General features: G+C 50.5%; 2 protein-coding genes and 1 long non-coding RNA gene across 4 annotated transcripts; all 3 read right to left on the bottom strand.

Moving 5' to 3' along the window:
- Positions 1–21,177: 21,177 nt before the first annotated feature.
- Positions 21,178–25,561, bottom strand: LOC119109590 (methyltransferase-like protein 24). Its single transcript, XM_037233282.1, has 2 exons — positions 25,326–25,561; positions 21,178–22,341 (listed from the first exon to the last, which is right to left on the bottom strand). The coding sequence occupies exons 1-2, from the start codon at positions 25,409–25,411 to the stop codon at positions 21,561–21,563; spliced, it is 867 nt and encodes a 288-aa protein (XP_037089177.1). The 5' UTR covers positions 25,412–25,561; the 3' UTR covers positions 21,178–21,560.
- A 27,729-nt stretch (positions 25,562–53,290) lies between these two features.
- On the bottom strand, positions 53,291–61,460 carry LOC119110060 (uncharacterized). 2 transcript variants are annotated; one of them, XR_005095453.1, is made up of 10 exons: positions 61,210–61,460; positions 60,583–60,646; positions 58,774–58,877; positions 57,806–58,385; positions 56,852–57,051; positions 56,463–56,541; positions 55,847–55,943; positions 55,232–55,459; positions 54,683–54,844; positions 53,291–54,132 (listed from the first exon to the last, which is right to left on the bottom strand). It is a non-coding gene; the product is annotated as an uncharacterized LOC119110060 (long non-coding RNA). The 2 variants fall into 2 exon arrangements; XR_005095454.1 differs by having other exon boundaries at positions 56,852–57,032.
- A 486-nt stretch (positions 61,461–61,946) lies between these two features.
- Positions 61,947–62,975, bottom strand: LOC119100156 (START domain-containing protein 10). Its single transcript, XM_037223269.1, has one exon. The coding sequence runs from the start codon at positions 62,751–62,753 to the stop codon at positions 61,947–61,949; it is 807 nt and encodes a 268-aa protein (XP_037079164.1). The 5' UTR covers positions 62,754–62,975.
- Between the last annotated feature and the right edge of the window lie 8,896 nt (positions 62,976–71,871).

The raw sequence follows: 71,871 nt of genomic DNA, 5'->3' as shown, positions 1-71,871 counted from the left end.
CCCGCCCGCCTCAGTCCCAGTCTATACAGTCTCATCTATATATCGCCGTGGTCACAGCTCTATCCACCTCTTATGCCAGGCGTCAAATTCTGATGACTTTTCTGTCTGGGGTTATTTTGGATGCTAGTATTCATACGCATCTGAATTGACATTTATCCTTGTCGATGTTCTGTCTTTCGACCTATTATGTTTCTACTTCTCTCCCTAACAACTTTTCGTCTTGACATTTTTTCTTTTCAACTTTCATCCCTGTCGACTTTTATCTGTTCGGTCTTTTACGATTCGACTCTTATCCCTATCGACTTTTAGCCTCTTCAAACTTCTGTCATTTGAATGTTCTCTATTTTACTTTTTGTCTGGGAACCGAAGAACTGACGGACGTGTCGCGGTCCTAGCAAATTGACCTTCTACAACCCACCAGGTCAAACATCATTTAATAGCTGATAGAGGATGGAAGATACGACGCCGCAGTGATATGGGTTATGTCGAAAAGCCCAGAAGTTTCGAACTCTAAAAGGCTGTGAAGCCTCAGCCAATAGAGGACAAAGGACAGAGAATAGTGTTTTCACCAAAAGTAATGTGCAATCGTTATGCAAAACGTGGCGAGCTATGCATCATTAAAATAGCTAAAGTTACGCAACAGCCAGGTGTTTTTCGGGCTGTTATGACATAATTTGTTGTCCATTGATAGCCCTGCACAGCTTTATATGATGCGACTTTACTTTTCTGACTTTCAGGCTGACATGAAGCAGCTACTGAGTGGGAAAGTAGACTTCGCCGTTCAGGTTCCGTCGAGTGTGGGTCTGGTCTTCCATGACATCCTCGGAACTTTTGAGTCTAATGAACTCATCCAGCTTCTGTTGGTGGTCTTCCGAAAAGACAAGATCCTTGTCTCCAAGGTCACTGCCAAGTATAGGCATTTTTTTAACTACGTGACAATACCAATGCCTGAAGAATACCTTTCCGTCGACTCTTACCACGGCTTTCGCATCATCACGGAGCTCACCGGGGACCACTCCACGACTGTCCGCCTGATAGACCTGCACAACGTCCGACCCGACTCGCAGAGCAGCGACCTGTGGTCGCACTCGTACGAGCACCGCCTGGTGCTCTCTCGCGTCTACTTCGATGCACACACGACGGACGACAAGAAGTTCGAGCGGAACTCGGACGTACTGCTGGACTGCGTGCCCAGCTTCGACAAGTGTGCGGGGGAGAACCCCTGCTACAATGGCGGGACATGCCAGCGCAACGTCTGCAAGTGCAAGCCAGCCTACAGCGGAGAGTTCTGCAAGAAAACCAGGTGTAAAGAGAACATCTGTCAGCACGGTAAGACAGCCCGAGTCGATTGCTGCACAGCGCTTCTATCTTCTCGTGTGGATGTAATGTCGCAGTCGGATTGTTCTCACTTTCGAGGTGCCTCAGTTTCAAGTTCATGTTTCGTGTTGAGCGCGGCCCTCTGAAACAAAACGTAACAAGATGCATATCGTTGAAAACGGCTCTGCTATTTGCTTTTAAAAACTCTTGTCATGAAGCCACGCTCCCGCCTACTGTTTGGCCTATCGTTCCAGTTCATTCCAGCCTATCGCGTTGACCAACCGCGATAGGAAGTGAAGCGGAGGCAAACCAGGCATGTGCTGCTATGCAAGGAACAGACTATGCATGTGCCATTGCGATAAAATGTGACATACATGGCTTTGCCTGCTTAAAACAACACTTGCGGCACCCTTCGCTCCCAATCGACGTTCTTGCCTCCCAAACGCTTTCAGTTCGGTCAGGTGTCAACTATCAACTTGATACAAGTGGTGTAAGGTGAACACAGGCGTTTTTCAGACGGTCATGGAGTGTTCGGTTACATTGGAGTGAGATTAAGTGCGGCATAATGACCCGCCCATCTGGGTAATAGTGCCAAAACACACAATTGTGATACTACCGCGGCGCGTTTACTTCTGATGTCAGTTGCAAGCCGTAGTCACAACTGAAGCCGCGCGCTAAGCGTGTCTTGCCCGAGGAGTGAAAACAAAATGTGAGTGGCCCGGCGGTCACCCTCTTCAATGGTCAACATCTTGGCGTCTTTTAATTGTAGCTTTTAGAAGATTCTAGCAGCAAGTAGTGCTGCTTTCACATGCAATTGGGTGGAGGGCTCCCAAATTTTATTTTTCAGAGTAGAACAGAAGTCAAAATGATTTCGTATTACGGCTAACGATTTTGACCTTGGATCAAGTAAGAAGGTGAGAGCAAGGTAAACAACAACCCGTTTTACTGCTAGGAATACTTGTCGCATGAGTTATTTTTTGACCTACAGTTCTAATTCCTGGATAGCAACGACGCATTTTTTTAACACTTCGTTAATATCAGGGTAGATCACTAACCTAAATGACCCGGGTGAGCCTTTCACTTTGAAAAGCATCTCGTCTAGGGAAGTATTTGGCGCCTACTGAAAATTAAAATAGCATTTCTACCTTTTAAAGGCGAAATAAGATCACTTACCTCATACGCACATCAGTGACATTAGTGACAGTTAGTGACATTTTGCTTACAAGAGGTTAAAACTGGTGACGTGAGGAAGTTGGCGCTGAAGCTGGTGGCGTGAGGAGGTCTGAAGGCACTTGAGCAGCGATCTGGAGTTTGACATTATTTGAGATTTTTAACTTGGAGGTACGACCCAGGGACATCACCAGTTGACACAAATGAGTCCACATAGGTCTAAACCTACCCTGTGGATTTTTTGCCTCTAGCTCTCGTAGCTTTTTAGATCTCAGGGAAATCAAATGCACCCGCTCCCCCGAACGCGGTGCACTCAACTCACCACCCGGGCTCGTGTTAAGTACTGTGCTGTAAGTTTCTTTGTGCGTTTGCCGACAAGCCATTCCACTGGACATCATTTTCCTGCAACATTTTCATTTGAACAAGGATCCGAGTTGTAGAAATCGCTAGTTATCTAAAAACTGCACAACACTGGTCGAAATTCGAGCAAGATGTCAATAACCTGGCCGTCGCAGCAACACGCCCAGACGGATCGACGGGGGAGAAAAGCGCTAATCAAATATGAAAAGCATGATGCGATGTGTGTAGGCGGCCACGTGCTCGCGAACGTCACACGCGGATCCGCCGGTGTGCAAGCATTCTTAAGGATTGGGGTCAAATCGCGGCAGCCTGCTCAGATGAGGACGCCACATCAACTCTGCGGTATTTGACGCAGCGCGCATGCAAACATATCATCTGAACTGTTCCAGGCGATCTAAAAGCGCCCGATCCTGAGGCGCGCCACAACTAGGACGTGAATCGGTCAGAGTCGCTTGTTTTGAAACGACTCTTAGATACAACGCGCCGCGACCGAGACCGGGAGCGTGTTGGACCATAGAGGCTACACGCGCGTGTAGCCGCCTGCTAAGCGCGTTGGGCAGCCATCTGCAGGCTTTCAAATGCGTTATCCAACCGCATTTGTTAAAGCTCCCAAAGTTATATGGCTCCATTAGCCTGTCTTGCACCTTACAGTGATAACTCTGGTGTTCCTCATACTGATAGCTGCTTGAACTACTGTCGCCTATTTCATCCCACGTTAAATATGATCAACTTTAATCTACAGCCTTGATTATTGTTTTCTAGACGGCAAGCGTCTTCTCGTTTGGGCCAGGACGATGAAGTTGGAGAGGTTCAGTGATCTGAATTGCTTCCTGGAGCGTGGTGGCCATTCAACCTGTCCTATCATGACAGCTCCGGAAGCATATCCGTATTTGCTTTGCGTGTGTGCTGAAGCTTGCTTTTGTAATTCATTGTCTTAACACAGATAACTTGTTTTTCACGCTTGGGGCGTATCGTCCTTCCACATGAGCTGAGAGACTAATTTTTATGGGTCCGGATGGTGTCGTGGATTCAGCCTTGCTCCTCCCACTATTCAACGAACAAATGACGTCGGCAGAATATATCCTTTTCCGGCGAGCGCACCTGGGGCGGGTAACAGATCTACCACGACGATACTAAACAGCCCGGTGATTGAAGCGTTCGTCTCGTACTTTGTCGCGGCAATTTTTTACAAGTATGGCGGCGGATGTTCTCAAGCATGGGAAAATCCCATCATAGGTGACTAATAACCACACTCGACGTCACTTTAGCGGTTGTGGTTTGGCGACGTCACTTTAGCGGCTGTGGTTTCAGGTGGCACCTGCGTTCCAGACGACACCCCTCCCTACTACGCCTGCCACTGCGACGACAAGCTGTGGACGGGCAAGCTGTGCGAGACCATGTTCGACTACTGCTTCTCCAAACCGTGTCAGCACGGCGGCACCTGCAGCCCGCACGCGGGCGGCTTTACGTGCACGTGTCCCAAGGCCTACGGCGGCAAGCTTTGTGATAGGCGGAAGGACGCCTGCTCGGTGCTGAAACCCTGCAAGAATGGCGCCACGTGTACGCCTGAAAACCACGGGGGGAGTCGGCCGTACCACTGCACCTGCTCCGACCGCTTTATAGGGCCGACATGCGCCGTCTCGCGGGCCATGTGGGTCGCGCTGTTCCAGCTGAAGAAGGGCATGGCTCTCGAAGCGTACCCTATGAAGCTGGCGATGCAAACTCGGGGGACGCTGCCGATGAGCTGCTTCATCGACCTGCGCGACACTCACTACGTCGAGGTCTTGTCGGACGACTTGGTCGCGTCGACTATGAATCGCAAACGTTTGTGGCAAAGACAGAAATTCGACGTCTCCTTTTACAAGTATCGCAGCGGCTTCTACTTCCGCGAGTTCTCGCACATCTACGTGCGGCCTGGCACGTACAACATCAGCATCAAGTGCACAAATCAGGGCTTCGACACACCCGTAAAGGTGCGGCCAGCCATCATCGAGCGCAACAAGAACCCGAACATGTGCGTACCGTCGGTGGTCATCCGGAACTCGGGCCTCACGCGAGAAACGGCCCCCACCTACTACCTACGCGACACACAGCGCATGTACGCCATCACCAAGTCCGACTGCCCGAACGTAAACATCGACCAGGTACTCTGGTCGGTGCACCGCATCACCAAAAAGCAGCCGTATCCGACCGACAGCAACCGCTTCAAGCTTCCCGGTGTGGTGTTTGATCGCCACGATCTCCGAGTGCCTTTCTTCTCCCTCAGCTACGGCCTCTGGGTGGTGAAGATGCGTGCCGACGCCTACCTGCCGAGCCTCGGCACGGTCTCGGCTTTCGAGCTCGGCTGGTTTCACATCAAGCCGCACCCGCTGCGCTGCCGCCTGGCGGGGGGCGACGTGCTCTCGATGCCGCAGGACAGCTTCGAGCTGGACGGCTCCGCGTCACGCGACGACGACAATGAAGACGGCCAGCTTCGCGGAGTCACCGTCGAGTGGCGCTGCTGGCTATCGCCATCCCGCCAGGCAGATGCGTTCTGCCGAGGCGCGCAGCGCTCGCTCGACTCGACCTCAATCCGCCTGAGAGTGCCTTCCGGCAAGGTTAGCACGAAACACAGGTATGTGTTCGAGCTGCATCTCAAACACGCCGCCACGGGACGGCGGTGCAGCACACGCCAGACGGTGGACGTGACCCCGGCAGGGAGCAGCCGAGCAGCCATCATCTGCCAGTACAACTGCCTGGACGAGGCCAACTGGCAGGAAAAGATATCATTCCGCGCCGAGTGCCCCAACTGTCGCGGCGCATTCAACGTGCGCTGGCAGATCACAACACTGGGAGGCTCGAAAAACATCGTCAACTGGCGCGAGGACACGTCGTTCGGATCGAACGACCCGCACCTGATCATCAACGGGGGCGCGCTGAACCCGGCAGACGCGTACCAAATCTCCGTGAAGGTGGTGGCGGCTGGCAAGGGCGTGGCGGACGCCGGCGCCGCCCAGGTGACTACGCTGCGGCTAAACCAAGCCCCGATCGGCGGGCACTGTGAGGTGTCGCCGACCGAGGGTGTGTCGGTGAAGACGCCGTTCTCGATGCGCTGCTCCAACTGGACGGACGAACAGCCGCCGCTGCTGTACCAGTTTCGGCAGGTGCAGGTTGGCGGCGGGTTCGTTGTGCTGTACGAGGACATCAACCCAACGGCCGACAACATTACGCTCGCGATCGGCGACCCAGCTAAAGGGTTCGTCAGCGAAATCAGCATGCGCATCTCGGACCAGGCCGGCCTGACCACCACATTCAGTGTCAACGTCACCGTCCAGCCGCCGGTGGCTGTGGAGGACGAGAACGTCATCGATTTCACCAAGGATGTGTTCAAGGTGCTACCGAGCGGCCTGGACAAGATCGCCGAGGAAATCGAACAGGGAGACTTCCCGGCGGCGCTACAGGTGGTGTCGGCGTCCTCCGCGCTACTGAACCAGATCACTGACCCGACCGCCGATGAGATCACCGACACGGACGACAAACGCGACCTGCGTCGCAAGCTGCTCGACGCCATCGACGAGGTGCCGACGTCGACGCTGGGCACGCTGCAGCAGACGGCCGACGCCATCTCCGTCATCGCCGGCGGCCATCGAGACGAGTACTACCCGGCCACGGTGGAGAAGATGATCAACCGGACCGACTACCTGGCCTCCACGCTGCTCAGCGATTACGCCAGTGATCCGTCCGTGCCGCCCACGCTGGTGACGAAGGTGTGCCAGAGCGTGCTGAACGCCGTGTCTAGCACCCTGCAGGTCGCCTCAGAGGACGTGGAGGCGCCCAGCCTCAAGCCGGTCGACCTTTTCTACCCGAACAACCAGCGCGATTACGAGGTGTTCGACGAGAAGCGCATCGCGCACATCGAAGACAAGCGCCATCGCCTGGCGCGCGTGTCGCACAAGTTTGCATCGTCGACCAATAGCGTGTACGAGACGCTCGGCAAGCACATGGAGCCGGGCGAGACGGCCAAGACGCTGAAGTCGGACGAGGTGACCATGTGGGTGCAGCACTTCGATAACCGCACGGCCACCAACTTCTCCGTGGTCGGCCTGCCACCCAACAAGAATCCCATAGAGACGGACAGCAACTATGCTGTGCTGCCGAACGTGGCCGACATCATTCAGAGCGACCCTGATCTTCAGGACGTGGAGGTGACGGTAACCGCAATGAAGAAAAATCCGTTCTGGTGGGACGAGGAGTCTTCGAAGAACGTCACCACGGACGTTGTGAATATCAACATCCGCGCTGTGCCCGGCTACACGGACGTGAAGGTTGGCGGCATGCGCAAAAAGATGGATATCTTCCTGCGCCGCAGCTCGACAGATGTGGAGCACGTGCAAGGGAATGCGATCCTCCTCGACTGGTACCACACGCTGAACGGCCGACGTAACTTTCCGAAGGACACAGACGTGGCGAACCACAAGATCATTGTGCCCCCCGGCGGCTTCTCGCAGGTGATTCAGCTGATTCCGATCCCTCAGATCGCGCTTGTCACCGATCGCAAGAATCCCAACATCACTTACCAGGTTCCTGTCAAGCTGTTCATCAACTACCTGAAGTCGGAGAAGGCGAGCATCCACCACATGACGCACAGCTTCGACCGCCGCTCGCGCCGGCGCGACTGGACGCTGCCGAAGGACCGAGGTCAGCTGAACGGCCGCGAGGTGGACGTCTTCACCATCATCAACCGGCCCGACGCCATGAGTGGCACCATCGAGGAGTGGTACCTGGGCGTCATGCTACACCCGGAAACAGGCAAGCGGCTGCTGAACAGCACTGTCCTGGTGCCCATCAGCGGGCACGCTCACCGGGCGGAGGCAGAGCCCACCGGCGCGGTGCCGGTCGAGGACGACCCGGAGGCACTGCTCGCCCTGCGGTGAGTCCGCGGCGATCCTCGCTCCTGACCGCCGTGATGTGGCAGTATAGGTCTCACGGTGAGAAACCTGTGCGCAGACGGCTGATGACATGCGAACGCCGGTCTTGGAGCAGTGGAAGTCGCCTGGTGAAAATCGGTTGAACCTTGCCCCCAGGCACAAATTCGCAACAATCAGCATGATTGGTTTTGAATTAAAATCGAACTTTAAGCACCTACTGCTGCTTGCGTACTGAAACGGCGTTGAGATAGTGTGTTGGGAATATGAGGGTTATCTGCCATTTCTGGTTCATCTTTTCATGTCATGTACGGGAGCCAGTTTATATGTCGATGCATTAATTAGGGGATCATATGTAATCAAAGCCGTGAAAACGGTGTCAAAACCAGGCATACTAATCGAAGTGATCTCTCCTCAGGTATTCCATGGGAAGATCTGTGATGCGAGCTCGCAAGATCCACAGCCGTTTTGTGGAGGATCCACAAGACTTATTTGAAGGTAGATCAGGTCAGTTTCCTGCAATCTCTGTCTACATCATAGGATGAAATGGGGGTAAAGCGCAAATTATGCCAACATTTAATGGTTAATTTCAATATCACGATTGGTTGGCGCCACACAGCGGCGACACCAGCCCCCTGAGTCAGCTTGGGCACTGAAACTGGGCCTTGCCACCCGGGCCGGTGAGTGTCTATGCATACTTTTGTTGCCACGTGCTCCTAAACTAGTTGGACTCTCAATTGACGTTAAGCACTATTAATTACGTACCCTGCTCACTGGTATCGACGCCACAAACATTGGAATGCGTCTTTTTGACGTGCAGATGGTGATGCCAAATGACTAGGCTTTGCGTGGTCTATCTCTAGGCGAGATGTTGGCGCAACCTTGACCCTAGTCAAGACTTTTAGCTAAAAACCTTGGCTTAGGCTGCGTGAGGCATGCCTTGACTTTCAGTTTTTTGGTGCGTAGCTAGGTTTCTTAAGGTGAAAATCGAAGTAAAACGCTACAAAAATAGTGTTACCAGACATGTATGTTATCATACCAAAGTTTAGAGCAAATTTAAAAAGTTGTATTTAGTGTTTGTGACCTAGGTAAGTTGAAGCTATGAAATGCGTTGAAATGGTTGCAACAGCTTAAGTTTTATGACGAGCACTGAGATGGCTCTTAAATTTAGTTAGTCAGTGCCCCCAGTAATTCGACATGCGCCCCGGGGCCAATCTGACTCCCCAAAGGTTTTTTTTCCAGAATAACTTCCAAACGGTAGAGCGAAGCCACGTCGATCCTTGACTACCTGTCAGTAACCAAATAGCCGCCATTTTAGTATAAACAAACTAGATGAATCGCATGATGTCGCTGACCCGTGGAAAGCTAAGGTCAGGTAAGGGTGTCATTGAAAGCGATGGCGAGTCTTAGAGAATCTTTCAGTCTGATGCAACGACTGAGTGGGGGACGAATGCATCCATCACTGAGGAAGTTTTTTAAACAATAAGACAATTAAATTTAGGATAACAACTGATTTCATAGACCTGCAGTCGGGCATAAACGTCAGACTGAGATCAAAACCAAACGCTTTTTTGTAAGAGAACTTGCTTTAGGGAGTAGTCTTTCACGTAAACGTCGAAGCTATTAACTACAGGGACATCAACAAGCATCCTATTTGGACTTGAAGGTCAGAGCGGGTCACTAAAATACATCATCCAGATAAACCTCATGTTTGCGGGAACATGTCGTGTGTCGTAATCATTGACGCTGATCTAAATGATAAAAAACAATCTCAATGGCTTTTTGTCATCGTGACCTTCTGAAGATCAATAAGAGCAATGACCTACAATGAGCACCAGCGACCTTCTGCTTAGTAAAGGTATCTGGAAAAAATGGTTGGATGAGGAGATCTGGGGCACTTTGGACAGCAATCTGAAGACGTACCTTATCTGACCTTATTTGTCCCGATGGTCATGAACTCGCGACTTCAACATTAAAAAGGACTAAGTTTACATACAATTCTACCCACCCTGAGAGTTAAGTGTCCCAAACTCTCTTGGTTTTTGTGATCTCAGAAGGGACAAATGTCTTTGCCCATTCGAGCGCGTCGTATTTAGCTGGCTACCCGAGCGCTTATCCATGTAAACGCCGTCACTGTCACAACAGTTGCACCGAAGAAACCACAAAAACTGTCGTGCAGTGTGTACTTAAGTGCGTTAACACCTTTGCAGTGGAGGGTATCACCGTGACTAGGGGCTGGCTGCAGTCTCGCTCCGCCGTGGATGGCATCAAGGCGGCCAACACCCCTTCCAGCATTTCCTCCATCTACCGCGAAGACCTCCTGAATACCCTGGACCGCGCCGTTATCTGCAAGAACACCATGACCTTCCATAGCTGCGAGCGCAAAAAGAGCGTAAGGTCAGTGCTAGAAATCCGTCCTATTATTTCATGTGGCGATTTGGAGCTAGAAAGCGTTCCAGTCTGAGCATCCCGAGCTGATATTGCACATCTTACCGTGATACCAATTTTTCATGGATAGGTCCGCGAATGCATGACTTAGCGAGGTCAGCCTTAACATGTTGCATTGAAGAGATCTGCTGATTTGACGCTGCACTATCAGCGCAGCACCGACTGCACTGAAAACAGGAAGAGGCCCGGAAAGCACGCTCCGTATTGGTCATGAGTCGTGGATCTTGTTCTGAGTGTCCTACGCGGCATTTTGCAGTCACCGTGTCCATGTGTTATCAGCCACTCCCTCTGGCCTCCAGATACAACCTGACCATGTTTGCCGGCCGCTGCATGTACTGGAGTGACGAGCTGGCCACCTTCACTGACGAGGGCTGCGAGGTCGGCCCACTGAGCACGGTCGACGTCCTGCACTGCCAGTGCGACCACCTGACCTCGTTCGCCGGCTCGTTCCTGGTGCTGCCCAACAAGGTCGATGTCACGATGGTGATCAACCTGAACCTGATGCTGGCGCAGAACCCGACGGCGCTGTACCTAATGGTCGCCCTGCTAGCTATTTACGGCCTGCTGGTGGCATACGCCAGGAAGCAGGACCTGCGCGACATCAAGCGACGCCACATCATCTACGTGGAGGATAACGACCCGCGACTCCGCTACGCCTACCTCGTCACGCTGTACACGGGCGTGCAGTACAAGTCGGGCACGACGGCGCACGTGGCCATGGTGCTGAAGGGCGACCTGGCCTCCTCGGAAACCCACCTGCTGACGGGCGAGAAGAAGCGGAAGCGCACGCTGGAGCGCGGCTCCGACTCGTGGTTCCTGGTGACCACAGCCGGCTCGCTGGGCGACCTCAAAGAGCTGCGCATCTGGCACGACAACAGCGGCAAGAACCCCGAGTGGCTCCTGGACCGCGTAATGGTGCGCGACTGCCAGACGGACCACGTGTGGGTGTTCCTGGTCGGCCGGTGGGTACATCCGGTCACGGGGCTGCTGGTGACGGTGCCGCCGGCCGCGCTGCACGAGATCACCGCCTGGAACACGTCGGTGGAACGCCGTGCAACGGAGAGTCTGCGCGACGGCCATCTCTGGTTCAGCGTGTTCTCGCGGCCACTGAACAGCCCGTTCACGCGCTGCCAGCGACTCGCCTGCGCCATGACGCTCTTGCTGGCAAACATGTTGGCCAGCCTCATGTTTTACGGCGTGCCGACCGGCAGCCCGTCCGACCAAATCTCGCGGAGCCAGAACTTCGGGCTCGATTGGCAGGACGTGGTGATTAGTGCTGAGAGTGCAGTTATCGTCGGCCTACTCGTGACCCCCGTCATCGTTCTCTTCCGTAGATCTCGCCCACTGGAAGACGTCCACAAGCGCACGGTTGTCATGGAGACTGAGAACACTGATGACTCGCCAACCGATGAGAACAAGAATGCGGAGAGGGTGGCGACTGAGCTGGTGGCAGGCGATCTGGACGACAAAACCAAAACAGAAAATGGTGAAACGGTGGTCTTAAACTCTGAAGGAGCAGAGGCTGTCGATAACCCCGATGACAAAACGGCAGCAGTGACGCCATCTAACACACCTGCTCAAAACTTATCGGGCGCATTGCCCGGTGATCAAATACCTGCAGCTCCTGGACCAGAGGAGCTGGTGCCGACAAAATCAGTAGGGGCTGACGACGCAGTCAAAAAACCCAGCTTGGAAGAAATGCAGGCGAGAGTGGACGGTGACGAGCCGCACCTGCGGGACCAGAAGCAGGGCTGCATGCTCCCTTGGTGGTTTATCTACATCGCCTGGGGTATCTCGATGCTCACCATGCTCTTTTGCTCGGTCCTGTGCCTGGCCTACAGTGCCCAGTTCGGCGAGATGAAGTGCTACATCTGGTTGGCGTCGTCTGGTGTCTCACTGCTGCAAAGCATTGTGGTGATCCAACCGCTGGTGATCGTGTGCGTCTCCTGGCTACTGGCTCGGTGCTGCTGTACCACACCCGATGTTGAGAACAGGACCAGCGAGCGTCCGCAACAGCTGGCTGTCGATGACAAAATTGCTGAGGCCTACGCACAGACCATCAGCGCCAAGCGAACCCTCCCCATGTACCGACAGGTGCCCAAGAAGAAGCTACGCAAGCTGCGTGCGAAGAAAATGAAGGATCTGCTCACACACGAGGCCATTAAGGACATTGCTACCTTTTTGGTGTACATCGCCTGCCTGCTGCTCATTATCCACGGCAACAAGGATCCGAGGGCGTACTACTCGACGCAGACGGCTCGCAACATGTTCGTGGAGGGCCATCTCGTCGCTGGAGACGAAGACGCTGTGATGCTGGCGGACGTTACGGACCTGGGCGGGATCATCACCTACCTCAACACCACCTTTATCAGGACGCTGCACAAGCAGGAGGAGTACAACGGCGTGGAGGCGGAGCTGGATGGGATGACGCGCCAGGACAGCTTGTTCGTCATCGGCGTGGTGCGACTGCGTCAAGTGCGCATCGTCAAGGACGCCTGCCGTCTGCCTGATAAGCTTTTCTGGATGAACTTCACCGCGTGCAAGAGAGCTTTCACCTGGGACTACGAGGACACGGTCGACTACGGCCAGAACTGGTCGCCGGATCCGACCTTCCACACCGATCCGTGGACCAACGAAGCCACCGAGGCCTGGCTGTTTAAGGACGCGCGCTACTTGCGGACGCTGCCGTACCCTGGCGAGCACGCCACGTACCCCGGCTCTGGCTACACTCTGCATCTGGGCCGGCGAACCAAGGCGTCGCAGGTCGTGCTCAACTACCTTAGTGAAACTAGCTGGCTGGACGTGTACACGAGAGCGCTCTTCGTCGAGTTTACGCTTTACAATGCGGACAGCAATCTCTTCAACTTGGTCGTCCTGCTCTTCGAACAAACCAGAATCGGCTCTGTAACACCGTCATGGTCGATCAAGACCAGCCAGCTGTACGTCAACACTGATGTGAACCGGCTGACCGTGTTCATGACGGCCTTTTATGTCTTCTTCATCATCTTCAACACGGTGGTGGAATTCAGAAAAATTTACAGATGTGGACTAAGAGATTACTTTTCACAACTATGGAATGTGCTAGATCTACTTCTGGTTTTGATGGGTTATGTTTGCGTCTCCTTGTACATCAACAGGTATGTTGTTGTAAAGAAGGCTTTTGAAAACCTCAGAGGCACAGATGAAAACAAGTTTGCCAACTTCTACATCCCGGTATTTTGGGACTTCATCCTGACGTATGCACAGGCGTTTGCACTAATCCTAACAATGGCAAAGTTTTGGAAAATTCTGACGTTCAACAAAAGGATGGTAGCATTCAGTCTAACACTTCAGTACTCGCGCCGAGATTTACGCGCATTCTTCCTGATTTTCACCATAGCGGTCATTGGTTACGCCTTTTGGACAAACGTCATGTTCGGTTCACATTTGGAGGATTTTAGAAACATGTGGCCTGCTTTGATGTCCCTGATTCTTTTCGCCATTGGCACATTTGACTTTGAAAGCTATGTCTCCGTCGATCGCACCTTTGGTGTGCTGTTCTTTGCCTCCTACGTGTTCTTCGTCATGATCTACCTCATCAACGTCATGTTGTCCATCATCATGGCTGGTTACGAGATGGCCATGGACGACATGGAACATTTAGTTACCAAGTACGACGTAGTGGACGTGTTCATCTGGGAGGTGCGCAACTTCTTCGAGGACTCGAGCAGCAGCAGCGACGAAGAGAGCGCGGCGGCGGCGGCCCGCACGCGGCGGCGGCGACGCACGCGCCGCCTGCTGCGCACGCTCTTCCCCTGCTGCGTGGTGGACGTGCGCGAGCGCGACCTGCGTCGCGAGGTGGACCAGGAGCCGCTGCGCCAGCTGCAACGCTTCATGTCGCGTACGGCGGCGGGAGGCGCGCCGCGTGCCGGCCCGCAGGAGGAGGGCAGCATCGGCAGCGAGGAAGATGCCGTGAACATCGAGGCTGACGGCCGCCGCCGCCGGCCGGCCATGATGGAACGAGAGGAGGACGACGAGTATGGCGACCCGCCGGTCGTGAGCGGCGCGCCCGGCCAGCGCTTCCTGCTGGACGAGGCCGACGTGACCACCGGCGGCCCGCAGCCGGGCCCGCGCGGCGTCGCCGGCAGGGGGCGCCGTCGCCGTCGCCATCGCAGTCACCGCCACAACGCGCCGCACGAGCGGAAGCGGCACATGCCACCCGTACCCCAGCGGCTGTCCGTGCAGCACGACAGCCGGTTCCTGGAGTCGCTGACGAGCAAGCCGGAGGCGCGGCGGCCCAGCCAGCAGCGCCGCCGGTCGTCGCAGCGCCGCCGGTCGTCGCAGCGCCGTCGCTCGTCGCAGCGGCGGCGGAGCTCCCGGCTGGCGTCCGGCCGCAGCGGGCAGTACCGGCTGGGCTCAGCGACAGGGGGCGGCAGCAGCGGCGCCCAGCGCAGCTCGCCCGGCCCGGCCCAGAACGAGGCATGGCAGCCGTCCACTAGCGGTCTGACACGGGCTGACCTGGCGCGACTGCAAGGCCCGTCAGGAACCGGCCAGTCAAACGGTGACGTCACGACCCGAGCGGAAGTTTATCCTCAGAGATGATGTCTGTTTTCGCCCATCAACTACGCCCGTTATGCGCTTGCATTGTGGTGTGTTTACGTGTTGATGTGTTTGCATGTTTCTGCGTAACAAGTGTTGATTTGTAGTGAATTATCTGTCTCAGTTAGACGTTTTGTTGCTTTCATTTATCGCGTCGCTGGCCAAACAGCGGACCATTGGACGTAATACATAATGCAGTCAAGAGATGCATACGTGGTCACGTGCATCTGGTGTGAAAGCAATACACACATAGGTGTCACTTCATGTACTTTCAAGGAGCTTAAACCCCCTATCCAGTGCCGACTTGAACCCCTCCAATGTGCCTCTGAGCCCCCCAAAACATATGCAAAAGAAAATACTGGGCCCAAGAAATGTAGAAAATTTATCTGAACTATTGGTACACGAGGTGCCTAACACCCCACTGTTCACAATTAAGATCATCTTAGTTTTGCTCAAAGTGGTACCTTGTAGGTAGCGAATATTTTTTGTTCATCCAACTTCTTTATATGTTAGGCCGGTCTGCAGCCGTGGCAGGACACTGTGTAACACAGGTGGACCGGGAGAGAAAAATACTGCAACATACGCCAGCTTTTAAAGCACTGGTTGTCCTAGGCAACAGCTAACCAACATTTCCCTCATCCAACAGGGGCCAACGTGTTTCTCGCACAATCGTGACTACGGTGGCATTCGACTGCCAATTCAATGGTAAAATGCGCATAGCGACAGTGGTAGTCATGAGACGTGGCTACAAAAGCTAGCCCAGATTGTCTGGTGGGCAGGATACCCAACTGCTTAACCTGTTGCAGGTGGTCGATATTCTAGTCGATCGTGTCGACGGAGAAGAGTCCCACCTCAAATCTAAAGTCGACGTCGAGCTCTTGAAGGCTGGCTGGCTTGTCCACGCGGAAGTGGTTCTTGAGCTTAACCCACAGCGTGAAGTTGGGGGTGACAGGTCGGGAGGGTGAAGAGTCACAGCACGACAGTACCAAGCTGATGTGTATTCCAAGGGGATGCTCCTCCAACTAATCCAGAAGCACGATCGGGCGACACACGTGCCCCGTTCGGTGTCGACAGTCCTGCTGGAGCCACTCCTCGTCCCGACCGATCCCGCGACGTCGCCCAGGGCCGAGCAGAGCGGTAGTGATACAGCGTTCTGAGTGGTGTTGACAAGATACCCTTTCTTGCCCTCAAGGAAGCACCCTCTACAGTCGCGATTGACGCATGTGAGATCACGGATGACGGCCACTGTTTTTGTTGTCCTTTGTCATTCAATGGCCATTTCAATGTCTTTACAGTCTTGCTTGTACGAGAAATACACTTGTCACCGTTGAGCAAAACTTGGGGTAACTTTGTCTGGCGGGTTCAAAATACATACCGCATGGGCGGCAGTTTTACACAAGCTCCGTTCAAGCGGGCATGATTGTACAGTGACATTATTTGGTGCCAAGTCTGAAATGTATTAAAATGAGATCTTGAAGCGAAACCGATAGCTTGCCGCCAGGGCTATCAAAATTGATGTAATTTTTTCACTGAATTAAGCGTTGAATTAAAGGTTATATATAAATTTATGTTACACTCATATGTATATATATATATATATATATATATATATACATATATACATATATATATATATATATATATATATATATATATATATATATACATATATGCATGTACATTTATACATTGAATTGCTACCCTTTCTGTTTAATCATCATGTACATACTCGTCACTTCACTTGTCTTTTTATTATTTGTCATTGCCATTTCATTCGTCATTTTCCTTTACCGTGCTTTATTATCTCGTTCCATGGAAACCAAATACGCAAACATAAAAGCGACCAATTGCTACATGATTACAGAACAAATTCTTACAGGGTAAATTTGACTGACTATTTTCATGAGCCTGGCAACGAACGATGGGCTTTTTCCCCGGTTGATTCTATTTGGCGTGCATTTCAAATTTGGGTGCCTGTGGAATGCTGCGTGACCAAATAAGGTACCATTCCAATACACGCCAGCATGGAAAGAGCCACAGACACAGTCTGCGCTTAGGACCCTCTTCACCCCTCTAGGACTTTATTTTTAATCTCTCTAAGATTTCTCTGCGAATCTGATATTGTTGTATTGTGAAACCGAAAAGTCACGGGTAGGGTCTAAAAAACCGGCAAATGAAGCAGACGTTATCCGAAACGGCTTATTCGATCGCCTTGAAACCTTTACGTATCGATTCTGTGCGATGAGGTGATTCATGGATAAACCATATGAAAACCCGGCCTGAAGTCAAACACCTCGAAAACGCGGATGATAATTTATCATGCAAATGTAGACAACTCAGAGATCAGAGCCTACTGCACTGATCACTGCGAAATCTTCCTCATTGGAAGCGCCATACCTGGGCACACCTGATTACCGCTTGCAGTTGAAGATTTGGTTACTTTGGCTCAGTTCAAAAGTCGTCAGACTTCACAAAGTCCAAAATTCTGGCTAGATAACCCATAGCTCAGAATCTGCCACGTTAATAGCTGTGAAACCTTTATACTGCGCATCCAGTAAGCCTGTATTCTAATTCTCCGTTGAAGCTGCAAGTATGGTGCCAATTACAATTGTCTTTTCCTTTTATGTCTAATCCCAAGAAGACGTGTGGCCTGGTTAGGCTGGCCTTGAGATGAAATTTCTCCTTAGCGGAGGTGTTGTACTGAAAATCACGCGCTCAGTTGTGTTGACGTGAATCACGGCAATGGCGTCACCGCGATTAACAGAACCGTGGACGTGGGGCACGTGGTGGTGCATGGCTGATCAGTGTGTGTGTTTGGCGTGCGAATGCTGTTTTGTCATGATTGTTTACATGCCTTCTCAACAGTCTTTTGTTGCTTGCTGGCCTTAAGCGTTCAGAAGTCCGCCGAACCGAAGTGAGCGTAAGCCGGAACAGACCGGTTCGTCCAGTCACCTGCTGTGACAGATCAGTGACCTCAGAATGCTTCTTGGGGACATAGTCTCTGCATTCTGCGTAGAGCTTGTCACGGAGGGACAAGTCGCAGAAGCAAACAGGGGCAAGACTGACGAGAAAGATGTTGCTTTGGTCAATGGGAACCTTGAGCTTCATAGTGCGCGTCGTGCACCGTCGCGTCCGCGCTTAATTGGACGATTACGGCCGTTTCAAATGTGCCCAATTAAATATCTCTTGTACAGTGTACTTTGTGTGCTTTGTATGCTATCTCACCAAAAAAGAAGACAACGCCTTTGCATTTGCGCACAAGACATGTGGAGATGTTATTGCTGTCGTGTGCACGACTGCAACAAATAAGTGCCCGGGCGCTTTAGTAATAAAAAAAAAAAAAAACGTTAGGCTCAATGGCACATTGTAGCTGCTAGGTATGTCCCATCGAGTGGTGAGGGTTTGGAGATTATCGAAGTAATAGGCTCTGAAAGGGTTGTCTGCAGGTAATGATTTGGGATCCAGTGAACTTTCACAACTTTTGACCTGACCTAGGGTCACCGAATTTTCAGCTGCAGGCGAGAATTAGATATGGCGCATCAAATGGTGAAGGCTCAAGCGATTGGTGGAGTAGGTTCTACGCTCTGAGTTGCGTGCATTTCCATGATGATTTTTCCTTTCGCGTTTTCGAGGTGTTTGACCTCAGGCCAGGTCTCGATATGCTTCCCTGTGATTCACCTAAGTGCAGGGAATCGATTGGTAAAGGGTTAAAGGCGATCGCACGAGCCGTTTCGGAGAACGTGCGTGTCCGCTTCATACGCCGCTTTTTTACCCTGCTGAACTGACGGCATAATCCTCTAGGGGTCAGAAAATACACACACCGCCCTCAATGTTTGGGACAGAAAAACTGTTTCCGTCGTTGTAATGGTGTGTGTCACATTGAAATGCGCTATTGTGGGGCGGCCATGTGTGGTTTTTTTCTTTCTTGGTACGAGCCTTTTGACTGGATGCATTTCTAGGTTAAGCGCCAACGCTAAGCAGTGCTTGCTGCGTGAGCTTTGATCCCACCATCCAATTGTAAATTCTGGGTGAACGACACAATTTTGCGGCGTAAGTTTAACGCGCCGCGATGCTCAACACGGTCTACCCAGCTCTCTGACGCCACTTGACCGCTAGCGCAACCATTACTGCCGGCTGCAGGCTATCTCAGTCGGGGGCAGATAGCGAACGTCCAAAGCGGCTCGGACCGACTCCGCCACTGATAACTGACGTGTATTTAGGCGATAACGAATCGGCTCCGACATGTTGCGACTCACCGTCAGCAGATAACTCGAGGGCTCATCGGTCATGACGGCAAAGATAGCCACCAAAAGACAAAAAAAACAACAACAAAAAACACGCAACTGCGGGTGTGGGTGAATGGTTGGTATATTGGAGGGCAGGCGCCCTTACCCTACTGAGATATTGGGACGAGCTATAGAAGCTTTCGGGACAGGACGGTTGACCCACTGGCCGGCGGTACCCCTGGATGATTCCACTAAAAGTTTGTCGAGGAGCGGAATCAACACGTTTTGTGCGACGTGCTCCGTAGTGAAAAAATATTGGAGTAGCGTTTATCGATTTCATTTGGCGTAAAAATCTGACCACGACTGCAGCTTCCAAACGCTCGGTTTTCTGAATCTAGCCAATGCTTTATTGCTAATGTCGTTAAATTACTTCCTCATCGTAAACTGAATATCGGTTACTTTCGAAATCAGAGGTCGAGGCTTTTCTCGCTTATTTTAACCTGTTAACGTGCATTAAACTGTCGGACGCCCTCCTTTCTAACACAGCCACTCTGGTGACCCGTCGCGATGACAGTCATTACCTCTCTATCCTTCCAGTCATCAAAGTGTCTGTTGAGAGGGACGTGCAAGTACACTTTTACTTTTAATTACGTGTATCCTAACATTGTCCATGAACAAATGTTCCACAGCCTTTTGACTGCATGTGTCAGACTTAGCCATTCTGCACAATGCCCTCCTTCTCACGCCCGCAGGTCCCCTCTGATGAACGAAAAACGCCACCTTTTTCGTTGATGACAACCGATCGGATTGTTCCGCTGTGTTTTGCTGTGAATTACACCCCACTCTATGCCCACTAAAAATACAGCTCCACCTTGGCTTAGAATAAAAAGTCATTCTCAGCATGAAAACAGTTTTTGCATTAACCTATTTTTTGACATCGGAGACGCAATAAGTGGCCGAAATCCCGGGGGGGGGGGAATCAGGTTTTTTGAGCTAGTTAGGCTTGCTTTACCTAATCAGCCTCCTCTCCCCTCTAATCGATTTCATGAAGTGACGCACTGGAATGGACGCAAACATTATTCTCGGTTTTAGCTTTTTTTCTCTCACGCGGAAAAAACTGGCATAAATCGTAGCGTGAATGCACCACAGAACAGTTAAGCGTTAAAGCCGTGCATCTAGTAATTATGTGGATGCTTGCTGATCCACAAACTATGCAGGATGCATGCACTTACCAAGCAGCAATTATCGTTGATTTAATGATCACCTTTGAAACTGATCTTAAAGAGGTGTAAATAATTTTGAATTATGTTAAGTATACGCTAACGATTTGGGTTGCAACGGTTTCCTATGTGAGATAAACGTCAGGATCGTTGAGTTGTTGACATTTTCCATACAGTCCTCAGCCGAAGCCATGGGCATCGGTTTGAACGCACACATCCGTCAGTGACAATCTATGATATAATACACACACCTTGGGACAGTTCCTTCTGTTTATTTTGATACCAACCAGCCAGCGGTGGGTTCTCCGAACCTCACAGTTGCGACACATGGTACATTCGGCCAAACCTCATAGTTACGTCACGTGGTACATTCCGCCGAACTTCACAGCTGCCACACGTGGTACATTCTGCCGAACCTCACAGCTACAAGACGTCATACATTCCGCGAACCTCATAGTTACGACACTTGTCGCAGCTAGGCTGCCAAATAATCTCTATCTTTACATCCTACAATCCCCCACTAAGGCAGGCCTCGCATCACATGCAGGTAACACCGAACTATCAGCTGCCGATCTGTGGCAGTCCGATTCGCGGCCACAGTGTGGGCAGCTCATTCAGATTGCGTTCACCTGGCACTCACGGCTGCTGCGACCTGCGACACGACACTGGTGCGTCTGACGCCTCGCTTTACCACGCTCTACAGGTCACACGCGCGCTGTCGAGACGCTGGTTTCGTCGCATCAGTCAGGATGTCTCGGCGCGCCGGACGTCACACCGACCGAACGGCTTCCTCAAGTGGCCCGGCCTCCGCCGCGCCCCCGCGTGCGGACCGCCTGAGCGGAGAGCCCCTGAGAGCCTCGCGGGTGACACGCTGCCACTGCGTCCAGGAGACCCCGGTGCAGGGGAGGGCGTGGGGTGGGGGGGGGGGGGGGGGGGTGCGGCGCGGGCCGGGTGCGAGCTAAGCTCTGCGTGGGCCGCGTGGTCGGCCCTCCATTGTTCCGCGTGGTGGGAGCGCGTCAGCCCGTGGCTGCCGGCGGCAGCAGCACGGGCCCGCCTCCAGGCCAGGTCAGTGGGTCTCGCCTGCGGCGCTCTTCGGAGGGACGGAACGGGGACGACGGGCGCCGGCCCAGCTGATGTCAGGTGATAACGAGACGCTGACGCAGCATACCAGCGTGAGGGGTCACTTCTCCAGGGAAACGCTGAAAAAAATGTCATACCAGCAGTACTTCTGACCAGTGCTGTGCACGCTGAGAGGAAGCTGCATGCTGTGCGCAACTTCGGTCAGGGCTTATGTACCATACGCAACGGCTTTTCATCGAAATGACGAGAGGCTTTGATTATAATTTGTGCCGATTAAGCCACACAAGCTCGTACAGCAGGGCCACCTTTCTCCTCACGCCCTGGACGGTTTCAGTTCTGCCATATACACGGTTGGGACTGGAATGAGCAAGCCGGAATCCCAGCGCGTGAATCTGCCGAAACGCGTTGTGGTACCTCGCTAGGCTTGCCTCGTTCATGTGTATCTCCATACCCAACTGCCGCACGCTTTTCAAGGAGTTAACGTCGTCATCAAGCCAGTCCCACTCGCTGCCCTCGATATCCACCTTCAGATAGTCTATCACCCTTTGCGTATGGCTTAAGTTGGCTCTTATCTGTGTCAGTGACATCATTCGCCACTTTATCGGGGTGTTTTTCGTCTTCGTTCCGAGGCCAGTCCTGTAGAAGTGGACGCCGAACGCCGTTTTACCCTCAGGGTAGGTCTCCATGGACGGGTCAAACGCGTGCACCTGACAGCCGTAGCCAGTCACGTCCTTGTCGAAGCTCCACTCGTGCGCGATGCCGAACGAGTAGACGAGGCACGCCCCCGCCGTCGGCGCATACTCAGCATCCAGGCAGACGAACTTGTCGCCATCGACTTTGCCGCTTCCTGTGCAGACGCCTCCGAACATGCTCAGTCTCCGGCACCAGACGGTGGGCGTTTCGATGTAGTTAAACAGCTGCAGCGAGAGGGGCATGCCATCCTGGGCGTCGAACGGAAGGTGGTCGGGGTGCTGGGTGGAGGGTGCTTCCACCTGCTTTTGACTGACCGGTCCCACCATGTTGACGCTGGTCCACCACCTGCGGACCACAGAACCGACCGAGTGGTATACGGATCTAGAGGCGTGGCTTCCGACATACGCGAGCTGGTTACGCTACACAGTAGAAGAACTGTAGAAGCTGGCCTGAGCTCTTCAGTGGATGCGGACAAGTGACAACTCAAAGTTGAAGGGAACAGGTCTGTAAAATGAATATATGATACGTGTCTAGAAGTGCAGAATTATGGGGACAAATGCACAGGCTCCATGCACTCTTCCAGGCAAGTGGCAAAAACGATATCTGCAGAGACCTTCCTACAGGTGAGAGAGACTAAGCCAGTGAGATCTTGAGATAATTGACATAATTGGTGTGCGACCCGCTGTGATAGGCTTACTATTCGGAGCTTAATGTGACCCAAGAACGCACAGCCGTCACCCATACAGTTTAAGCCGCGGTTGACAAGCTGCGCTCCATTCACACTGCGGTTGTGCTGGTACAAGGCGAAGCCCAAAAAGACAGCAGATTGAATTTCGAGTACTTCAGATGGACCTCATATTGCTTGCGTCATAAACATTTTCACACAAGCGAACCAGCACGCTTGCTAGCCTTTTTATATCACTAGGTGAGTGTTAACACGCGCTCGGATGTTGTCAAATTGACCGCCTAAAGGTTTTTCAGAATGGTGTCCGAATGGCGCGGTAAGGCGTGTCAAATTTTGCATATCTGCAGGCAATTGAATAGCCGATCGTTTGGCTTCAAAAGTTTACATTGATGTACCTTGTAAGGTCGCTGACCTACGGCAGGTCAAAGTCAGGCCTTGGATTCAGCGAAGCTAATTTCTAAAGAATCGTTCAACCCGATGCAACAACGGAGTGTTAACAAGCTCCCGGGTGACTGGCTAGATACCCTTCGCTCAGGTGGGGGGTCAATTTGACCCCCCCCCCCTGAGATCTCGGGAACTAAGAGAGCTAAAGACACCAAATTCACAGGGTGTGTTGACCTCTACGTGGTCTTACTTGGGTAAAGTTTGAGGTTCCTAGTTCGTGATCTTCGGGCCAAATAAGGTCAAGCAATGGCAAGTTCCAGGTTGGTCTCCAACAGGCTCCCACAACCTAGATAATTGTCTCCAAGCAAAAAGTCGCATGCTCATTTAAGGTCAGTGACCTTGTTTGACCTTTTTAAGGTCATGGTGACCAAAATCATACAATGACTGCTCTGAGTTTTGCATTTGAATAAGCAGCAAAAATTATGCTAGGCAGTATGCTCCTAAAAACAAAATGTTGACCTGCGTCATTTTAGGTCAATGACCTATTTTAACCTCTAAGAAATCCATGGAAGATGTAGAATGTGGTTCCTGCTATTAATAAACTTGAAATGGACACCAAAAACTATCCCATACAGCAAGCCCTAGAGTAATAAGACATGATGGTTTTGACCTTGGTCTGACCTCCATACGTGACGTTAAGTCAATGTAATTTGTTCATTCCATTGCTGTATTGCCTAAGAGAGTATCTCAGAGATGTACGGCTTTGTCTAATACTTCGTTCCTGCATCAGATTGAACGATTCCCTAGAAATTGTCTTCGCTGAAACCATGAATTGACTTAAACCCCCCATAGATCAGAGAACTTACAGCGTACATCTAAATTTTTGGCACCAAACGATCCGCTAGTCAATTGTCTACAGCTCTGCAAAATTTGGCGCGGCTACGCCACGCCGTTCGAAAACCATTTTGGAAAAAACCTTCCTGGGTGCGGGATCAATTGCCCCCCCCCCCCCTCACCCGAGCGCGTGTTAAATGAGTCCATACAGCTCAACACTTTCTTAGGCAACACGCCAATTGCATGAACAAATTCCATTGATGTAGGTTCAATTATAAAGGTCAGACCACGGTCAAAACCAGTCTGTTTTATTGCTCTAGGGATTGCTTTATGGGATATTTTCTTGTGCTCATTTCAAATTTATTTATAGCAGGAACCGCATTACAAGCATTCCGTGGCCTTCCTAAAGGTCAGAATAGGTCACTGACCTTAAATGTCCCAGGTTAACATTTTTATTTTTAAAAACAGACTGTCTAGCGTATTCTTGTTGCTTATTCAAATAGAAAACTCAAAGCAGTATTGCATGGTTTTGGTCAGCATGATCTTCAAGAGGTCAAAAAAGATCACTGACCTGAAATGAGCACTTGACTTTTTGCTTGGAACAGGTATCTAGGTTCTAGGGCACTTTGGAGACCAGCCTGGAGCTCGACCTTGTTTGAACCTACTTGAACCAAAGGCTATTTGATCATAGGAATCTCAAACGTTGACTTAAGTGAGTACACGCACAGGCCAACACACCCTGTGAATTTGGTGTCTCTAGCTCTTTTAGCTCCTGAGATCCCAGAGGGGTCAAATTGATCCCCATCCGAGCGAAGGATATTCAACCAGCTACACGGGGGCGTGCAAATCAACAGTGCAACTAATGCAGTACTGCCCAACTGTCACTAATCAGATTGATAATGCTGTGTCCAGCATTCGCGGAGCGCAACCACAGCCAGCAGCCAGCACTTTGCCGCCGTCCATGGCACGGAAGGAGAGGTAGGCCGTTTATATAACCCTCTTGCTGAATCGACGCCCAGCGTACTTAGAGACGGGACAGACCGTAGTTTGCTACATTTGGGTACAACATCCCCTAATCGGTCAAGGTTGTCCGCAACTGCTGTCATGGCCATGCATTATTCAGATATCACATTCCTTCTATAACCATGCCGAAACTACCTGCTCCAATTTGCATAGAAAATTGGGTAGATTGGAAGTTTGGTAGGAAAAATACATGCACTCGGAACCCAAAATCATGCGTATACTATGTGTGGGAAAATGGTCCAATGACTGTTGGCCTAGCTTTCCTGTCAACCAGGAATTAGATCTCAAATGTTCAACTGTTTTTTTTCCGAATCCGGTGTCGTTTAGTAATGCAGTGTCGTTATGCACGTGCCGTGCAGGAACAACTACGCAGCGGAACGTCGATACACACCGCTGCACTTACCAGTAGTGTGATCCCAGCGCCACGACGACGACTAGCGCCAGCGCCGCCGCGAACGCGCCGTTTCGCCGATTGGCGCCGGGGAACATCTCGGCGTGATGGTTCAGAACTCGCGGGTGAACAGCCAGCAGTTCCCATACGGATCCGCGCCCCAGACGGACTGCTGGCTGCGCACGAGCGGCCGGTCAGGGCAGTCACCAGTCGCGATCGACGGACAGATCGTCGACGCTGCCTGCCGTCGTCTGGCGATCGGCGCCGACATGTCACACCACACCAAATGAGGCAAACGGAAGAGATGCACATTGGCGGCGATAGGCCTGATACCTTATCGATGACGAGGCACGAAGCGAGACATATGGCTGATGAGGCTGCCCTCGTCCCGACTGCGGTCAGGCATCAGCTCCACGGCATTCTGAAGGGACGAGGCTGCAAAACGGCTAGTGCCAGGCCTGCAGAATCTTAAGAACCTTCAGCCAAAGTCGTATGAAATGCGCAAGGGCTTTTCTAATCCATGTTTTACGTGAAAAACACCGCGGTGGTTGCTCATAACGCTATGCTGGTGGGGGGGTGGGGGGGGGGGGGGGGCGATGCGAACCATCCTCTGTCATTTCAAAGGCAAAAACGCTAGAGCCTTGTAAAAAAGCAACAATGGCTTGACTCCAACGTCTTCTAGCGATTGATAATACATTTCATGTCATTAGGTCAATCATTGACTTCGCTATGCCATGCCACTGGCCATGTTTTAGAAGATTACACTTTTCGGCTTTCTATGCCCATATTTACGAAAGCATACACGGAATCATACAGAACGAAGTGAAACTTACACAGCCGTGCTCCTCGATTAGTTGTGAGCACATTGAATGCATTTTTGTCTGTTTGGAGCAGACTTTTCAACTGTAGGGCTCCGTTAACATGACAGTTTCGCTCCGTCGCGAGCGATCAGCGGACTCGGTTGCCGCCTGCCACTTTTGCCGGTCTGGGATCACCGTGCAGTTGTTGAAAACAACTGCCATTGCACGGGAACCAGAAAAGCTAGAAACGCGTATTTTTTAGTCAAAAGACGCGCAATGGATGGGCTACTGAAAAGTTAAGCGCAAAAATACGGCATGCAAGATATCGTAAAAATACCTCAGGGGTGCCATATTGAGCCCCTCCCTATCAGGGCAGGGGATATCGAGCATAGACCGGACTCCCCAGCGGCACACCGTTAGCCAGGGGAGGTCAGATAACACATTTTCAAAAGATAATGGACAGCGGAAAACCCCACACTGCAGCGTGGGGTCTCAGACCACACAACAAGCTTAAGCGGCTTACGCCAGCCTGTCGCAACACCGCCGCGCAGACCTTTGCCTCGCCGCACCCCAACCGGCCCGACTGTGACCATTCCGCGCCCCGACGCGGATGTGCACCCACCGATAACACGCAACAACGCGCTGCCAAACATTTCAAGCCATAGCTCACTCGTTGGTAGAGGTGAATGGAAACTTGATACAGACATTCTGCATGGTCCTAAATGAGATGTTTTGTTCAGGTTTTCCGCTCGAGCGGGGTGGGTAGGGGAGGGGGAGGGGTCGTGCGGGCGCTTTCGCACCCGGCCACTGGCAGCTCGGCACCGCGTCCGGGCGCAGATCGGTAGACGTAGACGGCAGACGTGCATTCGGACTATTCACAGCACACTCGTAGCTATCCAAGTCCGTTGTCACGGCATTAAAACAGGATGCCAATGATTACCCCGTCCCTCCCCCCCTCGCCCACACACACACTTCTCACGAACGTGCACATGTACGCGGTTGCACATGCGAACATGACGCGAAACGCTCCAGGGTCAGGATGTCCGTGAAGTTAGCGATTTATTCAGCGATTCATTCAGCGACAAGTTCTGATTTCTCTGAAAAATCTCAAGTCCAATTGTCGCATGAAAACACAAAAAATGACCCTTCTTTTGCATTAGCATGTTATTTTTAAGGTCAAAAGCTGGGTCAAAAGACAGGACTTGATATCACCCAAAAAATACCGGCCGATTTTCAGTTTACAAATGTCAGAATATTTGACACAGAAAGAACAGGCATCAGTCGGAAAGTTGTAGCTTCTTAAGGTCACCATTCAGGGGAAAACGCTGGCTCAAAAGAAGGAGAACTTAATATCACCCAAAAATTACATGCCGATTTGAAAACTACAAGCATCAAAGTATTCACCAGCGCAAGACCTAGCGTCCGTCAGAACGTACTGACATTTCAAGGTCACCCTGCAAGGTTAAGCGCGGGTTCAAAGGATGGAGAACTCGATATCATCCAGTACATACCTGTCTATTTACGACTTGCGAATCTCAGAATATTCACCACAGAAAGAACCTAGCGTCTGCCAGAAGCACCTGGCCCTTTAAGGTCATCCTTCAAAATCAAACACGGGCTCAAGGACGGGAACTCGATATCACCAAAAATTACGGGCCGATTTTCACCATACAACTATCAGAATATTCACCGCAGAAAAAAACTAGCGTCCGTCATCAAAATCTCATGACCTTTCAAGGTCATTCTTCAATGTCAAACGTGGACTCAAAGGACGGGAGACTCGATATCACCCAGAAATTACCGGCCGATTTGAAAACTGCAAGCATCAAAATATTTACAAGCGCAAGAGATAGTGCCCGTCAAATATCCTAACATCTCAAGGTCATTCTTCAAGGCCAAACGTGGCCTCGAAAGACGGATAACTCGGTATCGCTAAAAAATTACCGGTTAATTTTAACTTACAAACAGCAGAATTCTCACCACAGAAAAAAGCAATGCGCGCCAAAAAGTCCAGACATCTCAAGGTCATCCTTCAAGGTCAAATGTGGGCTCAAAGGACGGATAATTTGATATCATCCCAAAATTACCGGCCGATTTTGAACTAACAAATGTCAGAATATTTACCACAGAAAGAACGCGTTCGCAAAAAGGCCTGATATATCAAGGTCATCCTTTAAGGTCATACGAGGGCTCAAAGGACGGGGAATTCGATGTCACTCAAAAATTTCCAGCCGATTTTCAACTTACAAACATCAAAGTATTCACCACAGAAAGAACTAGCGGCCGTCAAAAAGTCCTGCCCTCTAAAGGTAACCCTTCAAGGTCAGACAAGATCTCAAAGGACGGAGAACTTGATATCATCCAAAAATTACCGGCTGATTTTCAACTTACAAACATCAGAATATTTACCACAGAAGAAACTAGCGCCCGTCAAAAGGTCCTGACCTCTCAAAGCCATCCCTCAATGTCAAACGCGGACTCAAAGAGCAGGGAACTTCATATCCCGCAAAAAGTACTGGCCGATTTTCAACTTACAAACAACAGAATATTAACCACAGAAAAAAATAGCGTCAGTCAAAAAGTTCTGACCTTTTTTGATCACCCTTCAAAGTCAAACGCGGACTCAAATGACGGGAACTCGACATCACCCAAGAATTACCGTCGATTCGAAAACAATACGAATCACAATATTCACAAGCGCAGGAGGTAGCGTCCGTCAAAAAGCTATGACTTCTCAATGCCAGCCCTCAAGGTCTGACACGGGGTCGAAGGACGAGGAACTCGATATCATTCAGAATTTACCGGTCGATTTTCAGTTTCCAAATGACAGAATGTTCACCACAGAAAGAACTAGCGTCCGTCAGAAAGTCATCACATCTCATGGTCATCCTTCAAGTTCAAATGCTGTGTCAAAGACGGGGAACTCTGCACCACCCAAAACTTACCGGTCGATTTTCAACTTACAAACAACAGAATATTCACCACAGGAAAAACTAGAGTCCGTCAAGAAGTCGCGACCTCTCAAGGCCACATTTCAGAGTCAAACGTGGAGCCAGATGACGGGGAACTCGAGATCACCCGAAATTTACCGGCCGATTTGAGAACTATAAACGTCAAAATATTTACAAGCGCAAGAGCTAGCGTCCGTCAAAAAGTCCTGACGTCTCAACGGCAGCCTTGAAGGCCAAACGCTAACTCAAAGGAGAAGGAATTTCGTATCACTCAGAAATTACCGGACGATTTTCACCTTCCAAATGTCCGAGCATTTACCACAGAAAAAACTAGCGTCGGTCAGAAAGTTTTGATCCCTCATCGTCACCTTTCAAGGTCAAAGTCGGCTCAAAGGACGGGGAACTCGATATCACCGAAAAATTACCAGCTGAATTTTTACTTGCAAACATCAGAACATTTACCACAGAAAGAACCATTGTTCGTCAAAAAGTCCTGACATCTCGAGGTCACCCTCAAGGTCAATATTCTCATATTTCTTCAAGGTCAGTATTTAAGGTGAACATCCTGATATTTGCAAGTTTAAATCGACCGTTAAAAGTTTGGGTGATATGGAGTTCCCCGTCCTTTATGCTCGCGTATGATCTTGAAGAATGACTTTGAGAAAATGACCGTAAGAGGTCAGGGCTTTTCATGAACGCTTTTTCTTTCGGCAGTGAATATTCCGACCGTGCAGGTTTAAAATTGACTGATATGGAGTTCCCCGTCCTTTGCGCCCGCATCTGACCCTGAGGAGTGACCTTGAGAGGTCGGAACCTTTTGACCGACGCTAGTTCTTTCTATGGCAAATATGCTGGCAGTTGCAAGTTAAAAATCGGCTCGTATTTTTGGGTGATGTGAAGTGCCCCGTCCTTTGAGTCCGCGTTTGACCTTGAAGAACGAGCTTGAGAGGTGAGGACGTTTTCACTGACACTAATTCTTCTATTCTGGGATTTGAAAGTTTAAAATCAGTCAGTACTTTTGGGTGATATGTGGTTCCCCATTCGTTGAATCCGGGATTGGTCTTGAAGGATGGCCAAGGATGGTCAAGACTTTCTGACGGACGCTAGCTTTTTTCTGCGGTGAATATTCTGATGTTTGTAAGCTGAAAATCGGGCAGTAGTTTTTGGGTGATGTGAAGTTCCCGTCATTTAAGTCCACGTTTGACCTTGAAGAACGACCCTGAGAGGTCAGCACTTTTTGACGGACGCTGGCTTTTCTGTGGTGGATACTATGATGTTTGTAAGTTGAAAATCGGCCGGTAGTTGTTGTGTTCCTCACCCTTTCAGTCCGCGTTTTACATCGAAGGATGATCTTGAGAAGTCAGGACTTTCTGACGGACGCTAGTTTTTTCTGTGATTAATATCCGGACGGTTGGAAATTGAAAATCGGCCGGTGGTTTTTGGGTGATCTGAAATTCTTCGTCCTTTGTGTCCGCGTTTGGCTTTGAAGGATGACCTTGTGAGGTCAGGAGGTTTTGACGGACGCTGGTTTCTTCCGCGATGAATATTCTGATATTTGTAAGTTGAAAATCGTCCGGTAATTTTTGGGTGATATGGAGTCCCCCGTCCTTTTAGTCGGCCTTTGTCCTTGAAGGATGGCCTTGAGAGGTCAGGACTTTTTGACGGACGCCAGTTCTTTGTGTGGTGAATATTCTGATGTTTGTAAGTTGAAAATCGGCCGGTAGTTTTTGGGAGATATGGAATTCCTCGCCTTTTGAGCCCGTGTTTGACCTTGAAGGGTGACATTGGAAGGTCATGACTTTCTGGCGGACGCCAATTCTTTGTGTGTTGATTATTGTGACATTTGCAAGTTGAAAATCGGCCGGTAATTTTTGGATGATATCGAGTTCCCCGTGCTTTGAACTTGTGTTTGAACTTGAAGGGTGGACTTGAGAGGCCGGGACTTTTTGACGGACGCTACCTCTCTTGCTTGCGGATGTTCCAATGTTTAATGAACATGTTTGTTTTGCCTTTGGATGTCAGAAATGTACCCTTCAGTGCGGCATGTTTTGGTTACGTCATCTTACCTCTGAGTTTTCGGTCGTTGCGCAAAAACGTATACTCGCTCCGATGGACGTTCCCAGTATCACCGCGCTGGAAATCTTAAATTATTCCAGGCTGTTCGGAATCAACAAACGTTTTGTCCACACAGATGCTGGTCCTGTGCTTCTGTTCCTGCTCCCAGGTTAGAACCGCACGCAGAGACGAGACACGTGGAAGCAGTCCAGAGCTCCAGAGTTCTTAACGCATCAAAGCAATGTTCTATGTATCGACTAAGTAATACTTTTAAGTGGGGGAGTGCAATGCGTAATGAGGAGTTAACGCCGTTAATCCTTTGCTATCGGACTAAAGCACAGTGACTGATGCAGATCATTAAGCCTTATGTTAAGTATAGGTCGGCTATGCAGTACACTCTACTCGATTAAAGCCTGCCAGGCTCATTTCTAATCAAATGGTGAGGATTTTAAGAACATTGGATAATTCCTTCAAAGCATGGAACCGTTGACAGGCCTGTAAAAACAACGTTTAGATCATTTGCGACATGTGACCCATGTGAAGGTTGCCAGATCGAAAGCCCAAGTAAATAGACCATGCTAAATGAATGGTGAAGCTCGTGTGCAAATCGGCTTTGTAGTTACAGAGCATGGGACCGTCAACATGCTTCAAAACAACGTTTGAATCATTTGGTGACTCGTAACCTATGTTAAGCCCACCAGATTCATGAAAGGTGTGTGGATCGACTATGTCATTTCCAATGGGAAAGGTTAATTGAAAACTGATCATACAGTTTCGAAGTATGGGACCGTCAGCAGGCCTGAAAACAGTTTGCCATTTCGTGGCCCGTTACCCATGTCAAGGCTAACTGATTAAAGCAACGACTAGATTGAAATAAAAAAAAATACCGGAAATATACAACCTCTCACATTCTTAGACAAGTGATAAATATTTTGTAAAACTCAAATGCCGAAAATTGGAGCTGTGGGAGTGTCGGCAAATCAATATGTCTTCTGCATCGTTTCATTTTAAGACCTGTCCACTCCCCATGGTCGTGCTATGAAAAAGATGAAGCAAATTATGCATGCTAAGTTGAATAGTAAGGTTTTAGTGAATTCTGCTTATGGCTTTTTTGCGTGGGATTACTAGAAAGTTCCATTTTTTTCATCTAGCCACCTAAAATGCTTCATTAGCGAATTCATTGATCTCGAAGTATATTATTGTGATAGAAGATTGAACAAGGAATCATACCTGACAGTTTCTGATTAATTGGTGTATATTCGATGGCAAATAGTTTTGCGGCAGCGAAGCATTGCGCTGCCAGCATTTATGGTCAGCAAAGGAGATTATCCCACCGTTTACAGGCCTTGCCCGCAGCGGTGACATATTTCCCGCGGTTGTGGAATAGGGGAAACTTTAGTCAGTATCGAAAGTTTCCATCTGTTATACAGGGGAGTCGAAAGCGGTGCACCGTTGCGCAAGAAATGCATTATGTAAATGGACCTAGTATGCACGGAACACACTCCTGTGGTTATACGTCAGGGGCGTATGCTCGAAGTGGACACCAGTCACACGTGCCACATAACTTTCAAATGTATTACAGACATTAATGTGTCGTGAATACCCGTTTCCGATAAAGAAAGTGAGGCATGCTAGCAAAAGCAACAAATCAACAACATGATATGTTCTTTTACATTACGCAGGCGTGTTGAGCGCCTGCGGCACACCAACCCGGGATTTCGGTGAAAATTGCTGGGTTTTCCCCGCTCTATTGCCAATGCCTGTGCACGTCCGTATTGCCAGGAATGAAAATTGCCTTTCTCTCACCGACGAAATTTGGAATTAAAATCGTCGTAATGTCACTCATAATACGACAAACCACAAAAAAGACAAATGAAACGAAATTCGACATAACCATCAAGCGTTTTTGTTTTGGGAATTTCATTCGCACCAAATTATTATATGCTGGCCATCAAACACTGGATGATGGGTGAGAATAACCTGATGAATTTATCGGATAAAGGCGTTCTAAACCAACATAACATAACCAGCCCACAGGTATGCAGCTTCCCATTCATTTGAGAGGTTGTACCTCCTAACCAGAAATGCAGCTTTTCATTTCTATTCGTTATATACATTCATAATTTTTCATCTATCGTCATGTTTAGGATCTAACCCCCACAACTGATTTTGAGAAACTACGCCGCTGCTCCCTGCTCTGAAAAGAAAGGGCATCAAATCTGGGGGAAAAGTGTTTTAGATGCATTTTGCAGGCAGGTCCGGCCATTTTTTCTTCCCGCGCTTCCCCTACCTCCCCATAGCCCTACATTTACCGACGATGTAATTCTGCAAGCATCTGAAAACGACATCACTTTTGGTTTTGTGACGTCATCGTACAATCAGCTGAAAGCGTCGGCGATGCTATCTATCGCCTTTACTTTCGTCGCTTAATCATTACCCGTGCAGAACTCGCACTTCCTAACGTGATCCAATCAGTTGGTGAGAAACTCATACAGCACGGGTATCAGCAGATGCAAATGACATTTTTGAACATCTCTAGCACCTTCATTTAGCTCTACATGCAATAAAATGACAATTAAAGGCGTTTTATCTCACGCCTGTCCGCCGGTCAATACCCAAGTCTGTGGTGAGAGGGCAGTGCGAGAGGCCCACACCAGCGATGCTCGGCATATTACCTCAAAACCGCTGCTTTCTTAGTATCAGAAAGCCCCGGATGAATCCTTGACATGCGTTGCTCCAACGTCCTGCGTTTACTTCTGAAGCTGCACTTCGTGTATCCACAAACAACAGACATCTTAGATCGGCAGGATTTTTTAATGCCATTACCAGAGATGCCCTCCGTTGTAGATGCCTCGAAAAGTCGCACAGCGCCTAAAAAAACAACTGACGCTTGCCGACATTCTTCAAGCCAGCCAGCTTTTCATGACACGAACACAACCAATGGCAGCTCACAGCCTCGCACTGAACCGCTTGGCGAGCATTCGAGCCCACCTCAAATCTCAAATGTCGAATCTCAAAGCCCATCTCATCGAGCTCTCTCAAATGAGAGTCTCAAATGGCACGACGCTTCAACACTTGGGATCGTTTTCTGTATCATTCCGTTGTCAGATAAGTCCTCTCCTTAATCATACGCTCTGGGCGGTTCGACACCCGGCCGGTTTTCCGGTTAAAGCGTTGGTGCACGACTGATTATGTATTTGCCTATGAACAAGACTTCCAAAAAAGGAATGGTGGCGTGCTAGCAAGCAAGGGCAATATGTATCACTCACAACGCTCAAGAATAAAACCCAACACCTGAAAAGTGGCACTCACACCGACATCCAGCACTCAAAACAATCACTGGCTCCGCTCAGCAATTCCATTTAATACCAGCTAGTCCGAGATAATGAATAAGTTCTCACGTGTTTAAGGCGGTCGTGTCCTTAGGAGCACGGTTAAGTTCTCGCTAGCCCCGGCGAAAGACGAACTGCCAAAATGTTAAAAACTAAGCTTTCAACCCGCCGAAAAATGGCCGGCAATGGCTGGGTAAGGCCAGCCGGCACGACGCTGATGCCGCACGACGCTAGGCTCCTGTCCTTCCTCCGACACGACGTGATGGCGGGTAATTGTTCTCCAGGCGTGCGTGACGCCGTTGCCACGCCGGACTGCCGGTTCCGCGCCGACTGCCGACTCTTGTGCCTGCGGCCGGGTGGCGCGCGCCTGTCCCGTTCCCACGGACGGGGCGGCGGCCAGCCGCAGACCTTGAGCGTCAGCCCTCGGGGCGGGCCGGCGGCTAGTCGTAGATCTTGAGCGTCAGCCCTCGGGGCGGGCCGGCGGCTAGTCGTAGATCTTGAGCGTCAGCCCTCGGCGCGGGCCGGCGGCTAGTCGCAGATCTTGAGCGTCGGCCCTCGGGACGGGCCGGCGGCTAGTCGTAGATCTTGAGCGTCAGCCCTCGGGGCGGGCCGGCGGCTAGTCGTAGATCTTGAGCGTCAGCCCTCGGGGCGGGCCGGCGGCTAGTCGTAGATCTTGAGCGTCAGCCCTCGGGGCGGGCCGGCGGCTAGTCGTAGATCTTGAGCGTCGGCCGACGTCCGCCGGGTCTGGCGGCTCGGCGAAGGTGTGCTGGTCGCTGAGCCTTGGTACATCGATTGGGCTTCAATCTCTTATGATCCACAAGACGCCGCGTAGCAAACTGATCACGTTTGTCACAAGGTGCTGTGGTGTGGCTAGCCACGATTCTTACGACTGGTAATAAGCCTAGTTAGTTGGTATTTTGTACTGCTTAGGGTGTGAAGAGAATCTTGGCTGATAAAATCTGTGAAAAACACTGATCTGAGAGTCATTGGAAAGGCACTGAGTCACCACCGACATGTAACGTCAGCACAGCTTGTAGCATATTTCTGTCACCTGCAAAAGTATCCTGATTAAAGGTATGTTTGGCAACATCTGGTCGGCCAATTTGCTCATACAGCGAAACGTCAGCATTTTTACATGTACCCTATGCAAGCTCACAATGCAAGCCTTAGCGAGTACAGATCAAAACTAAGCTTTGATTTTCGTCTAACTGGGATGGTCTGGAGTAATATGGTCTGGTTTGTTATGAGTTGTCTCCATTTTCGCAATTTTGTCACCAGTTGGCTCGCAAAAATCTCCATTGTTGTCTCCGTTCGTATTCGCTAAATCAGAACCTTTTCTCGTTCCCGCGTGTCGTATATAATGTCCCGCAGTATGCGCCGTCGAATGGAAAACACAGTAACTCCGAGTGCGGTATGAGCGACCAGGGTCCACTGCGCCCAATGCCCGCTGTGGGACGCTGCCACCGGTTGTTGTCGCGCCGCCGGCCAGTGCTGACCACTGCATGAAATTAATGGGCTTGTACGGGCTTCATTCGTAAAAAGAAGCGTGCCATCTTGTTTCTACCTTTCACTTGTTGTTAGATCAGACATGCCCGGTTTGATCGGTAACACCAGTTTTCTCGAAATCCTGAATAGTTCAAAATTTCGATTTGAAGTAACCACTCCTGCCGGAGAAATCTCACTGGCCTCTCTACTCAACACTATGAGGGTACTACACTTCATTCAACTTGCTTTTTCCAGCAGATGTGTTCCGCAATACTTGCAAACATTAGTCTGTCAACATGCTTGTGTACTAAATGCTACGAAAGCTTGAAACACCCTGTTGAGGAAAAGCTTTCTGCCAACATGAAGCTATTATCTCGCGAATTTAACGAAACGTTATGTCATCGCTTTGATTTCTCCCCTATGGTGATCACCACGGTAGCTCTTTTCGAGATGCACTTTGGCTTTGGGAATGCGAGAATCATGTGATCCATAGCGACGTACTGCGTCGTTCGGTTCGCAAACTTCAACCAATGTGGTCCTCGGTAGCTGACCCTTGCCCCGACAGTGTCAATCACAAACGTTCATTTGTACTGACTTCATGCACACCAGTGAAGGTACCATTTTTAAGTCCGAACGCCCGCAATATGTGGATTGAAGCAACTACAAAGTGATACCTCTCTCCCGCAACAGCTGACAATAGTTCACAGCAGATGCTACCGTCGTCATGACGACGGCGGTCGCGACAGCTGCAGCTGTCGAGGAAGAAGTTTAGTGCTGTTGCAAAGCGTCGCCGGTGTACTTTGGACTCCAAAATGAAATACAAATTATATCCTTACCACATATTGACGGTGCTTCAGTGGCGCTGCCCTGTGTTATCATTAGACGTAAATGGTCCTGACTGGAGTTTCTACTAGAGTATGTTTTTGAAACATGCCCCGAAGGAGTGGCACTCCTTTTAGATGGAGTTCGGCAGTATGCATCTATTTGTTATCAAAACGAGTAAAGGAGCAGAATTGGATCTACCCTTCAACTCATGGAGCCCGCCGTTTTGGTAAATGTTGGCATAAAAAGGTAGGCACCAGGCAGTTCTGGAACTCTCTACTCGCGGTGTAATCCTTCACGTCACGAGGGTTTTGCGTGGAGCTCTTCGGAGCTCTTGGAGCTCCGAGCTCTTTGGAGCTCTTCTGCTCTTCAATTCCCCAGACAAGACGGAACCAGTCTACACCGAGTTATCAAAGTATTACCCCGAAAAGCCGCTTTAACCGAATGTCCCTGTCATGGACCGATTAATGCAGCGCGTCTCAGGTTTTCCAGGACGTTATGGAAAGTCACGTTTTGGAAAGGGTCCACAAAATCTTTCGGGGTGCATACCGCAATTTCAGTCAATGTCGTGCAGTGATGTCCACTGCGCTGACTGTATTTCTACAGTGCTGCACTGCCGTCCAGTGATTATTATAGACTGATCACCGACGGTATGTGTGTGTGTGTGTGTGTGTGTGTGTGTGTGTGTGTGTGTGTGTGTGTGTGTGTGTGTGTGTGTGTGTGTGTGTGTGTGTGTGTGCGTGTGTGTGTGTGTGTGTGCGTGCGTGCGTGCGTGTGTGTGTGTGTGTGTGCGTGCGTGTGCGTGCGTTGTGTGTGTGTGTGTGTGTGTGTGGTGTGTGTGTGTGTGTGTGTGTGTGTGTGTGTGTGTGTGTGTGTGTGTGTGTGTGTGTGTGTGTGTGTGTGTGTGTGTGTGTGTGTGTGTGTGTGTGTGTGTGTGTGTGTGTGTGTGTGGTGTGTGTGTGTGTGTGTGTGTGTGTGTGTGTGTGTGTGTGTGTGTGTGTGTGTGTGTGTGTGTGTGTGTGTGTGTGTGTGTGTGTGTGTGTGTGTGTGTGTGTGTGTGTGTGTGTGTGTGTGTGTGTGTGTGTGTGTGTGTGTGTGTGTGCAGTACAGTCTCGCCTGCACATTGAGCTCATCGCTCACTGCAACGATGCAGTTGAGACCGCTGAGTTTATTAACATATTCCGGAGCTGGCCGGCTGTAAACTTCCAACACTTCGTTCATAACGTTGCTTTGATAAGATGTTACTGATCTCTAAGGTAAATGCCCCCAAATGAATTGGCGCGCACCAATGCTATCCAGGAGTGTCAAGTCAAAAACTTATGATGCCCATGCATGCCTCATTTTGAATTTTGGCTAAGTACAACCACAATACGCATACTTGGTGTGAAAAATCAGGGAAAACGCTGCGCCCTCTGCATTTAAATCGGGTGGGAATCGAAGCGGTGGTGTGTGGTCGGATTTGATTGAAAAGACGTAAGATTAGCTCGGACCCGATTCTGTTCATTAAATACGTGCAAACCTTCCTATAAGCCGGCTGTTGGAGGTGATGTCTGACGGCACATACAAGTATTTCACTTTTCGAAGCACGTATTACACCATTAATCATATCGAGGTGCTTCTTCCTCGTGCCCTTGCCCTGATCTGACCATGGCACATAACACTTAACAGGATCGTGGTGTAGTGCTGGAACGTGATGACGCGCCATTTCATTCGGGGCCCGTTACAAAGTTATTTCATTTGCATTATGGCGTTCAGACGATGTTGAACTCTCGAAAGCATCTCGGGGATTTTTGACGCGACCTGTGACGTGTGATCTGTGACGACCTGTGACGACCTGTGAAGACCTGTGACGACCATTCTGTGACGAATGTTAGCTGAACTGCTGCCTGCTGAGATCGATCACAGCTGCCGATCGTCCATGAATTTCCAGGGAGGGAGCACTCGAGAGCTCCAGACAGTCGGCACTAAAGCATTGCCCCAGGTGGTGCTGCGTCAAGGATGTTCTGCGTCGTACGTTCAGGTTCGGATTCAGGCAAGCAGTCGCGTTCGGCGTTTCGGAAAGTTGCCAAGACGACATGGGTTCGGGAGCTCCAAATGACGTTCATTTCCGTTGACGGGGTATCGAACCTGGCGACTTGGCTCCAGCCGTCCTCGGTGTATCACACGATACATAAGAAAGCCAGTCAATCGAGTACTGCGCTCGACAACACATGACCATTCGCACAGGGGAACACGTTTGTATGACAGTGTCATTGATTTAACGCTCTCGTCACAGCCAAAGTATTTTGTTCTGCGGCTACGTGTCACTGCTGCCGGATGTCCAGTCCGCACTGGAATATTTGCCGAGCGAGGCGAACATTCAAGCGCGGAAGAAATCGCCATCTTACAGCTGCTGCTGACATCAGCATCGATACAATATGCGAAGTTGCGGCGGGTCATCTTTTAGACCATTTTGACCAACGGACTGCAAAACAGTAAATATGTCGCGCGGCTGTGGGTCACTGTAACTTCATGACTGCACTATTTCAATGTCTTCGCCACGATTGGTTTAGACACCAGGGTGTTACATTCAAGACCGGTTAACATGTACCCGGTCGGGGGTCTGAGACAACCGTGTTCTGCCGGGGGAAGTTGACTTCCCCCGGGATTCAGCTTTAACACGCGCACGGGTGGCCAGTTGAATGCCTTTCGCTTGGGTGAGCGTCACTTTGACACCTCTGAAATATCAAAAACTAAGATGGCTTGAAGCACCATATTCGCAGAGAAAATTTATCTGTACGTGAACTTACTTGCGTCAAAATGTCAGGTTCCTCTGTCATGACCTTGGGCTCGAATAAGGTCAAATAAGGTCAAACTCCAGATTGGGGTCTGGAATGCCCCCAGACCTCCTCACGCTGCCGCCGTGAAGGTATATTACCTGTCAGTAGCAAATAAGGTAAGTGGTCTTTTTCGACCTTTATAAGATCAAGACAACCAAATACCTACGAGGCTGCTCCTATCTTGCCTTCCTAATAAGCGCCAGGGATTACGCTAGGTGGTATGTTCTTAGAAACAAAATGTTGTCTTGGGTTATTTTAGGTCAGTGACCTCCTCGTACCTTGGATAAGTTCATAGAACATGTCTGCTGCGCTCACTACCATTAGTAAATTCGAAACGAGCACCAGAACCTACCCCTTAGAGCAAAGCTCACGAGTTAAAAAGCAGGTTAGTTTTGACCTCACTCTAAACTACCTATGTGGTTCTAGGTCAACGGAATTGGTTGCACGGCAATTCAATTGGTTTACAGCCTAAGAGTCTATCTCAGGTAGTTATGGCTTTGCCTAACACTCCGCTGTTGCATGACATTGAACGATTTCCTATAAATGCTCTTCACTGACGACCATTCGCTAAATTTGACTTGCTTTAGTTAGCAAACTTACGACGTTTATCTCATTTTGTACATACAAAAATCCGCTATTTTATTTGTCTACAGATATCCAAAGATTGGCGCGGTTACACCTCACCGTTCGTAAATCTTTCTGGAAACGCCTTTGGCGGTTAATTTGACCATCACCCGAACGCGTGTCAAGCATGTATTTTTGTTCACTGGGCGCAAATTCATGCCAGAACTAGAATGCAGAAAACTGATGTACGGGAGTCTGCGGGAGCATCTATGCAAGTCTCCCATCACAATCCAAAAAGGTGTAAAGAACCGATTTGGCGTCCTTGCCAGCCTTAGTAAAATATATTTTGCACACACCTTTTGTATTCATATTGCTTGAAAACGCATGTTTACTACACGATTATTACTGGCGATATTATTATGTATCACTGGTCGATATAACATAGGTTGCGATGTGCCCAACGCGATATTGTAAGTAACACAAGGCAGGTGTGCGGAGGGCAAGGGTGGAGGCCGGATCAGCGCCGTGCCCCTATTCAACATGTGCTCTGCGGGGGGCGAGGGTGGAGGCCGGGTTAGCGCCGCGCTCCTATTCAACATATGCCCGATAACTTTGTAACTTTCAATAAATTCCTTGGTGCAGAACATGCAGCTGGTAAGCAAGCTGGAGCAGCCGGCCACCTCAGCTCAGTATTGTTTAGAAAATGTATTTAATGAAGTACGCTAGTCCTAGTAATAACTGCTATCGCGCATGTACGCTTGGACGATGTGCTTTAGTACATAGTCGCACTAGACCAGAGTGAAAGACACGTCAAAGATAACAATTTATCATGGCCCCGGCTTGGCAAATTGTTATAGCAGCACTGCCCGGACTGGGCTGTGCCAGAGCCCAGTCTCTTGTTTAAAACAGACTAAGCTGCGGCACTGGCCAGGTTTAACTCAACCAGGGCCCAGCTGGGCCTGACGCGCACTGTTTCCCACCACTGCCGTTGTAACATGTGAATGGGATGCGGCTGGGCTCGGTCGGTTGTCCAGTGATATTCAAATACTGGGGCATCGTATGCCAGCAGCCGCCTTACAGTTACATTTGCACGGACAGTGTGGTGACCATTGTGGGATTGGTCGTGCGCGGCCTTTTTATTGTGTTAGATGGGAACTAAATCAACTGGTACAAACTGATCGGTACAGGCATCCAAGTAGGCTGGCTGCATGTTTGTGAGAACACCCGCTGTCAACGTGCGGCAAGACCAGGTCAGTTCAAAAGTCATGTTTTTAAAGAGTACATCCAACAGCATTGAATTTAAGTCGTCGGTTCTATTAACCAATGGTCAACAGTAATTTAGAAAATTTCCTACATGACCCAATGGTGATCAGGAATCAAACGACCACTTGGCCTTTCGATTCCAGTCTTCACGCGACCCCGTTCAGGTATCCGAACAATTTCGTTTTATGGATGTGATCGGTGTGAGATTGTGTACATTCTGCTAGTCCAGCGTCAGTCGAGCCTAGCCTTAAACCAGTCAGTTGCTGATGACGATACCATTGCTAGTGGAAGAAAGCTTCAATAATTTGCGCCCCGGCAGATGAGTGAGCCGATGAACGGAGGTGCTGGCTTTGGGGTTTCTCAGGTTTTATTGGTATTATTTTATCCCTTCCGAGCCGCGTCTTGGCAAGAACTCGCCCACCTTGTCGGGCCCATTATGCACCCCGCTCTGCTGCGCAGGTTCCTTGCGGGACCCATCCCTGGCACGAACTTGTGCCCAGCTGGTATACAGCGTTTCTAGCACATGGGGCCAGGCAGGGCTCAAGCTGAAGCCCTGTTCAGGACACGGCAATATCCTAATGTTTTCCCAGCATCTCCGCGGCTGGTGTCCAGCTAGGCCGCGGCAGGCAGCCCGGCTGCGGCTCGGCCGCGGTCCATAAAAAACAAAGATGTTGCAATGGTCACCTGGGGTCGGCTGGGCATTCTGTCACGGCCCACTCAGTCTGCTCGATTGGGACCCGGCCGCGGCCGCGATAAAATGCTGGCTAGGGCAGTCCGTGTATTTGTTGGGGCGAGGGGGAGGGGGTTAGGTTGGCTCGCAGGCCGACACAGCATGTCAGTTCATTGGTAATAAATCCGATTGATAATAGATCCAGTTGATAAATCGGATTGATAATAAATCTAATTGGTAATAAATCCAACTCATAATAACTTCAACAAACCTAAAAAACACAAACATAAACCACACCAAACCTGACAAAAATTCGTCTAAATCACCTGACCAAACCCGATTTCTATATCTATTCTGTTACTTCCCCGGCTAACAACATTACGGCTACGCCTACACCCAATCCTTCCGCTACCTCTACCCCTTCTCCTGTCCTTACACCCACCACTGCAATCATCCCCATTCCTATCTTAATTCCTCCACCTACTGATATCCCTGCAACCACTCTTACCCCTGCTCCTACTCGCAATCCTTCTCCCATTCTCGTGGCTGCTTGTGCCTCAAATCACTCTCCCACTGGCGAAATAACTGTTGCATACATCTGGCTTACATCGCGTACCTGGCTTACTGAGCCACTCAGCTGCTTGCTGAACCACTCATCCGGCCGCACATCACGGCTTCCTGGACGTGACTCGGCCAGCACGCGCCGCCGTCCGGAACAGCCGAAAGTTACGCTGTGGGCGCGCATGTACACGTAGGCTTCCTGTGTACTGATCGGCAGGCGCGTTCAGCTGAGGGAAAATTGCTCAACGAATAGCTTCCTCTCCGGTAGGCATCCATGCACGCTGTCGGTCTACGTGGGTAGGTCTGGTTCTCAGGTGTGTCTCAAATTAAATATCGCATGTGCCATGCATGGCCAGCAGTCTAGCTAGCCTGTGCGATATCATGACGTTTAGCTCTTTTGTCTACGATAATTGCCGTGCCGAAGTGCCATGACGAATGTCATTTCTGAAAATTTCCTAATCTCTCGGATAATTATCTAATATTACTGCCCGTTGAACGCGCTCATAGCCATCACTGGAAATGACCGTTTTTTCGTTGCAGGTGTCATGTCGTTCCATAATCACTTTTTGCCTTCTATTGCTCCAGTTGTGCAATGTGCTCCATGTTGTCTGCACCCAGTGCAACCATGGATGCCACGGCTCTATGAATAGAACGATTCTGACACGCATGCGCGCATGCATACACGCGCGCATACACACATGCACGTACGCACGCACACACAGATACTACATCAACCATCTCCAAAGAGCTAGGTGCATGCTATTGATCCCTATAAACATGCCTCTAGAAGGCCAGCGGATTCCGTGTCTACCTTTAGCCGCGTCGAGCCATCGGATTGGATGAGTCCACGCCTACTGGCAGGTCTTCTGGTCTTCGCCGAGCTCCATACCGTCCGGACAGACACACAACGGCACCCGCTCCCAGTCAACCAGCGCCCGCACACAGAGATGGGAGCAGCCGTTGCGCTGCTCGTCGCAGAGCTGCTTGGGCGGCGGCGGCTGTCTCCAGGGATGCAGCACGCGCACAGCCCGCCCACCGGTGCCGTTCACCAGCGGGCGCGCGCCGTCGCCGGTCTCGCTGTGGGCCGTCCACAGCCGGCCGGAGGTGCGGTCCGTCCAGAACACCCGCGGCTCGAGCACATCCAGGCCTCCGGCGGTCGCCAGACTGGGGTGGGTCAGCAGCTGTGAAAGGCTGTGCGTTACAAAGAAGTTTTGGTGGAGGCACTCGATCGACTTCGCTTCGGCGTTGACCCAGTAGGCATGGGGCAAATTTACGGAGCTTGTGAAGATGACGTCGACAGCAACGTTCGCTGGCTGTGTTGTTAGCAGCTTGCTGCTCGAGTAGCCGAGACCCCCGTACCAGCTCTCACCCGTCATGTCCTTCGCGTGGAACCGGAGTTCATCGCCCCAACGGTTCTCGGTGAAGAAGAATGATAGACCAGGTGCAATAACAGTTAAGGCCTGCGGGTTGTGCGAGATGGCTCGCATTATCGTCTTGGTGAATGATCCGTTCAGGAGAGACATTTTCACACTTAATGGGTCATCAAACCGGGAACGGGTGGGATCCTTTTCCAGCCAGAGCAGATTGCGTTGACTCCAGTCTACAGCCACTTCCAGAACGCGAACGTCCTCTTCAGCCTTCACAACCATCTCAACATTCTTGACCTGCTCGCCAGGAGACCACTGGCCTCGGAAGAGGCTGCCGTCGTCCACCCAGAACAGAAGAAACTCCTGATCACCTACCCAGAAGAAATCTATCTTGGTTGCGTTCGTGAGGTTAGAGAGGATGGTTGTGATCTCTTCTGTCTGCAAGTCCACGGCCTGCAGGGCATCTGATCCCACAACCACGGCGTAGGCGGGATATGTTTTCTGACACGAGAGCCTGAAAGGTTGAGAGCCTTCAGGGCAGAAGCAGGTGGCATCCGCCGTCCCGTTAACCACGATCGGTGTGCACACGTCCTGACAACCTCCGTTGTCCTCACTGCAGGCATTTTCGACGTCTGGTTGTGTCGCCATAGAGAAGGCCCTAATGACGAGAAGCTTTTTGGTCGCATTAGCCAGAGCTGGAACAAACGCATTTTCCACGGCGCCCGCCACCAGGTCGGTCTTCTCCTTGGTGTCCTTGGAAACGCTGCTGACGTACTGCTGGTCGTTCCACATCAAATAAACTTTGTCGCCTACGACGTCAAGAGATCGACGCCAGCTGGTGCCGAAGCCGTCCCTCATGGCAAGCACCAGCTCTTTGCCGTTGCCGTTGTAATTATCCCGAAACAATCCAGTGTTCCGGCCGTCAACGGTATCCAGCCAGTACACGTGCTTGCCAGAGGAGTCTAACGCCATTCCGGAGGGGTAATCAAGTTGGGTCGACAGCACAACGAGACCAGAGCCGTCTAGCCGTACTTTCTCCAGACGGTATTCATTCTTCTCGTTGTCAGTGGAGATGCGGAACTGCAAGCGGTTGGGAATGTCGTACGAGGCGAAGTATCGCACGTTGCCCCGGGATACACCTAACTGAAGACACGTCTCGAACATGTAGCTGCAAACGAAGTTGGCGCGGGAAACGGTCAGGTACCAGTTTTCTGCAATCCAGTCAAAGGCGATGGCGTCCATCTGATTAAGCCGCATGTTCTTCGGTTGCGGCAGATCCCAGGTCTGATTCAGGCTGCTCAGCAGGGCGCAGCGCAGCACAGCGTCCTTCTCCTGGTCCTCCTCCGCACTGACCCAGCAGACTGTGCCGTTCCGCGGATTGGTGGCCACGTGCCAGGCCTGCCACCACTGGAACTGCTGGGGCCGCCAGGCCAGCAGTCGACCGGCCGCGTCCAGGTGCATTAGCCCACTCTCGGAGGCCACCAGCAGGCTGGGCTCGGCGCCGGTCTGGGCCGCGGCGGCGCCCAGCACAGCACAGCTCAGAATGACGAGCAGCAGCATCGCACCGCCGGGCAGGACCGGGCTCCGCGACAGACTGGCGGCGCCTGCTGCAGGAGCTCACCCGTTGGCCGCCAGCAGGCAGCCAGGCATAAACAGAACGTTGCTCCAGGCGGATGTCCGCGAGGCGTCAAGGCTGCGAGAACATTGAGCCAGAACAGGCACCCGACAACAGAGGAGCGGACGTGCGGTGTCAGCGTTATGGCCGTAACACCATGCAGGCTATCGGGAAAGGACAAGTTCGAATGCTCCTTGTTGGGGATGTGAGCTCGGACGACGCACTATTTTTGGTTCGTGGTTGTTGCATTTCTGCTATGCACGAGATCACAGATCATTGATCGATAATAGATCACTAACAGGGATTCTGTGTCGGCAAGGGTTACCGAGTTGGCCAGGAACAGCGTAAGAAAGGGCCCAAAAAGGGAACGAAGGCCCCTGGCACGGGCAAATAAAGGTCCAATTGGAAGGCTGAGGGGTCTGAAGGACCCAAAGAGCTGGCTGTAGGTCACGTTAAGGATCCTGGCCCGCGGAGCCGTGACCTTAAATGCCACTCAGAAGGCCGCTTGCAGCAACTGAGACCCCCCTACGACAATACGCACTTCTGTTTAGGCAAAACCGAAACACCCAACTGATGTTATATTGCGTATATATATACATATATATATATATATATATATATATATATATATATATATATATATGTATATGTATATATATACGTTGTGGCATATCACATTTGCATCTCCTTGCCGCATTCCTGTTCAAGTTGCTTATCGAAAATCAAACTTCGCTCAGACAAAACATCACTGCTGTTTGATTCGGCGTATTTGTCCTATATATGCATTTCATTTCATTATAAATTTCATAGTTTTTTAAGTCTTCTGTCAAAAGGAGCATTTTCCTGTGTTAGTGCCACAACCTGTACTCAGCGCGAGGCCACCGTAAAAAGTACCGTTGCTGCTTAGAAATCTTAAGTTTTGGAACGGAAGGCATGCAGTGCTGGTTAGAACCGCAAGCAACATAGTGTGTATGTTGTTCCTTGATCTTCGTAGTAAGTTCGGCATCCCTTACCGTTATCAAATGGAAAAATATTGACAATAGTTTATTGAACTGACACATGAATGGGACGTTTTTCAGTCTAAAGACACGAAATCAACACATCCAAATCGAATGCATTCGAAGCTCAAAGCCAGTTATCATCGAAATATCAACTTTAAAAATCTAGAAACATCGAATGTCCAGGTCTACATTTTGGTGGCAGCGAACATAAGCCTTTTAACTACATAAGGCCTGGCAATTTTGCTTATCTTTTTGTGACTGGCGCCTGTGTAGCCTTCTGTTTTGCTTTTTGTTGTTATCCCGTCAGCCTGATGATAATATAATTGACGGTGATGCCTACCACCTACCGCCAGTTTTCCCATGTTGCCCTATTTCCACGTGGTTTTCCCTGTATTCTCTTCCTCACTCTGGATACGTGTAATCGGTGTCTGAACTGACATGCTAAGTCATGCTGATATTTGGATAATACTGGCGAAAGGATCACATGTGTGAGTCTTAGCTGTAATTATGTGAACAACTCTCCCTTCATGTGTGTCTGCGTAGTACTCACAATCTCAGATTCAAGCCAATGAGCAGTTCCTCGCAGGCTGTGGGTGATGACGTCTATTCCTAAGCAGGGTTTGAATCCACTGGACATGCGGCTCCCATTAAGAGTTGAGTCCCATTAAGATACTAGGCATGCTGCCTCAGATAATGCCTAAACATTTCAGATCACAATCAACTCAGATTTGTCCTTCCTCTCTAGCTCCACAGTGCTGTCGCAGGTGTTTATTATCACTGAAACGAATAGGGCGCACGGACTTCCCGACGTACACTATGCACCTCCCATGTTCTTCGCAGTTTACACAGCACCGTTCGTACAACACAGTTAATTTCGCAAACCGCGTTTCTTTGCGTGTAAACCGACCGAAACCATGTCCGTAAAGCTAACGATTTATTCAGCGATTTATTCAGCGACGAGTTCCGATTACTCTGAAACAGATTTTAAGGTCAATTGCGGCATGCCAACACCAAACATGACCGTTATTTTACAATACCATGTGACCTTCAAGGTCACAAGCTGAGTCAAAGAACGGGAAAGCGCAATATCACCCAAAAATTGCCGGCCGATTTTCACTTGCAAATGTCAGAACATTCATCACAAAAAGAACTAGCGTCCGTCAGAAAGTCCTGGCTTTTCAAGGCCACCCTTCCAGGTCAAACGAGGGCTCAAAGGATGGGGAACTCGATATCACCCAAAAACTACCGGCCGATTTGAAAACTATACACATCAAAATATTCACAAGCGCAGGAGTGAGTGTCCGTCAAGAAGTCCAGGCACATCAAGGTGACCCTTCAAAGTCAAACACGCGCTCAGAAGTCAGGGAACTCGTTATCACCCAAAAATTACAAGCTGATTGGAAACTATCGGCATCAAAATAGTCACAAACGAAAAGCTAGCGTCCGTCAGAAAGTTCTGACCTCACGAGGTCGCCTTTCAAGGTCAAACACGGAGTCAATACGACGGGGATCTCGATATCACTAAAAAAATACCAGCCCATTTTTCAGCTTGCAAATGTCAGAATATTTACTTTCTTTGCGAAAGAACTAGCGTCCGTGAAAAAGTCCTGACCTCTCAGGGTCAACATTTAAGGTCAATATTACAATAAGCATTCAAGGTCAATATCTGAGGTGAATATTCTGATGTTTGCAAGTTTAAATCGGCCGGTAGTTTTTGGGTGATCTGGAGTTCCCATCTTTTTTGCACGCGTTTGACCCTAAAGAATGGCCTTGAGGAGGTGAGGACTTTTTCACGGGCGCGAGTTCTTTCTGTGGGGAATATTCTGACAGTAGCAGGTTTAACATGGGCTTGTAATTTCTGAGTGATATGGAGCTTCCATTCCTTGAGCCCACGTCTGACGTTGAAGAATGACCTTGAAAGTTCAGGACTTTGTGGTGTACGCTAGCTCTATCTGCGCTGAATATTCTGACATTTGCAAGCTGGAAATCGGCCGGCAATTTTTGGATGATATGGAGTTCCCCGTTCTTTGAGACCGCGTTTACCGTGGAAAAATGACCTTGCGAGGTCAGAACTTCTTCACAGACGTTAGTCACTTCCTATGGCGACTATTCTGACATTTGGAAGCTGAAAATCGGCTGGTAATTTTTGGTGATATAAAGTTCCCCGTCCCATGAGCCCACGTTTGACCTTGAATAATGATCTTGAAAGAGGAGGACTTTTTACGAACGCTTATTGTTTTTGTGGGGAGTATTCTGACATTTGCAAGTTAAAAATCAGGCGTTAACTTTTGTGTAGGATGGAGTTCCCCGTCCTTTGAGTCCGCGTTTGGTCCTGAAGGGTGGCCTTGAGCGGTCAGGACTTTTTGAAGTACTGCTAGTTTTTTGTGGTGGATATTCTGATGTTTGTAAGTTGAAAATCGGGCTGCAAGTTTTGAGTGATTTGGAGCTCCTCGTCCCTTGAGTCAGCGTTTGACCTTGAAGAATAACCGTGAAAGGTAAGGACTTTTTGACGCACGCTAGTTCTTTTTGTCGTGAATGCTCTGATGTTTGTAAGTTGAATAACCAGCAGGAACTTTTCGGGTGATATCGACTTCCCCGTCCTTTAAGCCCGCGTTTGACTTTTAAGGATGACTTCGAAGATGCCAGGACTTTCTGACGGACGCCAGCTCTTGCGCTTGTGAGCGCTTTGACACTTATAGTTTTCAAATGGCCCGGTATATTTTTGGTGATATCTAATTCCCCGTCCTTTTGAATTCACGCTTGAACTTGAGGGGTGACATTGAGAAGCCAGAACTTCCTGACGTACTCTAGTTCTTTCTGTGGTGAATATTCTGACATTTGCAAGTTGAAAATCGGCCGGTGATTTTTGGGTGAAATAAAGTTACCCGTTCTTTGAGCTCGCGTTTTTCCTTTAAGGGTGGCTTTAAGAGTTCAGGGCTTTCTGACAGACGCCAGTTCTTTCCGTGGTGAATATTCTGACATTTGCAAGTTGAAAATCGGCCGGTAGCTTTTGGATGATATCGTATTCCCCGTTCTTTGACCCTGCTTTTGACCTTGAAAGTCATGATATTGCAAAATAATGGTGATTTTTGGTATTCTCATACCATAATGGACCTTAAGACCCTTGTTCAGAGAAATCGGAACTCGTCGCTGAATAAATCGCTGAATTAATCGCTAGCTTCACGGACATAGGGCCAGGGCGGTCTTCGACGTAGTATGTAGGGCTTAGCACACGAGTATACCTCCCAATAGGGAGTTGTGTCAGGTCACAGGGAAGGCAATTATACTGCGTGGCACCTCGGCAGCACAGTCGTTTCCATCCGGGCATGTGATATAGTGACGATCAGATACGGTCTTGGCTTTTGATTGGTTGGATGTTCTCTGTTCTTCCTCGTGCGGCCTGACGGTCCAGCCGGCGCCGGCTAAGGTGCACGGTTCGTATCGGCGGGCCGATGGAGGCTCGCCCGGCCCCGGAGCTGTCACCTGAACGCGGGACGCCGGGTACCCGGCGCCGGCACCCGGCGCGGGCCGCCGGCGGTCACGGGCGCTATCCGTGACACGGGCCGGGCGAAGGACGCTTCGCGCCGGGCACGCCAGGGCGCCGGCAGCTCCGCCGGCCACCTCCCCGACTGGCTCGGCAAGATCTCAGCTACTGTCTCTGTATGTGATATGTTTGGACAATCAAGGCCTCCGACCAGTACGCCCGCGGACAGGGCGATCCTGGCGTGTGTGACGGTCCCTGATTTGGGAAAGCACCCAGAACCCACTGGCCAGTGCTCCTGGCTCACCAGAACGTAGTGTCTTGTGGAGAAGCGTCAACGTGTGGAATTCGATAGATATGGTCTTTCGCCGAGAGCCAATTGGATTTCTTCAACAGATCTGACGCATAATCAGCCTCATTCCACCGAAAGGTTACTTGTGCTGCAAATTTGATGGCTTTAGGATCCTAAGAATATATTTTTGAGTGTCATTACAATACAATGAAAAGTATTGTGTCAGATCTGCAAGAGGAATGCAATTGACGTACTCTGGAATTTTGATTGGTTATCACATGAAAACATTTTCTGAAATCATGTAAAAAGAACATTGACATATCTCCGTGGTCGTTGGTAGCTAGGATGTAGTCGGATATCCAAGCCAGCGTGCTTTCAGTGGATTGGCTTGGCCTGAAGCCTCAATGGTTTGGAGGAAGGAGGTGAGCATTGGAGACGAGGCCATAGAGGTGATGTTGAACTGCACGCCCCATGGCGTTTTCCATTACCGGGACGATAGAGATGCATCGGAAGTTAAGACCCGCAGGACCACCGGATTTGAAGATGGGGAAGACGGTGGAATGCTTCCAGGACTCGGGCACTTTGGATAAGGATAAGCTGGAATTGACCATACAGACCAACACGCAACTCATCGTTTCAAAACAGGGACGGATCACACGTATTCAGATACCATCGTCCCCGCAGGGTGATGAAACGTTGATTTCAAAAATGAGCGCACGCAGTTCCGCCGATGTGCGTGGTGACAGTTTGATGCTCAGGACCCAACGCGGGGTATGTAGCAGGGTAGGACTGGCGGCTCACCCCGTGTCCTCACTTCGCCGGCCACGCGCGCTCGCACACCCACAAAACATGTGCCCGGCTGGTCTGGGATAACATCTGGTAACCCATCAGGTTAAGTTTTCCGTTCCCAACCACTGAACTAATGCTCCTTCACGGGTTTGATGACCGCCCTCTGCAATACGCCTCCGGATGCCCCCACAGGCATCGCGCCGACTGGTAGAGCGCACTGGCCTATCAAGCCTTCGCAGCATTGACTTAGGATACGGAGGCACGTGCAAAGTATGAGTTAAGAGCACGTGCATTTTAAGCTCAGCTTTGATACGGTGACAGCAGCGCGAGGCCATAAGTCAATTTTTTGCAAGAAAGAATGTTGGTCGGGTGTTCCGGCGTCCTTGCTTTGATGCTCTGCACGTAGCTAGCTCACTAATGTAATTTGCAAAGTACAGTGCAGTAGAAAAAGGAAGTCAGTTATATCTTCCTGCGTTTACACCCTGACCACATATTTCTACCAACGATTCAAACATTCAACGCGCTATTCAATACCGCTAAGAATTTGGATAAATATGTCATCCTGAGTCGCTGTGAACATTAGGAAGTGCCGGTCTTGTAGTTTTACGGTGGGACGAGGCATTAGCATTACAGATTGAACACCTCTGTGGACTGTCGACCTCGTATGGTGCGCTGATAGGTACACAACGTTTCGGCCAGTTGCTTCCGTGGCGGTCGTCAGATGTCACTGAACCCTGAGCCCGGAAGATGCTCAACTTGCCAGACACATTGTTTTGTCTGACACCTTTCGAAACTGTCCTGAGACTATCCTCTCCTGCCTCCAAACCCCACGATGGCGAAGTTCCCACATCGACCGGAACCCAGCAGTGGATCGGACGGCGCTCAGCCACGATGTTCGTAAAAGACTGGAGGCACGCCGCGCTCGGGGAAACGATGCCGTTCACGGCCTAAACGAACTCACGGGACGACTCCATCGTGCCAGACAGGAACATGTCTCTTATCGATTCGCTGGTGGCGCCCCGCCTCCAGATAAGACTGCCGATTATCGGCGCCAGAGGTTTCGCCATGACCGGCCGAGATTTCAAACGCCGAACGGAAACAGGCAGGCACATAGTGTTTGTACTGCGCTTATTGTCAGCATGGCGCTTGGCGTGGTACAGCTGGCACGGAATCCGACTAAGTGCACGCATGCCATCTGATTTTGGCTAACCATGGTTCGCGGTTTGTGCGGAAAGGGGAGGGGGGCACAACGGAAGACGTCTGACTTCGATGTCGAATTCGTCGGACGCCGTCGAAGACGTCGGAATTCGTGCACCGCCAGCCACCAGTTGAAAACTAGTGTGCCGCGACAAAAAAGGTGTATGTTGGGTTTCTGGTCGATTCACGGCGATGCCTCCTCATGCGTCGGGCTTCCGGGCTGCAAGGCTCATGTTGGGACAACGTGTCACACTGCTCAAGCTCAAGCCAGCTCATCTTCCCCGCGCGCGCAACCAGACAGAGCGATGCTCGGCCGTCTACGACGTTCACAGACACAATGTTCTCCTCTCGCAAGCATGGTCGAGCTTTAGACGCTTCGACTGGCTGTTTCCCCGCTCTCACCACGCGTGCTGTCCCCGAGGGGAACGTCAGGACGTCAGGACCACTTTTGACGCTTCGACTGGCTGTTTCCCCGCTCCCACCATGCGTGCTGTCCCCGAGGGGAACGTCAGGACGTCAGGACCACTTTTGGCGCTTCGACTGGCTGTTTCCCCGCTCCCACCATGCGTGCTGTCCTGAGGGGAAAGTCAGGACCTTCCACGGGACGGCCCCGGTGCGGTGCTTCAGCAGCACGCACTTTGTGACGTCACTAGTTCCCAACCCGGCCGATAATCGCACCAGCGCCGCGCCCCACCACAGCATACCTCCGCCGATAAACCGCAGCAGATTTCACACCGACGTGAGATAGTGAAAAGCTTGCGGAAAGCACGTAGTCTGTTCAAATCGTTTCCGTTGGTGACGTGTTTTTATTTCCACGTTTGCGTCACCTTTCAGTTCCCCGCATGCAGGTACAACCATGACCTGCATAGTCTATTATCAGCCACAAACATATGCCAAATAAACACCATAAGCGTTAATTTAATGTCCGATTTATTCAGTCAGATCAGCTGCGTGAGACATCGCTGGCATTGTCGTAGCTGCAGCAGCAGCTCTGCCACCTGACACGGCCTCCTCCCACCACTGCAGTGTCTGCAGGCGGGATGCGCGCGCGGAGCCGAACCTGGCGGGCCCGGGTGGCGGCAGCGGCCGGCAGCTGACCTCCGCCGGCCGGCTCCCGAGCGCCCGGGTCTGGCCGGCCGGCATCACACGGCTGCTGGCCACCGCCACCGTCCCGGGGCCCGCCACTCTCTCCGCTCTCCGCTGGCCAGCCGGGGGACCCAACAGTCTAGTCCCGGCAGGGTTCCCTTATCATATGGGTGTGCCTCCCATGCATGTTAGCATGTTACTACATTCAAGGCCATTGCTGCTTTTTTTGCAGGTTCCTAGCTGCGTGCGCACCCCAAGCGTGTGCGACATATGCCGTACTGAAGGCCGGCACTGGCCCTTCTGATCCTAGAGGCTGCTACGTTCATATGCAGATCCGGCAGGCGACTGTGCTGAATACAATGGCTGCGCCCTTCCTAGTCCCCAACAGACGCTGCGCTGAAGGCCGGCACCGCAAGACTACCGCCACTGGTCGGCCTACTGATCCCCAGCGGCGTGTTTCCCAAGCGTGTCGAGAAGCCGCTGCACTGAGGGCCGGTCAGGAGGACTGGCACTGCAGTGGACCAGCGTCAGCCGGTCGCGACCGTCCACAATAAAGTCGCCGCCCAGCTGATGCGGGTCGTCCTCGGGCCCAGCGTAGACGGCCGACGGGGCACCGCCGCCGGCCAGCCTCTGTTCGGCGTGTCGCTGCAGAGGAGCGTGCTGCCACACCTGGCGGCGAGCAGACGAAACTCATGCCGGGGTAGAACACATCCGACAGCTGCGACGCCTGGCGGCTGACGGGGGAAACACGGCAGTACGACACAGTAAAGCGGATATCAGGTAGTCGCATGTGGTGGTCACCTAAGGGAATAATGCAGATATGTCATAGGTGAAGGTAACAAGGTAGATGCCATCTCTGGTGTCCCACGGAGAGAACGCAGCGGCACGACGGAGTGTGATAAACACAACACACGGATACATCTGATACCGAACGGCTAAACAGTGCAGGCGGTTGCAGTGACGGCAGAAACACTGAGTACTTACAGTTACAGCACGGTATGAATATCACACGTCGCCCACCTCTGCTCATGCCTTACTTCTCGGCGCATCAGCACCTTCCCTCGTCCCACTGGTCCGACTACCTCGACGGCCACGGCGGGATCACTCCACCGTTCACAAACAGCAACGCGCTCGGCGAAAGCTTTCCTAACTGCCACGCGGCCACGATGTCCGGCGCGAGCAGAGCACCGTTCCGCCTTACAGTTGGGGGGCGTCCTACCTCCTCCAGGGCGGTGTTGAGGCCGAGGGCGGTGTACAGCCGGCGCTGCGGGTCCAGCAGCAGTGGGAACGGACAGCCGGTGTCGGCCAGCCAGCGGCGACCGCCCTCGACCGAGCCGAACGACACCACGAGCACAGAGCAGCTGAGACGCGCCAACTCGGCCTGCGGCAGGGCACGGCACCGATCAGCTTAACTGGCACGGCCCGAGGTGAGGCACAGCGCCGATCAGCGGGCGTAGCGCGGAGGAGAGCTCAACTGACACGGCCGGGGCTGGAGCACGACACCAATCAGCGGACACAGCGCGGAGGAGAGCACAGCTCAACTGACACGGCCCACGGTGTGGCCCAGCGCCGTCGACACAGCCGGGGCGCAGCAGACGGCACGTAATGCTATCACGCTGCTGAGGAAAAAAGATGGTGAAGGCTTGACATCATCGCTGGAAACTCCATGCTTATGATGCCTTGGCAAGGGCGCCGCGACCCTCGCTCTCGTTTCCTCCGGCCCGGCCCCTGTGAAGACCCACGGCGACGCAGAGCAGGCTGTGCGCACCTGTCGCTGCTGCAGCTGCGCCACGTGGTCACGTCACGGCAGTCAGGCGAGGTGGCGCAGCAGCACCAGCAGCCGAGTTCCGGGCGTGTCCGCCAGGCGACAGGCGCGTCCGCTCGCCGCGTCCGTCAGCACCAGTCCCGTCGGCGCCGTGCTGAGCAGCGGCGGCGACTGCAGCGCCGCCGGGCCCAGACGGCCTGACAGTGACGTCACGAACGCGTCCCACTCGTCCTGCCGGTGACACGTGACCGAGCAGGCGGTGACAGGGGTCACGTCACAGGGGTCACGTCACAGGGGATCACGTCACACGGGGTCACGTCGCAGGGGTCAAGGCACAGGGGCAAGTCATGGGCAAGTCATGCGGTCAGTGAGGAGTGGGCAGCCCAATGGCATCGTTGGCTTAAGAACGCGCTAAGATAACGGGAACGACTACCACCTTGTGGTAAATTTTTTTCGTTTGCTTGCGGTGGTCAATGGCGCTGAACGGAAAGTAACCGTATCAGACAAACGTCTAACTCTCAGGTCGCTGAGGCAGCACCCAGGCACACGCACGTGAGCAAAACGGCCGATTCCGCTGTTGTATTACGCGAGCTAATACGGTCCACTCGCTCATCTTACCTCGGCTCGCGCGAGAGACTCCATGGTTGAAACTGATTCTTTGCTGCCATCGCTAGAAGTCCATTCGTCTAAATGCCTCCTGGATGTAACACCACACCTGAGAAGCAGCACATTACGTCTGGTTTCTTACAATTCAACATTGTCGCTCACGCAATGCATACGCGATGGCTTCAACACCTTACGATGTACTAGCATCGGCCATTTTCGCCGGCTCGGAACACGACAGAGACTTGAGGCATACTTTAGTGGTTTCCAAAAACTCACGAAAAACACCGATAGCGCTATAAGCTAGGGCACCGGATGCCATCACCGGTCTCGCGTGGGCTACTGCGATATTACCCGCAGCTCACCTACTGAATGGGCTGGATTTGAATGGGTTTTCACAATCTACAGTTCAATCCGGTACCGGGCACCGCCCCAACATTCGTCCGAAACCAAAACCAACCGAACATAGTTCAACCAACCGAAAACGTACACGCGGAAAAAACATTTGAGGCTTTTTTGACATATCACATGGTCTTGTCACCTCAAAACCTTAAATGGACCGTCATCTGCGTTCTGTACTTTTCCCCAGCACACCACAGCACTGTTGCTTCTTGGAAGACTGCCCGCTCACCTTAGAAACAGCTCTTCATACAATTCAGCGAGCTTTCCCAGCATGCTGATCTTGTTGGATGCAAAGTCGGCGACGGAAACTAAAACCATGAACCAGTCTGGGGTTACGCAAGGGCGAATCAGCACGGATCTGTACGTCTAAATGCCACAGCTCGCCTCTCCACAGATCATGTTTTAAGCGCGAAGCAAATAAACTGTTCCGTGGTACGATGCGGTTGCATCCCTGAAAAACATGGCGGCCATAGCGAAGCAGCCTTTCGGGGCAAAACACATATCACCCAACAAAGCACAACCGGTGCTGCAAACTGTAAGCACGCGGCAAATCGCTACGAATGAGGCCTGGGTCATCCGTGAGACTGCCAGCCGGCCGGCTCGAGCCTGAGCGCTGACCTCGAGCCAGCTCGGCGTCGGCCGCCCGTGCCAGGGCTCTGGCGCCCTCCGCGAACGTCTGCACGGCCGCCGCCACGGTCGGAGCCGGCGAGCCAGGCGAGTCCATGTCCAGGGCCGTTCCGCGCGGGTGGACTCGTCCAGCGGTGCCGCGGCGCCGTCCGCTGGGCCAGACGGCCGCGAGCTGACCGCAACCGCGCGACCTGATGTCACGACATTGGCACGTGGCTGTTTCTAACGATTTACAGAGCAAGTTAAACGTTGCGTGAGGATGAGCGAGTCAGTTCGGGGTTCTGTCAACAAGACAGGGGTTGGGACATTCGGAGTCAGAGGGCGGCGGGCGATTTTTGGCGCGCGAGGGGAGCTCCTCTGTTGCGCATTTCGTACAACGCGGGCCTACGGAATTCCTGGAGACCATGGTACCACGACTTCTCAATCGGTGCGGAAGCACTTCAACAAATAAGCTGTTCGAGCATCAAACCAGATATGTTTCTGCATTTACAGTGCGTTGATCTGGGACAATAGTTACTGGAACGTATAAAACAATGCAAGGCATCGGCTTCCAACACAATCTTCTGGAAACAACGCGCATCAATATCCGTAATTCTAAACGCCACGGTACATATGGCCGTGCGTTGAAAGTTTTGTCGGAAGGCTTGCTCTTACCGAGATGATCGGGTGATTGCAAACCAACTGCCAAAAACACAGTGATCTCCGTATCCCTCTTACAACACACGGCCCCGAACCAGTCTTGCTATCAACCTGTCCACGGACCAACCCCAAATGGAACGCAACACGTCCGCAGGGCCATGCCGAGTTCTGTCCTCTATCCCGTTAACACTCGATGCTGAACTAAGTCGACTCGGGCATATGGCAGACGGCAAAAACACTGGGATCGGGCAAACAGTGCAGCATCTATGCTACATCAAGACTCATGCCCACGTTTGATCCTCATACCTGCAAAATATGCTGTGCGGCACGTTCCGAGCTGCCCGAGCGTGCCTCCGCCGTTGGAGTTCACTCTCGCACTGACTCGAGGTGCCCTCCGGGCACGTATCACCGCAGGCAGCCGTGTTTACACTCGATCCCCCCTGACCCCGAACGGGACGAGGGGGTGGGTACGGAGGGAAGCTGCAAGCGGACGTATCGCAACGCTCACTGGCGTCAGCCGGCGGTCGGCGGTGCACCTTTGCTGCTAGCGCGTGAGCTTGGTGTCGAATGGCCTCAAATCAGACGGCAGGCCGTCAGAAAAGGGACTCAAGTTTCTGTCGAGCGATATATTGCAAGAAGACCGCCGAGCTATGGCATGCCACGGGTCAGGTCATGCGCCTGATAAACACAAGCCGACGTTGAGAAATCGCTTTCCACTGTTCCGTGCACAGCACGCAGGGGCCTGTCGGACATGACTAAGCCGTGCACAGGCGATACATCATGTGCGAGCTATTCCAATGGGCAAACACAACATATATGACGCACTACTCCTTCTTTCCCATGCTCCGTAACCGCTTCAATTCTTTGTATGGCGCGTCCATCTGAACTGGAAAAGGGGCCACATTATTAGAGCTGCGGTACGCGACCGTGTTCACTGCCGAATGCACAAGGCTTAAAAGAGTGCAGACAGCAGTCCCACACATACGCACAGATGAAGTCGATAATAAAGACAATTGGAGAATATTTGCAAAGATGCCCAAGTGCAATAATGGAACTACTTCGACAAAACAGATGGCATTGCTGATGTTCTGGTCAGCAAAGTGAGACCCTGCAGGTAAGGAGATAAAACATGCACACCATGTTGCCCAGAGAACATATATGGATGCCATGGTAACTACAGATGATAGGTGCATACAATGTTTAGTGATACATGATATGCCGCAAAATGTGCTTAGAAAACAAAACAGTGAACAGGCTGGCGAGAAATCACTTACTGAAGGGGTCAAAGTCGACCTTTTCTACCTTGTCATCGAGTCTGGCTCTAATAGCAACCCTTTTGTGCCCTGTTATCATGCTCTGGATCACAACCATCACGTTCCTGAAAAACAGAATCAGCATATGTAACACAACTTGTTATACAAGTACATAAACAGTGAGTCACTACAATCCAGAACAACATTTACAGGCAAACCTGCAGTATTAAAGGGAATGTTTCACAGTTCAAGATATTGAACCTTGAAGCAGCCATCACATATCATGACAAGCTCACTTATAGCTATTTGTGTGGAAAATACTTTTGAGTGGAAAAGACTGCCCTAGACACCATAATTTTTCGGTTTCGTAGATATGCTGCTCAATGCGGCATTGTTTGATAACGCCACTGTACCTCGCACGTCACTGATTGAGAGTCAACTGCCTGCCGCTCTAACCACAAATTGTGCTCACGAACACCAGATATAAGGGATTCAGCAATGATGGTTTTCTCGGCCTTGATCGCCACGCGCTCATGAAATGGAAGGATTTGAATAGCGTTATTACGACGTCATGAATGTCAGTGACTTCCAAATACTCTCCCCAAAATGCCCCCCCCCCCTTTCTTTCTCTCTCCCTGTCTTTGCTCAGAAACTAGAGGTGTTAAAGTCTTAAGAAGAGCAGGGCTGTTGACTGCACCAAAAGGTCTTCAAGATGTTAACTTCAGTTAAAAACCCCATAGAACAGTGGGCCACTCCCTTTAAGCAATAAAAGAAGGCGTGGACATCATATTTTGAGAAAAGCTCTTGATCAAACATATGTGCTGGGGACTACTGGAGGCAAGATGTCAGGAAGTGTTTACAAACAGTAACATCAACATGCCATCCTGGAAGATGAGAAAACCCGAAGAAAAATAAGAATTTGTAGCAAAGCTGACTTTCCTCAATTCCCTCTGAGTCAGGGGCCAGTTTACCACAGTTTCCAAGCAACCAAGCAAGACAAGTTTTAAATCTAGTTTAACATGTGTTCTGGTGGCCAGCAAGGGTGAGATAAGATGAGCTTAGGTGAGGGTTGAGTTGGAGTAGGGCACAGAGGGAGGGGGAGGGGGGGGGGGAAGAAGATGCAAGGAGACAAAAAGGATAAAGACAAACTTGCAGGTTAGGCTGGACTCTATGTGAACTCACTTGTGGAACAGGTTATGGCCAGTTGGTTGTGACCTTCAGATTAAACAAGGTTGAACATGGCCCACACACATAGGTGTCTGAAATGTCTTTTGACATCTTCAAGCAGTTAGTGTTGACCAAGACACATTTTACCATAACAGGTTGTTTTGATTTATATCAGGTAGTTGACCACTTACATCAACAGCCACCCGAGACAGCATGCTCCTTAAAGAAAAAGGTTGATTCACATAATTTTATATTAGTGACCCCCTGGTACCTTCATTAATTCAAAACAGAAAATGTGTTGGTAACCTTGCCACAAAGTACTTTGAGACATACTCATCTTGTATCAAAACCACCTAATAAGTTAATTTTTTAGTGAAAAACATTGTGTGGTCTTGACATTGATCTTACTTTTATACCATGCCCAAGTTTAATGGAATAAGTTGCAAACCTGATGTTGCTTCTCTTATAGTCCAAGAAACCATCTCAGAGTTATATGACTTAGCCTAACACCCACAACACTGACACTAATTTTCTATAAGCAAAAACACAATTTATAATAAGAATGAGCAGCAGTGAATGACTTTTATTCTGGGTGTGGGCACAAGCTGCATACATGATTTACCACAATTCAGGGCCTGATAAAAATGATGCTTTGTCACTCACTTTGATTTGGGCTTTCTCAGAAGAGTTCTTGTGAGAAGCATCACTGTTGCTGTGATGATTGAATCTGTGAAAAAAGCAATGTCACCTGTTCAGGTCATCTAGAAAGCATGACAAACATGCTGATGAGATGCTTGGGGCAGGCAGAATCTGCCCTAAAGAGGACAGTAACCCTTGCCATTTGTTGATAGTGTGTGAATGGTACACACAAACTAATTGGGTTACTTCAGGGATAGCTCAACCCAGATGCATATTGCCTGAGAGACATAAAATCAGGTACTTCATTTGCTGGTGCTTTCAGATCAATATTTAATGTTCACTGGTCACCTATCTGGGACAGTGTTGATATGAAGCATTTCCACCATTGACACATGGGAATATGCATGTATATCATTATTATCATGTGTAGCTTAGTGGTCAGATCCTTGGTCAGACCTGGTCGTGCTGGACAGTAATAACCAACATAAAACTCCTCTCAAAGGTCCTTTGAATACATACATCTCAATTATGACAGACAGCAATTGGCTTTTTATGCTTTATGCTAACATGGTGATGCTGATCGCATACGACTCTCTACGTGGCAAGTTAAGATATAATAATAATGCCAGTGAAGGCCGGCCCACAACCCACCTTGGCAGGTTGGTTACGACGGCCGTTTCGGGCTAAGCTTACGAGTATGAGACTGGAGGTCCTTGAAGAGCCACGCTGCCAACCGATATCAAGCCTGGGATGTGCGCTTTACCTGGGAGCCCCCTATTACTATCCAAAGTAATCAAGAGTTAACGCAAACGCACTGCTACGCCTGTCCTACGTGCGATAACCCGAAGGCTTGTGCTGATACGCGTGCCGCCGTGGTTAAGCGCTGAAAATACCGTGGCGCCGCTTATGTCATATAATCGTCGAGAACTGCCGCAAGCGAGGCGACAAGTGAGGACTACTAAATCAGAAGTATCACTTCGGAGTTCGGACCTTAAAGAAACTCCGTTTGCAAGCCTGAGTGATGAATCACCCAAAGTAAGCTAACGTACAAAACTACCCGATGGTTTATTTTTCAAGTTTCTTAACGCTTTCGGGTGCGAACGATGACGCCACCGAGCGTCCAAAGTTTGGAGCTAAGGTCTAGCCCCAGTCTACTCTCACTGAGCAAGCCTTGTGGAAAGAAGGGTAGCTGCAGTCCAAAAGTATGCTATATTGAGTACAGAATTATAACCAAATAGGCAATTGCGGGAATTATGCTTCGGGTGACTCATTTTATCATTTCTGTAGATCAAACAAAAGGGCCAGCTCTCCCTCGGTCGAGGCAATGGCTTCATCGCGGCAATGCGTTGCATTTCATCTTTGACAGCCGCCCACCAGGTGTCAGGCCGCTACCGATCAACGAGATTGAAGTAGTTCTCCGCTATGCGGTCCTCCACCTTGGCGGCCGACTCATCTGGAGGTGGCTCGCTCTCCTCCAGGGGGCTCCGGCGACAGAGGCTTAAGTCTACGCGCACCGAGCTCATCTGCTCCGGGAACAGCCACGGCTTCTGCACGGTGTCGTGCTTGCGCTTCCAGGCGGGGTAGGCGAGCGCGGCGCAATGGAGCCGGCGGAGCAGGCGCGGCGCCAGGTTCTGCGTCACACGGTTCGTCAGCCAGGCGGGCAGCCGACCGCCCGGCTCCGTGTGCGTTATGTAGTGCAGCTCACAGCCGCGCGGGCTGAGGGGGCGCACTACGAAGCCGGTGAGGTGGGTGAACGCGCGCACAAGGTTGGGACGCGGCGGGTACTGCGCGTGGAACACCGAGTGACTCATAACGTAGTAGGCGCGTTCGGTGGCCAGCCAGGAGCGCAGTAGTACCAGGTCACGGTTGCGTATAGGCGCCGGACAGCGTGCCGCGTAGTAGTTGAGCTCGTTGTTAGCGTTGAGGCAGCCGATGGAGCTGGAGGCTAGCATGAAACGGTCCCAGGTGCGCCGATAGTCGTTGTCGTGCAGAACGTCGTAAACACAGGCTGCATCCACGTCGCTGAACATTGTCTTCACCTTGATCATGTGGAAGTCTGTGTTGTCGGAGTGCTTGACCCATACCTTACTGGGTGCGTGAAAGTACTCGAGCTTCCAGCCATCCAGATTATCAACCGCGTAAGACAGCTCCTCGAAATCGTGGTCGTCGGCTACGCGAACTTCACCTAATCGCATGATGGTAGGAACGGCAAAACACAGCTGAAAGTTATGGCAGAGACAAGAGATGTAGGTATCCTTTTCTTGGGATTTCTGCGGGGTGGGCTACAAGTGCTTGTTGATTTGAGAAGCCCAAGTAGGCCGTGTTTTGTGCTAGTGCCCCAACAATATTCTTCAAAACTGAATTATAAGATGTCACATTTTATTTTCGTAAAGGGACTGTAGTGATAAAAGGAACAAAGTTTGACGACATGGAAACGACTTCGGCACTAAAAGCCATGCATTCTCGTGGATGGATGCCCAAGGAGCCTTCACGGAGAGTATATGAGGTAATTCATCGCAATGGTAATCGAGATATCACCATAAAATGACGTCCTATTTGAGTCTCTGGGGCTGGGCGGGGCCCATCCCTTCTCCAAAGTGAGACGTGACCATAACTCGACGAAGTTCCCTCTCATCCGTGACATCCATTCATTGTCATTTGCAGCGACGGCCCTGACGCCATGCCATCACAGTCTTCGCAAAGCACGAAGGTCGTGATCCACACTGATAAATGTCGTCTGAACATCCTGTTACCTTCGTCTGTGGCATACGCCTCAGCATGAACTTAGAAAGTTCGTAAAACTGATGGCAAGGGTAAGTTGAGGCTGGCGACAATGCAGAGTTGCGCGTCTACAATGACATTTTATGCCTGGTTTCTAATCTGGTTAAGTAAATGCACACACTAGCTTATGGTAGCTACTTACACGTGAAGCATTGAGTCACACAATAAACAACCTTCGATTTTCTATGGTGGCATTAGGTAGTGCAAAAAGCAGCATTGTGCCTGAAGCCTTGCAGGGCTTGGGTATATATGGCGAGGGTGGTGAATGAGAAAAAATGCTGTACCTCCACCCATCGCGCGGCATCCGTTCGCGGAAGTGCATCATATTGCATGACTTGCAACGGTGCACAACAGCGACGTCACGCGTGGTCGGATCCTGTCTTCGTGTTAGCGGGCGGCAATGTGAACTGATCCGTTTGAAACTGCAATTTTTCCGAATGATAAGCCGGTTTTTGAGTGTTTGCTATCCCTTATAGAAGTCCGTGAAATCTCTGGGTGCCCGTTTAGCATCCTGACAACCGTTATGTAATTTCGCAAGATCAGGCAGCTATTGTTCACAATTGATGCTAGATATCAACGCAAAATTATTTTGATTTCTAAACGCAGCTCGAAGAAGCTGAACAAGTCGTGCATCGTGTCCAACTGAACATTTCAGTGGTCTTTCTTCACTTTCCCCGCCGAGTCTGCCATTAGTCTTAACGTCATGTGTGATTTGGAACAAATATATACCTACTGAAGCCTTCGAAGCTCGCTGCCTTAAAGAGCAGAGCACTGGGAAATAAGATGTTGTGTATTACGTGTCCGCAAACGAATACGAAATCCCAAACCGCTCAAATTGGGGATACAAGCCTGGAGCCGACAGAGAGGTCCACTCAGTACCGCGCCTCGGCCAGCTTTGCGTGTCTGCGTCCGGTGGTGCTGTCTGGCTGGCAGCCTGGGCGTCTTCATCGATCGCCCTATGTGTCGGCGGCCGGCGCTAGGAGCACGCGGATGCCACGCCGCCCTCCTCCCTTTCGGTCGGCCCTGAACCTCAGCCTTGACTCCCACCTCCGTCTGGCGGAGGCTGTGAAGCCCAAGTGCGGACGGCAAAACAGGGATAGGCACACGATGAAATGCGATATTATTTGTAAGTTGTCGAGTGAAAAACAACCATAACACGCTATCATGCTGGCCATTTTTTTCATACCATGGCGTTTATACCGATGAGCACATGATGTACGTAAACGCATGTGCGCTTGTAAAAAAAGCTAGCACTGATCTCTCCGGCTGTCATGTCATGAATATATGCAGAAAACTTCTGATACACACAACGTTTACATGCTACGTTAAAACAATCATCGTTGTCTTTTTACTTATTTCGTGTTTCGGCTGCATCTGCATTGCATAACAAATGACGCACACAACTGTTCGCTTAACTGGAACCGTCTACACAAGCACGAACGCACACATGGGTAAAATGTTATTTAGGATAATGTTAATGTACCTGGGTTGCAAGTTGGTTAGGTGCTTCAACTCGAAAAGCGAAAGACATAAAGCCGTCTTACATCGCGCGGGAGCAGCGTTGCCATCCAGACCACCGGCCGAGCCAGTGTTATTTAAACATCAAAACAATTTCAGCTTGGGCGGCCCGGCACGAAAAAAAAACTTTCTAAGGGCTATAAAGCAATGCCCACGGCTTCATGCATTTTTCACCAGCAAGAAGTGCATTTCCTCAGAAGTTTCATTGTATGCATATTGTGACATTCCGCTCAGGCTATTTGTTTAGACGCGACCTTGTTTTATATTTCCTTCAGAACCGACTGAGACTTCTTGTTTTGATTTACATGGAAATCGTAGCAATTGCCATGCACGGAAAAGCCGCACAACACGTGTCACCACAAGCGCCAGGTAGCCCACGCCGGTAGCCCACGCCGCAATGGCACGTGACCAGTATGATTTGACGGCGGAGAGACCGCGCTGTCGAAGCGGCGGAAGTGTGTGTGGGTATTTGCAGCTGGTCCCGAGCGCTTGAGAGCAGACCCTCCATCCACCCATGTTGGGGCGTTTTAAGCAATGGTGTCAGATCGCAGCAGCTGGTGCAGATGAGCATGTGAGGCAAACCGCGCCATGTGGCCGACTTAGCTGTCCACAACACACCGGGCCGTTCTGACGCTGTCCAACCCGAATATGCGCCAGTGATCCAACGGGCAGCTGTCAATGCCACCTTTTTGGAAACCGATTTTAAATGTCACAGACTGTCATCTGAATACGCACGCTTTTGTAAATATGACCATTCCCCAAAATGGTAAAATCAGCATCAATTTTTCAATTTTGTTAGCCCACTTGCATGGGGCTCCCAGCGCTGATTATAACTTTGGTTCCGTTTCATCTACATCACGACAATGGATATCCCTGTCATTGCCCCGTATGTCAAACACATCTAACATCTAACAGGATCAGGGCATCTAACAGGACATCTAAAAGGAGCTGAAAATAAACCGGTGTCATGACCAGCTACATGAATGCAGTGCACTACGAGAATATGCTCTTTAGATGAGACCCGTGAAAAAAAGAGGGGAGGAGGGGGTGCAGGGGCAGATGATGTCGGACGTCCCAGCTGCAGCAAACCATCAACTTGGGAGCAGATTTTAACGACGAAGTTAACACTGTAGCTTGTGTAGTAAAAACGGCATTAAGAGGCATTTTGACTCCAGTTCCCTCAGTTTTCCACGCTCCCGCAAGCGCAAATGCTATCGCTGATAAAAATGTTCATCAGTGGCAATTTGATTACCCACCACCAAACGACCGCACACAAGCACGTTGGATAATTTTGCTCCGCACTTTGCAAGAAATAAATAAAGCGCACACTTTGCATGCTTCAGTTTGAGCTTCAAATAACGCACTTTGCGGTCCGTATTACCTTAAGCTTGCGCGTCCGGTATTACCGCCACGCGTTAGACGCCACACCTCGGCCATTACGCCAAGCCGTCACCGCCAATCAAGAGGCCATAACACCATCGGCCGGCTAGTTTACGACCAACGTTAACGAGTGGCCGTTACATGGCTATGACGTCAGAAGGGAGCAGAGGCGGGGGGCGTCAATGCTCGGCGGGTACAGCCGCCGCCTGCCTGTCTGTACGCTCTCCGCTACCGGCTTCGCAACGGTACCGTCTGCAAATGCAGGCCAGTCACGTCACTTCGTGGTGCGGAATCGACAATGTAGACAGGCGCGGAACAACGACAGCGGGCTGGATATTCTAAATTGGAGATAAATGTGTATATATCTGTTGGCTGTAACTGAAGATAATGATGGAATCGTATCTAGCGACAAACATCACGGAACTATATTGATAGTTTCCTTTCTCCTTGGAGAAATTTCCAAGCCATCGGAAATCCCAAGCCACAACACCGACTCCCAGGTCACACGATCTTTTGACCCGCGGCCTTGTCTTCATCCTGCACGAATTGTTAAGTTCACCACGGCAGGCCAGGGTCGCACGGAACAGACAGTCTGGCCTCATCCAGGAAAATTTCGGTCACTTAGACGCAGCGACAAACAGCGACAGCGACAAAAAAGTCTTCGACAGCCTAATTGCCACTCTCAACGCATGACCAGGTGCGGCGTCTCCTTTGGACGCCTCTCCACACATTGGCCCATCCTGTAACGGCGTGCGTGTTGACATTTCCTTCAAGCTGAAGAACAGCTGCAAACAGTAACGAAATGCACTCCATCCCACCTCGTGCTTGTCCGCGTGACGTCAAACGAGAGGAGCGGACAGAAGGCCGCTGTCACCAGCCGGCGGTCCAGGAAGCCGGCGCTGCGTCAGGCGGGACTCGTGCAGGTCACGGTCGGGGCAGACGGACGTCCGCGCACGGCTCGTGACCGGCCGAATGTGTCGCCGTGGGAGGCCGGGACTGGAAGGGCAGGTGTCGGCGGCGACCGCTAGATATGGGCATGGGAGTGCCAGACGCGAGGGCGCAGCTGGTGATGCGTGAGACTTGTGGTCTGTCTCCGAACAGAGCAAATTATGGCCCTGAATACAGCTATGTGAATAGCTCGGGCGCTCTTCAGAGAGCGAGGTCACTGAGGACGAGGAAATCAAGGGCTTTGTTAGGCGCATTAAATCCACAGGTTAACCGGAACTAATTACGGGGTGAATGCAGGAAAAGTATTGGTGAGGCACCGGTAATGCCATTGTTTTTCACCACATTTATTGCCGCTTTTCGGGTTTGGCCAGATCTGGCAACTAAGCTGTGGCCTTGTTCTCAGCCAAGGTGCTAAACTTATATTACTGCACATACCCATCGGAAACAAGACGCGCTAAAAAAGACATCTGAAGACTGCACTGCACACCATACATGTCTTACATCTGAACATTTGAAAGTATTTTTTTCACTAAGAGGGCCATGCTGCCTAAAACGCTGCTTTCAACTGTGTTTCTTGCTGTTTCATGACATCTTTACGGCACACTAAGAGGCCCATATAAGGAATGTAATTGCTTAAGATATACTCTGCACCATAAAGACCACTTGAAATGCCTTAAATGATCCCATCTACTTTTCTTCTATGCAAGGCTATGCGCCAGCTTGAACCCTCACCTTGAACCTCAGCTTGCGCCTGTGTCATCTCCCCGCGTTGCAGGAGGCAAATGAGAGTGGGGTGGCCTGCCTCATGTCCAAGAAGCATCAGGGCAACTTACTTTAAATCTCTGCCGCAGACGCTGGTCTTGGGTCACTTGGCTTACGCAAAGCATCCCCCTTCATCACTCAGTGTATTTCCGGCTGCATATGTGCATACGTCATGCGGTGAGGGTGAGAAATGTGTGCTTTTCATATCACTGAAAACGCCAGCGATCGGTGCAAATTTGTGTTTCAAGTCTTACGGCATGACCAGACTAATTTGAATGTCATTTTGAGTGGCTGGAAGCACGTGTGCCGCATATGTCGCAAAACGATTGGCGTCTTCTTACCAAGGATTTAGGGGTGGCGCGAACTTCGTTCCAGAATGCCGGCGGTACACGTTGTATCAGCAGTATATGGTGCATGTTGTATTAGAGACACAATGTACCGGCAATGACAACATTTGCTGACCTGCTGTCAATGGCTGACTGACATTATTTCCGTGGCCTGCTGTCTTCCAAACAAGAAGCTAGCATTTGCAGTACGTTTGAAAATTTATAATTGCTACCTGAGGAACCGAAATCAAGGTGGCTGTTGTAAGACAAACATGAACTGTTAGCACGCGCCCGGGCGGCCGGCTAGATACCTTTCGCTCGGGTGGGGGAGGGGGCAATTTGACCCCGCTGAGATCTTTGGAACTAAGAAGGTTAGAGAGATGAAATTTACAGGGTGTGTTGAACTGTACGTGAACTCACCTAGGTCAAAGTTTCAGGTTCCTAGATTATGACCTTCGGGCCAAAAAAACCAAGCAAGGTCAAGTTCCAGGTCGGTCTCCAAAGTGCCCCAGAGCCTGGATCATCGTTTCTAAGCAAAAGGTCTCATTCTCATTCAAGGTCAGTGACCTTGTTTGATCTTTTGAAGGTCAAGATGACCAAAACCATACAAGATTGCTTGGAGTTTTGCATTTGACTAAGCGACAAAGATTACGCTAGGCAGTTTGTTCCTAAAACAAAATGTTGACCTGGGTTTTTTTGGTCAATGACCTATTTTAACCTCTAAAAAGTCCATGGAATATGCATAATGAGGTTCCCGCTATCAATGGACTCGAAATGAGCGCCAGAAACTATCCTCTACAGCATCCTCGGTGTGACCTTCATGCCTGACCTAAGGTCAATGCAATTTGCTCATTCAACTTTTGTGCTGCCTCAGAAAGCATCTCAGAGATGTGTGGCTTTGTCTAGCACTCAGTTAACTGATCAGATTGAACGATTCCCTAGAAATTGCTCTCGCTGAAATCATGGCCTGAATTTGATCCGCCATAGGTCAGCGGCCTCACGAGGTACGTGTCAATTTTGTATGTCAAACGATCCACTATTAAATTGTCTACAGCTATGCCAAATGTAGTGTGGCTACGCCGCGCCTTTGGAAACCATTCTGGAAAAACCTTCGGGAGGTCAATTTGACCCCCACCCGAGCGCGTGTTAGGTAAGAGTATGAATTTGTCATGTTATAATCACGGTGAAATGCGAAACAACAGACGACCGGTGTATCTTCCTTGTATATAGTAGCAGGTTCAGCTTGCTTACGATACAGCCTACTCCAGGTAAACAATCAATGCAATGCCCCTATTTGTGGTACAATTTACCTTAACTTGGGACAGGTTGCATCATTTGAAATGGGTTGAGCCAGAGACAAATGAAAAATAAAAAAGCCGTGCTCTCCACACTTTAACTGTCGCATACGTGCCTGAAGGCTAAAGCTGTCTGCAGATGAAAGCATCGTGGTGCTACCCTGGGTAGTTATGGCATGAGGAAGCTCGAAGTCAGACCTGGTGCGTCTCTCCCTTCTCTCTCCTAGCGTTCCCATATGCCGGTGGGGACATCACACTAAGGGGATCATCAGGTGATGTCCCCCCCCCCCCCCCCCCAGCTCCCGATACTGCGACGGCCATTTCGCACTCTGTCCACTACGATAATCCCCAGTAAACGACGGACATACGGCGATGGATGGTTATTATTCGCTCGCTTGAGATGCGCTTAGCTTAGACGCAACTAAAATAGCAAGGAGCTTAACTGCTGTTTTCACGTGGGCGCGTCAATGAGATTATGAATTATGCCCCGAAATCAACCAAACCATCCCACAGAATAAACTCAGCTGTGCAATAAAACATGTCGCCCTGCGTCTAGCTAATAACATTTACCCTAGCTATTCAATGTTTCAGATTATACATTACCAATGAAATTTGTTCGGAAATTATAGCGATTTAGATAATGATTTCATCACACAACTGGAGGAAATCTGCAGGAGAACCGGTAGTGTAGTGGTTAGCACGTTTGCGTTCACCACTGCGCGTCTGGGAAACCAGAGGTACGAGGTTCGATTCTCCGCGGTGCCCGTCCTTCTTGCCAGGGTGAGAGGCAGGCGACGCCATAAAGCCTCAGCAGCTGAGTGCGTCGTAAAGCTCCAATAACATGACATGGAGAAATATGCGGGACAAAAATGGCTGCTCAGCTGTCTAACGTGGGGCTCAAAGCCAAGGCCAATGAGAAATTACTTGAAATCGTACTGCACAAATGATTAGATAAATATGTTTCAAATTAAAACCAAGTCTGCATTCACGTTTATAAACAATGCAAACATCTGAGAATGAATTGAACTGTCTGCACGTTTAGCGAAGATGCAGGGAAGCTGTTACGCCAGTTGCATTCAGTTAAGCATCAATTGGCATGGACGAGGGAACTTGTAAGGCATGCGCGGAATGATGGGCTGTTGGAATGGTTTCGCTCCGCACATCGGCATGGGCCTGCAGCTAAACTTTTCAAAGATATTAAGGCCCGATCAGTCAGTACCCGTATTCTTTCCATTTATGCTTGGTTGGGTCACTCTCTTTAAATGCAGTGGAGCTACCACGGAGCATTTCAAGATTAAGTCTGTCTGAAAGAAAATAAAACTAGTCTTTAAGAAATTTATCCCTAGAAGTTGCAGGAGCAGTATGATGTTGAGCATCTGTCATTGTAATTAAGCCGAAGACGGCGAAAATCGTGGACTAAACAGTCTTGCGTTTCACCTTTACTCTGTGTCAGAGCAGACATGTAGCCAAGCAACATTTAGCAAGTTAATTCAGTTGGCTGGCAGCAATGAGCAACATTTAGCTGGGATACTGAGGTCCATTCCTGGATTTGGAGACCGCCCCCGTGAATCGTAAACATTTCGTTCAGGATAGGAATGCCTTACCTATGCATCGGGAGGCCCTTTTCTGGAACAGGAGGTCCTGTTTTAGATGAGGTAGATCTTTTGCTGGATAAGTAGAGGTCCTCCATTCTAGATATTTTTAACCGTCGACACTTATGTAATTATACATTATGTTTATGCAAGCAGATAAAGGAGCACATACTCTCAGTCCCTCTCACTCTTCAATACGACAATTCACAGGAGGCGAGAAACAGGAGTGCGAGTGCGAGAAAAACAGGAGTGCGAGAAAATCCCATTTCGTCCAGGTGATCCCGTGGAAAATCCTACCCGCCAGCTCAAAACCCATAACGCCGCGCTTGTAAAGTAGCATTTTGAATCCAAATCCAAAGTTGGCATTGTTAATTTGTGCGCGAATTTCGCTTATTTGGACCTGCACGTACACCTTTGTCACCGTTGATAGAACGAACGTTATAACGGACAGCAGTCTCCCGAACTTGTCATGAAGTGAGATGCATCATGCACTCCACTTTGTTAACATGCGCTCGGGTGGGGTCAAATCGACCCCCCCCCCGAAGGTTTTTCCGGAATAGTTTCCGAACTTCCGGACGAAATTTGGCAAAGCTGTAAACAATTGAATAGTAGATTGTCTGGTATGAAACATTTAGATGCACCTTGCAAGGTCGCTGACCTATGTCATGTCAAACTGAGGCAGTGGTTTCAGCGAAGGGAATTTCTAGGGAA

The sequence above is a fragment of the Pollicipes pollicipes genome, unplaced genomic scaffold (assembly GCF_011947565.3).
Source record: "Pollicipes pollicipes isolate AB1234 unplaced genomic scaffold, Ppol_2.1 Scaffold_2555;HRSCAF=2994_pilon_pilon_pilon, whole genome shotgun sequence".
NCBI classification, from domain to species: Eukaryota; Metazoa; Arthropoda; class Thecostraca; order Pollicipedomorpha; family Pollicipedidae; genus Pollicipes; species Pollicipes pollicipes.
Note: the sequence above shows the minus strand (reverse complement) of the source record. Positions and strands in the feature narration are given on the sequence as shown.

Coding starts and splice junctions, on each gene's coding strand:
- LOC119109590 (XM_037233282.1), bottom strand. CDS start 25,411: ATGTTCCCCGGCGCCAATCGGCGAAACGGCGCGTTCGCGGCGGCGCTG. Junction 22,342..25,325: donor GCGCTGGGATCACACTACTG/GTAAGTGCAGCG, acceptor TGTGGTCCGCAG/GTGGTGGACCAGCGTCAACA.
- LOC119100156 (XM_037223269.1), bottom strand. CDS start 62,753: ATGCGATTAGGTGAAGTTCGCGTAGCCGACGACCACGATTTCGAGGAG.